Here is a 72,089-nt window from a genome sequence, read left to right as displayed (position 1 = left end):
AGATGGTTAGGAGTAAACCCGGTGCTTTTACTGACTGAAGCACGGAACGCACCAGCTAATTGCGGAAGGAATAGATCCCAGGACTTTTGATTTTTTCCCACAAAGCACCGCACTGAAGCCATCAGCGTTCGATTGCAACGCTCTACTTGACCATTGGAGGAGGGGCGGTATGGGGTGGTTCTACTTTTGTGTATTTGAAGTAGGTCACACATGTCTTTAAACAGATGGGATTCAAACAGATGGGATTCAAAGTTCCTCCCCTGATCAGTGAATACCTGAAAGGGACTCCCGAAACGGGAGAAGAACTCATTCACTGCCGTACGGGCTGTTAGTTCTGCGCCCTGGGCGGGGAGAGGAACACATTCCACCCATTTGGTAAACTGATCGATCATCATGAGGATATGTTCATTTCCTCGTTCTGTTTTTGGGAGGGGCCCCACAAAATCTAGATGAACCCTTTCCATTGGCGCCCCGGCGTGATGTTTTACCATAGGGTGACGGTTTGGGCGAGTAGCCTTTTTGTTTTGGCTACACAAAGCACAACTTGCTACATACTGTTCAATCTCTTTCTTCATCCCTCTCCAATAATACCTTGGCTTGATCCTTTGGTAGGTTCGGTCCCCCCCCTTGGTGGCCCGCTGCAGGAATTTCGTGACACAACTCCATGAGTGCCTTCCTTGATACTTGGGGAATGACCACCCTGTCTGCCTCTCCTTTCACCCCCTTCTTGTACAGTATATTATCCCCACTAAGGACAAATAATTCCCGATTTAACCAGTAGTACTTGGGGGCGGGACCGCTAAGGAAGATTTCCTCCTCAGAGGCCCTTTTGTTTTCCTCCATTGAACCACCCATTTTAAGTCTGGGTCCTTACTTTGGTTTTCTTTTAACTCTTCCTGACTGTATCCCAAGTTAATCCCTAGGTCCCCTCCTACTTCCTGCACCCAGATGTCACCCTCCCCTTCTGACCATATGGCTAATTCGTCCCCCCTCTTTGACACAGACACCCGGGATATTTGCACCACTGGTTCTCGTGTGTCTTTGGGTTGTGTACTACCATAGGGTCTCTTTGTCAAGGGTATGGTATCATCAACATTATCTGTGAACTGTCCCCAATTTTGTTGAGCTCGGGCACAGTAGGTACATCCCCCACAGGGCAAATTTGCTAGAACCTTGTCTACTTGAAACTCGGGACAAGGTCCATATTGAGGCAATCGAGACAAAGCGTCTGCATTAGGATGTTTAGCCCCTGGCCGGTGTTTGATTTCCATATCAAACTGACTGATTTCTTCCAGCCACCGGGCTAATTGTCCCTGGGGTTCCTTGAAATTCGTTAACCAAGTGAGGCTACTATGATCAGTTCGAACCGTAAACCTCCGCCCAAGCAAGTAATGTCTGAATAGCCTGGTGAACCTGACAATGGCTAACAGCTCCTTTCGGGTAGTACACTATTTCTGCTGTTCTGGGGTTAGGGTAAAGCTAGCATAGGACGTGGCCCGTTCCTGTCCCCCCTGGACCTGCAATAATTCTGCCCCAATAGCCTTGTCGGAAGCATCCGTGTCTAAGATAAAAGGATCAGTGGCATTGGGTAATGACAGAACAGGGGCTGACACCATGGCTTTCCTGAGTCTATCGAAAGACTGTTGTTGCTCGTTTCCCCAGAAATAGGGGCGTTTTCCGGTTAAGGCTTGAAGGGGTAAGGCTATATTAGTATAGTCTTTTATAAAGGCCCTGTGATAGTTTGCGAATCCCAAAAACCGTTCTACTTCCTTTGAGTTCCGGGGTTTTGGCCAGTTTTTTACATCTTTTACATATCCCGGCCCAATTTCCATCCCTTCGGGACCTACCACCCTCCCTAAAAATTCTACCTTTTTCCTAAATAAATCGCACTTCCTGGGTTTTAGTTTGAGCCCGTACGTCCTAAACCTTTCAAATACCACCCTCAGGTTTGCCAAGTGGTCCCCAAAATCCCTTCCCAAGACTAATATGTCATCCAAAAAAGCCAACACTACCCGCCATGTTAACCCCCGGAGTACAAGGCTTATGACCCGGGCGTATGTGGCTGGGGCATTGCATAGCCCGAAAGCCATGCGTGCAAACTCAAACAGCCCATATTTGGTGATAAAAGCCGTTTTTGGCCGGTCCTCCTCTTTTATTTTGACTTGCCAATACGCCGAATTGGCATCCAACCTGGAGTACCACACATTTCCTGCTAGGGTGTCTAGGCACTCTTCTACTAAGGGGAGTGCAAAGATTTGGCGGGAACAGGCCCCATTGACCCTCCTATAGTCCACGCACCACCTAACGCTACCATCCCTTTTCCGTATGAGGACTGGGACAGAAGCCCACTCCGATACGGATGGCTGAATTACCCCAGATTGTAACATTTTTTCCAAATGGGCCTCCTCTTCTTGGGCAAAACCTAAGGGTGTGCGCCGCATTCGCTGTTTAATGGGGGGGGGTGATTCCCGGTGTCAATGCCATGTTCCAAGGCCGTGAAATGGCCCAGGTCCAAGTCACTGCTAGCAAAGACATCCTGAAATTCCTGTAACGGGGAACACAAGGTCTCCTCCTCCCCCTTAGACAAATCCTCACAGGACCTAGTGAACATCTCTTGTAGGTGTTGGGGCAACAATGTTTCCTTAACATCTCCAGCAACCCCCATCTTGCACACTTTAGGGCCCGGGGGTTCCCCCATGTCGACTTCCTGAGCTTGGGCTAGTAGATCCCCTTTTGAGATCACCAGGGGACTATCGGTGAGGTTTATCAGACACAACACCGGATCTTGACCCACATCATGTAAGGTTCTGGGTATGAGCAAACAGCCCTCAGCCTTTGCCTCAATGATGTATTCCCGACCCATGGGTTTGGCCAACACTCCCATTACTCTTTGAACTGAATTGGCTGGGACTGTATGATTCTTTCCCGCCCGTACGTCAGTTGTTTGGGGCAATGAACTGGCCTGACCCCATATCATTTGGATGACCTCCCCGTGAATGGACAATTGATTCCTATGCAAGTCAAGCGATATGCCCTGCTTTCTTAAGAAGTCTATGCCCAAAAGCATCTGATCTCCAATTGGTGCTACATATATGTCCCATGTGAATTCTTGGTTCCCCAACTTAATATAAAAAGGCCCAGCAACAAACCCATTCATTTGTAGGCCTTTTCCTGCAGTGTTCATCACCACCTCCTTAAGAATAGGAGGTGGCTCCTTTAAACTTTTGTAGGTTTCCTCGGATATTAGGGTAACCTGAGCTGCTGTGTCTACAACAGCAGCGACCCTGTGACCCTGGACTACCACAGGCACCCGATACATAGTACCCCCCGTTAACTGACTTATGGTTATCATTTCTCTTTCCCCCTCTGTCACCAAGTCCCCCTCCTCATCACTGTTTGAGCTATCACACAGTGTTTGTTCCCCTTCCTCCCCCGACTCTTCGTCTTGTGACCCCGATTCAGACATGTCCGGGACAATGAGACTGATGGGTTCCCTCTTAGGCCCTTCTATTGGGTTTGCTGTTTGAGCTATGTCTTTCTCCTTGGTGGACGTGGGGTCTGGTGGGACGGGAGGTAGTGATTTAATGACCCCTAGTTCCTCGGGATGGGACGGTTCCTCTAGGCATTCCTGCACAAGTGGGGAAATTATTTCCTCTGGAATGACTAATGGATCCCCCGGTATCATTTCTATTTGACTGATAGTACCCTCCTTAGTTAAGTAATAATATAATAGTCTATAATATGTAAACATTTATTTCAGAAAGCCAACAACAAAATGAAAGGAAACTATGTATTGCTTAAAAACATTGACCAGGGCCGTAACAGCCTCATGTTTGAAATTTTAAAACAAAGTCACAGTACAAAGGCTTGTCTTCATATCAAATTGTTTTCACGGCGAATGTCTTGCAAGAAGCAAACTCCCATTACTCCGATGTCGCCCCTGCTTAATTTTGCGTGATCCATGCATTCCCTATTTCCATTCTCAATATTATGTTTCTGAATTACTTGTCTTTTGTTCATTTACTTCCCTACTAAATGTCTATAGTCGTAAGTGTTAATTTTCATTTGTAAATGTCTGGTTTCGCAATAATGCATGTCCACCAATATCCAGACATTGTGCGAAAAAAATATAGTTTAGAAGATATTATTCTATGCTGAATACAGAAAACATATAGTCGTTTCTTCATGAAGATTTGAACTCTAACATTAAAGAGAACCAAACTGGCTGTCCTTTTTGAGTATTTCCATCTGGTGTCTTACATTTAAGGGTTTAACTAGTATTAACATGATTAAGTCGTGTCAACTTACTGTCAAGACAGACGCCTTTATAGAAAATAAAGGAATATGGGGTAAACATACACGGGACCTAATCGAACACAAAGTCAGAGCTTAACAAAAATACAAATTATCAATGGTCAGCGTTTTTATTCCTGTTCATCTTTATAGTCGCTAGAGGGTCTTCAACGATGAAAGAATCTGAGAGTACTTAAGTTTCTGACAGCTAGTTCACACTGTTACGTTTGGAGTCTTCCTGTCCGTCATCCCGCAATCTGATAATTTGATTATCTGTCTCAGGACCTGCGCATATATAAAATACTTGCCACTGAACATTGAACCAAGTAAAATCAATACACATCGTTTCATATATAAAAATCAATCTACAGATGATTATGCATTTCTTAGCTGGTTAGATTCCCTTTTGTGGGAGTTGAACACTTTGCGGGACAATTTTCTTCTCATGGGAAGATATATTTTTCCCATGGGAATATTAGTTTTTTCTTTTCTTTTTTTTTTCAGAATTTGTAAAAGTGCTATGAAATATCGAAATGGACTGACAATCATGCACTAGTAACCAATGACTGGAACAATATAACAGGCATTTTAATAAATTAAAAGTATTTCTATCATACTTTTACACTCAAAAGTCTTTTTATATCGTTGAATGATTGATAGAAATTCTACCGTTCAGCGAATGATTTTACAATTTGAATCTTTCACCTTTGTTTTCGGTCAATATGATCGTGCATTTCATGTAATAGTGTTCGCTGAACTGTCACGTATCAGAAACATGCCTTTTGAATTTCAGAATTAAAATTATAATTTTGTTTTAATCTATAATTATACATGGGGAATGACGAATCGTGTTTTAGATTGTTTTCTTATTATAACCTTTTAATTTCGTGAATTTACATCATAATTATTATGAATGTAATTATTCTTTTTCGTCTACGTAACTCGATATGCGTGTTTTTCGCCACTACAAAGATGAGCACGAACTTTTTTGTTCAAATTTCCTAATCATGCTTATGCAGTGTTGTAACTCGTCTACACAAAAAACTTTTATTTCAATTCATTTTTGGTCTTTTCTAGATCTTTTATAACCTCTCAGGTAATTTTCAAAGAAAATCCAGAGTTTTCGGCATTTACAAGGACGCGTACGGATGAGGATTAAATATAATCTTTTTGTGATATATTCACTTGTACTTTACCCGTAGGCTGTCTTCGTGTACTGCAATTTATGGTTTACATGTTTAAAGGAATACGAATACTTTATTTCTCATAAAACTTCAATTACTAGTTATCAAGAACATAACTATAAGGTAAAATTAGTACATGCATGTGTAAACGATACAATTAAATTAGCTTGGAGGACTGACTTTCACATTTATAACTTTTACATAGTTTTTCTAATATTACAATATTTGATGAGTTTAACTGTTGATCAGCTTTAAAGATATAAGGGTTTGACTAACAGTAGTTCCTTAAACATTTCCTTCTTTTTCTATAGTTTATATGTTCTACAATTCATAATGTAATGGTACTCATCATCGATGTTGTTTGTGTCACAGAGACGACATATTCTGTCTTCTCTGTGTAAATCCTGACACCTTCTGGACTCAATCGGCAACTACCACATCTATATCTGCGTAATATATGAATTTAGAAATGTAAAAAGGAGTTTTCTAATTGATAATTCTTTTTGAAAATATGACAGCATTATGTTTTATGCGATTCTGCATAAAAGCAAAGAATTCTTCTTGAAACTGGTCTTTGGGTTTCTGTTTAATACATTTTGACACCCATTTATCACAAACTGTGCACAAGGACGGAAAACAAATATACGTCCTTGCTGTGCACTATAATTCGAAATAGTTGTAAATCGCATTTTTTTTTAATTTCTATTTTTTCCTCACTAGATAGGTGAAAGTATGTATAACATTTATTGTAAATTGCGAAAATGCATTACGAGCATAAATTTATAATTTTAAGTTAGAATTTAGAGTCTCAACTTTTTTCAAAATCTCTGTAATATTACTCATGTATTATTTATGTTTATGTCAAAGGCGTTTGATTGGATAATAGGTAAAGGTAGGCGTTGTTTTTGGTAACTTTCCTCCAATCAACTGCCCCATTCGAGAAACCTGTGTGCGCTGATGCGTGTAAACTGGGTATTGTAACGGTACGTGTCTTACATCAGAACCTATCGTGCGTGACCAATGTTTATTGTATAATTTCTTGTCACGTGGTCAAATTATCTGAAATACAAGTTCTAAAGGTGCACTACAGCAGAATTACAGTTTCAGTTGTTATAATTCAGACACAAATTAATATGGTTATTTTGAAATCTGCTGTATGGTTTATTCCATTGGCAATCATATTCACGAAAAGTTGTAAATCTTGAATATTCTGTAATATCTTTATGAAGCGTGATTGAGAAGTAGATTCACACAGATACTGCAATCATTGTCATCTTTAAAATTTACTTTGCATGCACTAAATTTCTAATCCATTTGTTTAGAACAATAAAATGTGTTTAAACTACTAAATATCTAAATGAGATTACATAGGAATAAATTGTGGTGTTTTCATGTATACTAGTATGTAATAATAATAAAAAGAAACCAACAGCACTATTTGACGAAGACGAAGACGAAATAAAGGATTGAATTTTAACGTTCAGTGACATATATTACAATGATGTCGAAACAGAACTTGAACTTGACAATAGGTTTTCATAGAACCGTCGCTTTTCCAAAGTACGCTTAGTTGCGATTTCACAACTTCGGGTTCGCATTATAGTTATACATGTACAAAATAACTTACAATAAACAAATTCTGATGATTTCTTCAACTGTTTGAGGACTTTCTAGTTGTAATATAAATCTGTGATTTTTACTATATTCGATCTAGATCTGGACATGTATCATCATTAAACATTTACAATATTCAATAGTTGTACATTTTTTTTGGTACATGTAGAACATGTAGAAAAATCCGTCTTTTCGAATAAAATCTTAATTTACGTACCATTGTAAAATTGAGAATGGAAAATGAGGAATGTGTCAAAGAGACAACAACCCGACCAAAGAAAAAAACCAACACTGAGCAGAAGGTCACCAACAGGTCTTCAATGTAGCGAGAAATTCCCGCACCCGGAGGCGTCCTTCAGTTGGCCCCTTAACAAATATATACTATATATATATATATATAAAGATCACTATAATAAATGTTCTTGTGTATAGAAATATATATAGATTACTAAAAATTTATATTATATATATATATATATATATAGTCCAGTGATAATGAACGCCATACTAATTTCCAAATTGTACACAAGAAACCAAAATTAAAATAATACAAGACTAACAAAGGCCAGAGACTCCTGACTTGGAACAGGCGCAAACATGTTTATGATCTCAACCTCCCCCTATACCTCTAGCCAATGTAGAAAAGTAAACGCATAACAATACGCACATTAAGATTCAGTTCAAGAGAAGTCTGAGTCTGAATTCAGAAGATGCATATACGGACCCTGGATTTAAATCAGATATGATCTGGCGGTTTTTGTCTTTTTTTTCAAAATACATATTTTTAATTGTGACTATCTTTAGTTTCGAATCTTTCTTTCATTCTAATTAATTTAGTTTAAATGAAAATAAGGAAATTGGAATTAAAACACTGTTGAAGAGAAACTACATATTCGGGTTAAATTCACCTTACTACATATTCGGGTTAAATTCACCTTAGTTTGTTAATTCAAGTTTGACATCTAACATCTTAATCCGTAATCCACATTTACCCGACAACCTTAAATTGTTTATTGAATTTTATCATTCAAATATCCTCACACAGGAAACTAGACAAAATAAGTTATTTGTAATGGTATTTATCAAAACTAAAATGATTGAAAATATCTTTGTAGAATATGAATTTGCCTAATAAGCGAATTATTATACATATATTTCAACATCTTCAATAGAGAGATTAATGATAAGATGCCCAAAATATATGTACATGTATAAATATTGCGATTAGTGCTATATAGTATGTCAATGATATCGAATGCCCGCTGAGTGTTAAACATGTTTGACACTGCTGGTTTTAATTTTCTGACTCAAGTATAAATTTAAGAAAAGTTAATAGTTTCTGAATATTTTTAGATTCAATATTTTATCATTATTATTATTTTTTAAAGTCTCACCACATACAAACATAAAATGAGAATCACAGAACTAAACAAAACATTTAAACATTTGCATTGTGTGCATCAATCTTTAAAAAGATAAATGAGACGCGTATAAGACAGCAATATATAAATATAAACAATTTTTTACTCATTTACATTCAAAATTTACAGTGTCCGTATATAACAAATGAAATGAAACATCTTTTTATTTAAGAACAAGTGAAATAAAATGCCGTTTCTTTTCAATAAAATATTGTTGATGTTTTTGGCATCTATTGCAGCAACATTGTCGTTATTGAATAAATATATAAATTTTTCGCTATTTGATATTTATAAATTGAAACGTTAAGCCTAATGTATTATTATATGTCTATAATGGGCATTTTAAAAGGACAGGAATATAAAAAAGAAGATGTGGTATGATTTCCAATTAGACAACAGTCCACAAGAGACCAAAATGACAGAGACATTTGTTAAATATAGATCACCGTACGGCCTTCAACAATGAGTAATGCCCATACCGCATGGTCAGCTATAAAAGGCCCTGATATGACAATGTAAAACAATTCAAACAAGAAAACGAACCGCCTTATTTATATAACAAAAACAAAATGAATGAAAAATAAATATGTAAAACATAAACAAACGACAACTACTGAATTGCAGGCTCCTGACTTGGGACAGGCGGATACACAAATAATGTGGCGAGGTTAAAATTGTTAGCGGGCTCCTATCCTCACCCTAGTCTCGATCAGTGGTATAACAGTACATGTACAACATAATAAAAAAAAGAGGGTTTGGATGGGGTTCAATGATTAGAGAATAATGCCCTTGAAAAATGAAGATTTGAGAATAATGGGCATAAAAAATAAAGATTAGAGAAATGCGTGGTCTAAAAATATAATGAACATTGAATGATCAATAAAAGAAAACGCTAAAAGATACCTGAATTTTATTGAATGATTAATAAAAGAAAATGCTAAACATTATCTGGTAACAGAATTTTCTCTTCTTAAAATTTAAAGAAAATTATCAAAGTTATCATTGTAAAAATATGATAAAAGTGAAAACAAACTTGGTAAACCTTTTTTGGTTTCGTGGTAACAGACTATAGGATTCAGTCAATATGAACTGGTTTCCGATACTTCTACTCGGGCTTTAAATTCAGTGGCGGATCCAGAGGGGGCGTAGAGGGCGTACACCTTTTGCTTGGACTTTTTTTTTAAATGATTAATCAGACTAGACTTCGTGAATTAATAGGGAGATGCAGCATCTAAAATGTCCAACCCTTACACCTTACCAGCAACTACAAAATATGCATGCCCCACGCCAGGAACCGTTTAAAAAGTGTATATTTCACTTATTTTATGTTTTAAGTCCTAAAAAGGGGGGGGGAAATTTCGCCTCGCTCCCCTCGTTACAAAACTACAGCCCCTCTTTCAAAAAGCCTGAATCCGCCCCTGTTTATATCTGACTACGCGGGTGGCTTTAGCTCATTGTTGCATGCCGTACACTGACCTATAGTTGTTAATTTCTGTGTCATTTGGTCTCTTCGAAGAGTTGTCCCATCGGCATCTTCTTATGTGTAGTCAAAATCACTGGAAAGAACTGATGAAAACTTGTTACTTCATAGAACTAGCACTTAAATCATGCAGAACAATACACACCAACAAGTCATTGTTGAGTAACAAATGAAAGCCTTGCTGTTGTTTGGAAATCACCGTTCTCATTCATTTAAAAGAATGATTTTTACTTTTTTTTTTAAAGATTAAAGAAAACTGGGGAAAAATTAGAGAATAATGCGTAAAAAATTACTTTTAAAGAATAGACTTATTTTTTGAAGATTAGAAAAAAAGGGGTGAAAATTAAATGTTTACAGAAAAACAGCCCCCCCCCCTCCCAATTCAGACCCTCCTATAAGAATCATTTTAAATAGGATGGACAAAAAGATGGAGGGGTAGAGTGTAATATTTGTAACTGGGCGTTAAGCAATCATGAATCATTTAATCTATTCTTTATATGTTCATCTCTTTATTCTGTAATTTAAAGTGCTTATTCCACTATCATCTTTATTTCTGTAAACTTACTTTCATAGCCTCATATATGTACATGTACATGGTATTTGATACAGGAACAATATACCGTCGTATATTACAAAAATTGAGAATGAAAATGAGGAATGTATAAAAGAGACAAAAACCCGATTATAGAGCAGACAAAAGAGGAAGGCCTAAATTACGGGTCTTTAATGTAGCGAGAAACTCATGCGTATACATACATGCATTATTGTATGCACATGCTTGTTCCAGAGACATATAATACAATTATATGTAGATATAGGAAGTGGTGTGAGTGCCAATGAGACAACTCTCCATACAAATAACAATTTAAAAAGTAAACCAAGTTTTATTACTTAGAGGTATACTGTCCCCTTCTTTTAACCTACAAGAAAACTTCACGAGAGCCGATGATTAAATATCCACCTTGTTTTTCCGTATATATACTGGGCCAAAAAGGTTTAGCAACACTTTTTTTTTTATAATTTTTTTTTGTTGTTTTTGGAAAAAAATATTTAAACATCATTGATATAATCCTTAGTTTTACCTGTAACAGTCGTACTTTTTTCCTGCTGATTGATTTCGCGCCATTTCAGCTTTGCACGTGTCAATGATGTTTTACCTTCTGTACATGTAATTTTAAAACGATATTAAAATATTCTTTTTCACTAACGTTCAGAAACACACCATTGGTAAGAAAAACACAAACACCGTTGAAAAATTTGCCTGGGGCGTCAACCAAGCCACCCCGAAAATGACAGTCAGAAAGGTCTTGAAACGGTTGATGCCGGAATGAGGGTTGTTGACATCATGGCTCGATTTAATGTGCACTAGGCAACAGTTCAGAGACTAACAAACAGATATCGACAAATTACAACTGCATAGGATAGTTCGATATCTCGTAGACAAGAAAAATCTATCGTCAAGGGAGGAGCGCTTCCTTCGCTTTACGTCAACACGTGACAAGTTTTTTTCGGCTAAAAAAAGTACTGCATTGACTAAGGGAAGTTGCTGGTGTTCCTGTCAATCCTTCATTGGTGCACTTAGGGCATGGCTGAGAAATTGATTTTGAGAAACACTATACTCATTTAAGCATTTTGACCCTCCCGCGCTCCATACAAAGAAAATCCTAATTAATGTGAGTGATAAACATTCATGTTGCTTCTGACATATCATAATTCCATTTTTGTGTTATTAAAATTATATGTTTAAATTTTATGATTTTGTAATAAAACAAAATTTCACAATTTTGTTGCTAAACTTTTTTGGCTCAGTATAAATATTAAAATAACTTAAGAAGCAATTCAAAGGATATTCAATTTGTTTCAATATTGCCGAAAACTGAGGCTACTATAAATTTTATACATGTAGTCGTCTCAGCCGAAAACAATACATAATATTGATAATATAAGCAAGTGTGACAAACCAAATTGAATCACAAATTTGTTGTTTGGGATTATTCATGGTTCACTAGTATTCCTTTCACGAATTTGGCTATACTTTTGGACCTTTTGGATTATAGCTCTTCGTCTTTTATATTAAATTTGCTTTTGATTTCATATATTTTGGCCTCGAGCATCACTGAAGAGACATGTATTTTCGAAATGCGCATCTAGTACAAGAAAATTGGTACCGTTAATGGTATTCTATATTAACCAGTGACACGTGTCCTAATTTTTAAGAAAAGGGATAGAAAAAGTATGAATAAAAAATATCCGGTTTTTCAAAACTATATTTTCAAAATGCATTGCATAATTTAAACCGATTTAAAGTGTTTCATTTTATTGTATGTTTGTGCGTATACGAAAAAATGATAGAAAGTTAAACTTCAATGTTCATGACTTACAAGTATTATAATATTTCTTGTAAAATTGATAAATGAGCGGTTTTCACAAATACTGAACATTAGAATATATCGTAAACGTCAATTAATGAACAAGCAACCCAACGAGAAAAATATAATTTCAGAGGCATCTACATGTACATGTATAACTAGTTTTGAGTTAGAGAAATCATTCAACATGTTCATTGCCATATGATTCTATTCAGATTTGTGAGTTTTTGATTTACGAATAAGTCTATAAGATACAAAAAATTAATTGAAGCAAAAAAAAAAAAGAAAGAGACATGAAATAACGAATTAACATAAGTTTACAAATACATACCTAGGTGCATTTACCAAAACAACATTTGAACTTATTAATACATTTTTTCATATTATTGTAATTTTATGTTTATGTACCCGATATGGAGTTCTTCTGAAATTAAAAATCACTTGGATGGGTATTTCTGGTGTATATACATGTATCACACTTGTTATCTACATGTACAATATACGGAAATGACACGGCTGGGTATTTTAAAGTTACTGAAGGTAGATTACTGGCAGGTGTATATCCCCGGGCGAAGAATTTACTGATTTGTCAAAACGGTTAGGTGTAACTTGTCATATTGTAAAGTTTTGAATCGCGCTCATCTCTTTTTTATTATATGAATTGCGCCAATAAATGAAACTTGACACATTCCCCATTTCCATTCTCAATTTTATTAATTGTGTCATATTTATCTCGAAACTATTAACCTATTTACACGTACATGTAACATTAGAATACCTATTTCAACTGTTGAATAACTTTATAATTACTAAAATTCAAAATTATGTACTTCTCCTTTCGTATGCTATGTTTTTTGTGTCAATTTTATCTTTCCATCAGGTCCATAGTGCACTTTTTTGTCAGTCTAAGTGCACTAAGGAGGCCCTTTCAGTTTGCGATTTCTGTACCTACATGAAAATACCTAAAAGGACCTTCTCAGTGCACTAAGAAGAAACATTTGAAAAGGAGTCTATAATATTTGCGCAATTAAATGATTGTTTTATTGGCGCTAATGAATGTTGCAGTTTTTATGATAAAGTTATGCAAAAAAAGAATTCGCGTAATTAACTTGTGGTGCAAATTAATTCTTTTTTAGCCAAACTGGATATCGGCCTTCAAAACATTGTGTATACACAAACAAAGCAAGATTTATCTTTTGCGCAGTCTAGCCGGAGAATACAAGTTTTGCAATTTGTGAAGGATTTTAATTTTAGAATGTAATGAACAAGTAAGAAGATCGTTAAATCGGAAAATGAGCTATGCACGATGAAAGTTTGGTGCGTCGATAAAAATTTCATGGATCAACTTGATAATTGTAAAGTTTCAAGTCTTTAAAAATAACACCCATTTGTAGAACTGATTATTTCGATCCTTCAAATATGCATGTGTAGAATAATAATAAAAAAAATATATTATTAAGTCTCTTTCATATAGATACTGTAGATTTGTATTTGAACATCGATTGCAAACATAACGTTCAGTGAGAAATATTTCATGTATTCGTACAGAAAACAAATCAACTTCTTTCAGAATACAATTGATTTGTTATTGAAGTAAATGATTTGCGACAGAATCAGTGACACTTGGCCAGAAGCTTACCTCTAAAATAAAGAAATATGAAAAAAGGTAGAGTTATTTTTAATTCTGTATTTTACTCATAAAGGACTTAAGCACTTTTTACAGTCAATGCCGAAAATATGAAATACATCGATTTAAATTATGTACACAATAAATAATTTTTGTGTACATAGTTTTCCGTGTCTACATTTGAATACGAGTACAATATAGAAAACCATCATGTTATATATTTAACTATTTTTTTTTCAACAGATTCACAAGTTTTGCATTTTTAAACCGCGTGTGCATATATATTTTTATGTTTTTATTTTAATGCCTTATATATGAAAATGTCACGTGTATTATTCATTCGTTTCAACGTTTTAAATTGTGAAGCATGTGACTTTAATAAGACTATACGCATTTAAAGTTTGAAACAAAAAACGATAGATACATCGAGGTCGTTTTGCTTGGGTGATTTACCTGTAACAAGCTCGCGTCTCATCCATGTTTAAAACGAATTAATGCATGTTTGAAATAGTTTAACGGGGGCGTGGCCTATTAGTTTAACGCAACTAACCAGCAACTTGATTTCAATTGATTCACCGCAGAGAAATCTATTTGACGGGCGTTAAAATGAATTGATATGAATTGATATGAATTAAATATAATTTTTAATTTTTGTCAATCTTTATCAAATAACGATCAATCTCATTTAAATAGCGTTAACACGTTTTTGTCCGTTCAAGTTAAATTCGGGTTACTAGTGGTAACATCTTTTTCCATAAGTGGGGCGAGTTGGCATTACTAAATTCATCCTGGTTAATAATATATTTATCTAGATTTCACCCATTTCCATTAGGTGGGACCAGTTGGCAGGAGTAATATTAAACGGGATTTAACACAGTTCACAAGTGGGGCGATTTGGTAATCCAGGTTGGGGCAGTTTTTTTGTCGAGCCTGCGACTTTTGTCGCAGAAAGCTCGACATAGGGATAGTGATACGGCGGCGGCGATGTTAGCTCAGTTCTTAAAAGCTTTATATTTTAGAAGGTGGGAGACCTGGATGCTTCATACTTTGTATATGGTTGCCTCATGTTATGAAGATTCCGTCAGTCACATGTCCAATGTCCTTGACCTAATTTTCATGGTTCAGTTACTACTTGAAAAAAAAGTTAAATTTAAAAAAAAAAATTGTTAAATTCTCTCTTATTATAAGTAATAGGATAACTATATTTGGTATGTGTGTACCTTGCAAGGTCCTCTTACCCGTCAGACAGTTTTCACTTGACCTCGACCTCATTTCATGGATCAGCGAACAAGGTTTAGTTTTGGTGGTCAAGTCCATATCTGAGATACTATAAGCAATAGGTCTAGTATATTCGGTGTATGGAAGCACTGTAAGGTGTACATGTCCAACTGGCAGGTGTCATCTGACCTTGACCTCATTTTCATGGTTTAGTGGTTATAGTTAAGTTTTGTGTTTTGGTCTGTTTTTCTTATACTGTTTGCAATAGGTCTTCTATATTTTGTGTATGGAATGGTTGTAAGGTGTACAGGTCTACCTGGCCGGTGTCATATGACCTTGACCTCATTTTCATGGTTCAGTGGTCAAAGTTAAGTTTTTGAGTTTTGGCCTTTTTTTCTAATACTATATGCAATAGGTCAACTATATTTGGTGTATGGAAATATTTCATGATCTACATGTCAGTCGCACAGGTTTTATTTGACCTTGATCTCATTTTTTACGGTTCATTGCTCAGTGTTAAGCTTTTGTGTTTTGGTCTGTTTTTCTTAAACTATAAGCAATAAGTCAATTTTATTTGTTGTATGGAAGAATTGTAAGCTGTACATGCCTACCTGGCATGGTTTATCTGACCTTGACCTCATTTTCATGGTTCAAAGGTCAATGTTTAGTTCTCTTGGTTTATGTTAAGATTATGTGACAGTTGTAATAACGCTTTATTATTAGGACTATCAACAAAATATCAATGATTAGTAAAGAAGGCGAGACATTTCAGTGTGTGCACCCTTGTTTTTAAAGTGGGGCGAGTTAGTGAAAAAGTGGGGCGATTTGTCATGGATTCCCTTCAAATATATTCTAATGTGGATTTTGGCTTCTTCGTGCATTAACAAGCTCATAGCCATTGTTGAATTAATTGTTTTCTTTAAAATAGTCGACAAAATTGCTCTTACAAAATTTCCATTTGGGAGCCTTGAGCTCGATGGGGGAAATACTCTGCAAATACTGACAGTTGACAGGTATGGTCATCAAAAAAGTTGACATGTTACTATGTACATTTACCATTATGTTACTTGATGTCCTTGCTATACACACAGTACAGAGACTAGTCAACCTTTGTGAACTATTTGTTATGGGAGTCATAGAATATGTGTATACAATCAATAATTAAAAATAGTCTATTTATATTGAAAAGGAAAAGTTCTTATATGTCTAAAGAAAAGGGACGAAAGACACCAAAGGGACAGTCAAACTCATAAATTTAAAGCAAACTGACAAGGCCATGGCTAAAAATGCATTTCATGGGAGGCACAGAAAATATACTGTAAACAGTAGACTAGATATAGGTGAACTAGGTACAAAAGAACTCTAAATCTTAAATTCTACAAACCACCTCTGTTCTATGGAAGATAATGATATAACTGGACTAGAAATACACACAACCTGTAATTAACTGCCTTTACAGCGCTTTCGCGCTTTGATTGAAAAATCAATATCGGATCTAACACTTTACCCTCTTTTAGCTCGCATAAAACGTTTTACATGTAAAAATAAAACAAACAAAAACAGAATACAAAACTTACTCACCCATCCAATAACTCACTCATCACGAACTCACTAACAAACCCATGAACTCACTAAATCAATCATTCACGAACACATGAACTCACTCACGAACGAACGAACACTTTACCCTCTTTTCGTTTGCATAGCACAAAAAAGGAGACTATTTGACTCACTCACAAACGAACGAACAAACAAACTAACTCATGAACTCAATAATGAACAAAGGAACCATCGAACACATTCACTAACTTACGAATGAATAAACAATCAAAGGAAGGAACGAACTAACTAACACTTTACCCTATTCTCGTTCGCATAGAACAAAAAAAAAGAAAAATATTTCACTCACAAACGAACGAACTAAATCACAAACAAACTAACTCACTAACTTACGAACTAACTGACGAACAAAGGAAGGACCGAACGATCACTAAAACCCTCTGTGTTCGCATAGAACAAAAATAAGAACGCCCGGTCATATAAAACACGCACAGGACATGACTGTTTTTATATCTATTTAGACTTTCCACATTTTATCAACCGTTTGGGAACTTATTTGGATGATCACGAGTCCTGCTTCATTGCACATATTACGTAAAATAAATCAACTTACCTAATGTATTTATTGTGAACTTGTTCTCGTCTTAGGCCAACAACAATGAATCAATCAACTTATCAAAATCTTTGGCCAGGTTTAAAAATGTACAAGACCCATTGAATATAAACTGGACAACTGCTTCTTACAAAACCAGGTTTGGTATTTCAGGATATAGTAGTAGAGGATTGATTGATTGTTGGTTGCTTAACGTCCAGTGGCAAATATTTCATGCATTGTTCTACTTAAATTTATTGAGCGATTAGAAGAGGGACGAAAGATACCAAAGGGACAGTCAAACTCATAATTCTAATACGATGGTCGGGGAAATTTGAACTGCCATTTGAAAATAGGATAGGGACAGAAATTTTGCCTTGCAACAGGCAACCTCAACATCCAAGATGGCCGCCAGTGGGGGACTTTTGAATGAAATCATACAAAGCCTGAATGTTTCTTTCTTTATGAGGTTGTCTTTATATTTTTTTATATTATTTCAAAAACTCAAGTAGAATCAGGTGAGCGATACAGACTATTTAGAGCCTCTAGTTGTTATAACTACTTCACGTAACTCTGCATTTATGTATACCGTCATACTTTGAACGACAAAATTATTTTTTGTCTACCTGAATTTCAATTTTACACCAGTACTAAAAACCTTCCATCTCAACTTTGGCCACTTCAACAAAATCTTTCTCTATCTCATCACTTTACGGGTAGACTTTACACAGATAAATAAAGTCTTATAAGATGAGTATGTTAAATTTGATGTATCCTTTTTGTGCTTCTTCGTTACATTTGTTGTTTTTTATAAAGATTATGATGATAACACAATATTGTCTAATGTACCCCTATTTTTGACATTTTTACTCTTTGCGTATGTTTGTTTTGTTCATGCATCGTAATGGAATTTGATGCGACTGTCATACAAGTGAGAGGTTTAGCTAGCTATAAAACCAGGCTTAGAAAATGCCTGTACCAAGTCAGGAATATGACAGTTATCCATTCGTTTGATTATTAAACCAAGAGAGCCAAATGGTTAAGTTGAAATCATCCCTTCGTAAATTTTACGGACGTCATCAAGGATTGATTAAAGATTATTTTAGAACTATAATAAGTGTAGCAGTACTTTTATTTCAAAGCTTTCTTGCTGCTGAATTTCATTTGCTGATAAGATATATATAAACCTTAAACAAGTGACATCAATTACAGAAACGCAATGACAGTAAACCTTGACACAACGCGAGAAAAAATAGAAGATACACATTTCGTTTAATATTTATTTTCAAACATTTTCATCTAATTCTGCCATAAATCATCATCAGAACTAAACAATTCAACACCATCATCAGCTGCATCATTGTACTCATACTCAATTGTGGGATTATCACTATCATGTGGCACAGTTTTAACATTTTCAATAAAAGATTAAATTTGCAGAATTTCAAAATCCCCACAGGAACAGTTTCAGGCACAATTATCACAACAAGTGTGCTTGTTACATTCTTTTTTAGCAAGTTCTTCCAACTCAGTATCTTACAAGACATTACTCATCATAACCTGTTTTCTGCAATTATTTGTTGTGAAGACTGTCTTGACTTCCTTGTTGACACTTCTTAATTGATAGGAGTTGTGTAGTAATATTGCGAGCGTTGGAATTTTCCCGTCCCAGTCTTCCTATTTCCTGAACTAAATCTAGTATACTTCTCGATGACCCGTAAAGTATGATGATATGACATGCTACAACATCAAAACCCATTCCTAATGCAGTGGTTGCAAATACAATTCTTATATCACTAGACATTTGACACATACATGTAGCCTCTATTATTTTATTTTTATTTTTGTCAGTTGTTTCAGAATGAAACATTTCAACCAGAGACTTACACATTGGCACCTCAGTTGTAGTGTATGTATACAATTTGGAAACTTCATTGATGCTGTTGGCATATGTCAATGTATTTTGGAAAATCCTTTCCTAAACGTTCAAGAGAGTCTATAAGCCCAAAAAATTGCAGTGTCAACATAATTTTCAATTTGTTTAAGTTTTGGTTGAATGACAGGTGAAAAATAAGACTGAAAATTATACTGGATTACATTGTTTGTAGTATTATTTAGTCATGTTATTAAAACATGTTAAAATGTGCAACTAACATTAAGTTAATGAAATGTAAATCCTTTGAAAGTATTGTTAAGTTGTGTAACCGTTAATTAAAATGTGAATTGGATTGAAAATATCAGTTACACTTTTAGTCATACGATAGATGAACGTTTAACCAACTAATTTTTAATCATAATAAAAGTATAATACACATTCAACTAACACGATTTTTTTCGGCAATACATAAATACTACCCAAAATTATTAAGTTCTTTTATATTACGAACAGATAACAATTGTACGAGTTTAAGTACTGATGACCACTGATTGAATTCTCCAATAATAAGGTTTGATATACTTCATACGTATATCTTTATATCCAATACATTCCAAAGTTAGATTTTCTTTTCAATATAGATGATGTATGTATGCAAATTAGACAACTTTCCATACAATTACAAGTCACCACGTATTTAAAGTTGACAATTATATGACTATTAAAGTACAAATGTACATTTGTGGCCGTCAACAGTGAACCTCGGCTCACACCGGAAAGAAAGAATAAATAGATTAGTGACATTACATTGATTTATTAATTGAATGTTGTCTTTGTTTAGTTCCAATGATATTCCATATAATTGTAAGCACCAGCATGAACTACATTTAACTGTAGATCATTTATCAGTTAACAAATTTGAAATATCTATTATCGTTTTAGAGATAATGCAGTTTGAAGTTTTTGCGAGCGGAGGCATGTTTTTTTCTGAATCAACAAGAGCTTACCACTTAAAGTGTTTTAGAAATTGAAGAAGTTAACATAGTTATATGTTTGACCAAATACCTAAAACATTCCATGGAAAAAAAACACCAAAAATTCAATTTGAAATTTTCAAGTTTTGCTTTGCCTTTGTAAGTTTCATAACTTCTATTTATATAGTTGATATTGCATCATTATTTACACTTTGTCAAATCGGTCATCTGATATATCAAATTGAAGGTCTTAATAAACTTTACTTACAGATGAAATTTTTACCCCCATTTTCATTCCAGGAGGACGGGTTGGGTCATTTAGTGCAAACATTCAAATTTACCAGATGGTAAGGTTGTCGCATATCAAATGAAAGAACATAAAGCGTACATTTCAAATTTCACATCGACGTCTCCCAAAAATGGGTTGAATGGGGTTATTGAGTGCAAAAATACATTTTCTTTTAAGATAGGGTTGTTGTATATCAAATGAAAGGTCATGATGTGTACATTTTAAATATCAAATTCCTGACCTCTAGAAATTAGTAATATTAAAGTATGCAAAACTCCACTAAATCTAGTACCTGGACATTATCTTCTGGTAGAAATGTTCTGGTATCCAACATGTTTCCTTTTCTTTTAAGTTTGATTTGTATGCCAACCAAAGGTTCATCTGGCAAATTTCTTTTTCTTCTTTGTCGTGACTGAAAATTCAGAGTATAAGACTCTTGTTAATGACATATTTAAACATTGGGTTGTTCCAAAAATAAATGCTATATACATATTCATAATATAAAGTTTATGTTGTTATCTATTCCCTTTAGATACTTACAAGTAGCAGTCATTTTCCAAATTAGAAAAAAGAACATCAATTTGTTTGACCTTTTAATTCAGTAGTCTGAATCTAGTTATATTTTTTTCAATTTTGAAAAAAAGTAGGACGGGGCACTTCATATATTTACATCACTAATTATAACTGTATATGGTTTTTGATTCTAAATGACAACTGTCTGAAAATATCTGCTCCCATGTTGGTGCCTTCTTGTTTGCAGTGGAAGCTGCTGTGAAAATAAGGGACTGAAAGACTGTTACCCAAGAAAAAGCATACTGGCTTCTTCCATCCTTAATCTCATATGAAATTGGGGTCATTCATGAAGATTGTATAAAAAACATGAAACATTTTTGAAGATGAGCGATATCATTGGCAGTAAAGTCTTTTTTGTATTTTTCCTTTAGTTTGTATAATTTGTTTCGTAGTTGCACTCGAGTATGGTCCATATCACTCCATTTGTCCTCCGTTGTCTATTCGGTCTCGTATTCTAGCTATGGTTGTCGTATCGTCACTCATAATTACGTTTGCTACTGTAAAGCCTTTCTCTTCAATATTCTGTACTTAACTAAGCCCAACATCTGGTTCCATGACTTTAGAGGTGCCGTTTTGAGTACAGTTGTGCTTAGGTTGTTCTTTTCCCTTGCCTTCCAAATAAGAGCAAATTCTACAGTCTGTCGAATTTAAGTCCAAATCAATTAATTTCCCGGTTTAATGACCAATCATACTTCCAACTCAAGATTTTGAGTTGTATTTTCGTTCACTTCCCTTCTTCTGCCATCCCATGTCGAAAAACTGACACTGGTTCATTATCCCCACTATTTGAAACACTGAAAAATAAAAAAATCTTCAACTTTTGAAATTTTAACACTTTACCCTCTTTTAGCTCGCATAAAACGTTTTACATGTAAAAAAAAACCAGAATACAAAACTTACTCACCCATCCAATAACTCACTCATCACGAACTCACTAACAAACCCATGAACTCACTAAATCACTCATTCACGAACACATGAACTCACTCACGAACGAACGAACACTTTACCCTCTTTTCGTTTGCATAGCACAAAAAAAGGAGACTATTTTACTCACTCACAAACGAACAAACAAACAAACTAACTCATGAACTCAATAATGAACAAAGGAACCATCGAACACACTCACTAACTTACGTTATGAGCACTCACTCTCTGACAGACGTTTGAAGCTTGGACTTCAATATGCTGTCAAACTAAAAGCCCATTCAGATAATCCTGCCTACAGCTGTGTTTTTAATCCGATTTATGAAGATATTTTTGCAAAACATGAAAATAAAATTTCTCCGTTAGGTATACGTTAAAAACCACATTTAGCTTCTTTTGATTTAAAATTTGTTGCTCAAGTTAAAACTTGCAAATGTCCTCCATGGGAACTTCTCAAACCAAAAATGATATTTGATCTCCATGATCTCAATAAAAATAAAACAAATCCTCTTTTAATTCAGCAACACTATGCTGAAATTAAAGCCGATTATCTAGATTTTCAACTGTCTTTACTGCTGAAGCAGAAGCAATAATTTTGGCTTTGAAATTTATTGCTTCTTCAGATAAATCCAAATTTATTATATGTTCGGATTCACTTTCATGCTTACCCAACAATCCTGAAAATTTTATATGTAATGAGGAATTTAAAAATTCTTCTGAAAGAAATAATATTTCTATGGGTTCCGAGTCATGTTGGAATCCTTGAAAACACAGCTGTAGACCTTGAGGCAAAGAATGCCCTGGGTGACCCTCTATCTAACTGTGATATACCATATACTGATTTTAAATCTAATATTAGAGAATATGTTTTTAATATATTGAAAAATAAATGGAGTAAAAACGACGATAATAAATTGCATGAAATTAAACCTAATTTAGGCAAACCTTTTGATAATATTATGTGCAGAAAAGATCAGTGTGTTATTACTAGATGTCGTATTGGTCATACTAGAATAACACACGAGTATCTTAAAAAATGAAGATGAACCACAATGTGTTCCTTGCAACTGCAAGTATACTATTAAACATGTTTTAATTAATTGTATTGACTTTGCTGATATTCGTAAGAAGCATTTCAATGTCAATGATATGTATGATTTATTTAATAATGTTCCATTTACAAATATTGTTGCTTTTTTAAAAGAAATTGGAATTTATTATAAAATATAAAAATGTTATTATATTTAAATCGATTTTAATTTAAATCACGTTATTTTACTGTTGATTTTTATTTTTATATAATCAATTTGCTTTAGTCAAGAATTTTAGTGTATTGAAGGACTTTTTGTCTTATTTTAAAAATATGCTTTAAATTGTAAAAATGTTCGAATTAGCTCTCGCCGCGATATAGCCTTTTTGTACTAATGCGGCATAAAGCAACCAACAATCAATCAATCGAACACACTCACTAACTTACGTACGAATAAACAATCAAAGGAAGTAACGAACTAACTAACACTTTACCCTTTTCTCGTTCGCATAGAACAAAAAAAAAAGAAAAATATTTCTCTCACAAACGAACGAACTCAATCACAAACAAACTAACTCACTCACTTACGAACAAAGGAAGGACCGAACGATCACTTAACCCTCTGTGTTCGCATAGAACAAAAAAAGAACGCCCAGTCATACAAAACACGCACAGGACATGACTGTTTTATATTTATTTAGACTTTCCACATTTTATCAACCGTTTGGGAACTTATTTGGATGATCACGAGTCCTGCTTCATTGCACATATTACGTAAAATAAATCAACTTACCTATTGTATTTATTGTGAACTTGTTCTCGTCTTAGGCCAACACCAATGAATCAATCAACTTATCAAAATCTTTGGCCAGGGTTAAAAATGTACAAGACCCATTGAATATAAACTGGACAACTGCTTCTTACAAAACCAGGTTTGGTATTTCAGGATATAGTAGTAGAGGATTGATTGATTGATTTAAGGTAACATCGTATACAATTATCCCAAAAATGTCAAATTTACAGTAAAATGTTGAAAAAATTACCAAAAAAGGTCAAATCTGAATGAATATCAGAAACTAGAAAAATTTACTGAAAAAATGTTACTGAGAAAACTTTGCAATTTTTAAACAAACCTGTGGTTGTTTCAATTTTATTTCTAAAACATTCGTCAATAGATATTAGAAAATTATCTTGATTAAATGACCGATTTAAAGTAAAATCGTTTACAAGTATAAAAAAAAGGTCAAATTAACAGTAAAATGTTGAAAAATTACCAATAAATCTCAAATCTGAATGAATATCTATAAGTAGAAAAAATTACTGAAAAAATAGAACTGAGAAAATGGTGATATTTTTAAATAAAGCTGTGGTTGTTCGAATTTTACTTCTAATACATTTGTCAATACATATTAGAAACTTGTCTTGATCAAATGAACGATTTAAAGTAACATCGTATACAATTATCCAAAAAAAAATGTTAAATTAACAGTAAAATGATGAAAAATTACCAATAAAGGTCAAATTTGAATGAATATCTAAAAAGTGTAATTTAAATTAACTAAAAAAATGTTACTGATAAAATAGTACCGAGAAAATGGTGTAATTTTTAAACAAAGCTGTAGTTGTTTCAATTTTACTTCTAATACATTTGTCAATGCATATAAGAAATTCATCTTGATCAAATGACCGATTTAAGGTAACATCGTTTACAATTATTCCAAAAAATGTCGAATTTACAGTAAAATGTTACAAAATTATCAATAAAGTTCAAATCTGAATGAATATCAAAAAGTAGAAAAATTTACTGACAAAATGTTACTGAGAAAATGGTGTAATTTTAATATAAACCTGTGGTTGTTTCAATTTTACTTCTAATACATTTGTCAATACATATAAGAAATTCGTCTTGATCAAATGACCGATTTAAGGTAACATCGTTTACAATTCTCCAAAAAAATGTCAAATTTACAATAAAATATTTTAAAAATTACCAATAAAGGTCAAATCTGAATGAATATCAAAAAGTAGAAAAAAAATACTGAAAAAAGTAATACTGAGAAAACGTTGCAATTTTTAAATTAACCTGTGGTTGTTTCAATTTTACTTCTAAAACGTTTGTCAATAGATATTAGAAAATTGTCTTGATCAAATGACCGATTTAAAGTCACATCGTATACAATTATTCAAAAAAATATCGAATTTACAGTAAAATGTTAAAAAATTATCAATCAAGGTCAAATCTGAATGAATATCAAAAAGTAGAAAAATTAACTGACAAAATGTTACTGAGAAAATGGTGTAATTTTAATATAAACCTGTGGTTGTTTCATTTTTACTTCTAACACATTTGTCAATACATATAGGAAATTCATCTTGATCAAATGACCAATTTAAAGTAACATCGTTTACAATAATCCCAAAAAAATGTCAAATTTCCAGTAAAATATTGAAAATTACCAATAAAGGTCAAATCTGAATGAATATCAAAAAGTAGAAAACTTTACTGAAAAAATGTTACTGAGAAAATGTTGCAATTTTTAAATAAAACTGTGGTTGTTTCATTTTTACTTCTAATACATTTGTCAATACATATAAAAATTTGTCATCAAATGACCGATTTAAGGTAAAATCGTATACAATTATCCCCAAAAATGTCAAATTTAAAGTAAAATGTTGAAAAACTTATCACTAAAGGTCAAATCTGAATGAATATCTATCAAGTAGAAAAATTTACTGAAACAATGTTACTGAGAAAATGTTGCAATTTTTAAATAAACCTGTGGTTGTTTCAATTTTATTTCTAAAACATTTGTCAATAGATATTAGAAAATTATCTTGATTAAATGACCGATTTAAAGTAACATCGTTTACAAGTATTCAAAAAAAGGTCAAATTAATAGTAAAATGTTGAAAAATTACCAATAGATCTCAAATCTGAATGAATATCTATAAGTAGAAAAAATTACTGAAAAAAAAAGAACTGAGAAAATGGTGTAATTTTTAAATAAAGCTGTGGTTGTTTCAATTTTACTTCTAATACATTTGTCAATACATATTAGAAACTTGTCTTGATCAAATGACCGATATAAAGCAACATCGTATACAATTATCCAAAAAAATGTCAAATTGACAGTAAAATGATGAAAAATTACTAATAAAGGTCAAATCTGAATGGATATCCAAAAGTAGTAAAATTTACTGAAATAGGTTACTGAGAAAACGTTGCAATTTTTAATAAACCTGTCGTTGTTTCAATTTTATTTCTAAAACATTTGTCAATAGATATAAGAAAATTGTCTTGATCAAATGACCGATTTAAAGTCACATCGTATACAATTATCCCAAAAAATGTCAAATTTACAGTAAAATGTTGAAAAAATACCAATAAAGGTCAAATCTGAATGAATATCAAAAAGTAGAAAAATTTACTGAAAAAATAATACTGAGAAAATGGTGTAATTTTTAAATAAACCTGTGGTTGTTTCAATTTTATTTCTAAAACATTTGTCAATAGATATTAGAAAATTATCTTGATTAAATAACCGATTTAAAGTAACATCGTTTACAAGTTTTCAAAAAAAGGTCAAATTAACAGTAAAATGTTGAAAAATTACCAATTAAGGTCAAATCTGAATGAATATCTATCAGTAGAAAAAATTACTGAAAAAATAGAACTGAGAAAATGGTGTAATTTTTAAATAAAGCTGTGGTTGTTTCAATTTTACTTCTAATACATTTGTCAATACATATAAGAAATTCATCTTGATCAAATGACTGATTTAAGGTAACATCGTTTACAATTCTCCAAAAAATGTCAAATATACAATAAAATATTTTAAAAATTACCAATAAAGGTCAAATCTGAATGAATATCAAAAAGTAGAAAAATTTACTGAAAAAATAATACTGAGAAAACGTTGCAATTTTTAAATTAACCTGTGGTTGTTTCAATTTTACTTCTAAAACGTTTGTCAATAGATAATAGAAAATTGTCTTGATCAAATGACCGATTTAACGTCAGATCGTATACAATTATTCAAAAAAATGTCGAATTTACAGTAAAATGTTAAAAAATTATTAATCAAGGTCAAATCTGAATGAATATCAAAAAGTAGAAAAATTTACTGACAAAATGTTACGGAGAAAATGGTGTAATTTTAATATAAACCTGTGGTTGTTTCATTTTTACTTCTAACACATTTGTCAATACATATAGGAAATTTATCTTGATCAAATGACCAATTTAATGTAACATCGTTTACAATAATCCCAAAAAATGTCAAATTACCAGTAAAATATTGAAAATTACCAATAAAGGTCAAATCTGAATGAATATCAAAAAGTACAAAAATTTACTAAAAAAATAATACTGAGAAAATAGTGTAATTTTTAAATAAACCTGTGGTTGTTTCAATTTTATTTCTAAAACATTTGTCCATAGATATTAGAAAATTATCTTGATTAAATAACCGATTTAAAGTAACATCGTTTACAAGTTTTCAAAAAAAGGTCAAATTAACAGTAAAATGTTGAATAATTACCAATTAAGGTCAAATCTCAATGAATATCTATAAGTAGAAAAAATTACTGAAAAAATTACTGAAAAAATGGAACTGAGAAAATGGTGTAATTTTCAAATAAAGCTGTGGTTGTTTCAATTTTACTTCTAATACATTTGTCAATACATATTAGAAACGTGTCTTGATCAAATGACCGATTTAAAGTACCATCGTATACAAGTATCCAAAAAAAAGATCAAATTAACAGTAAAATGTTGAAAATTACCAATAAAGGTCAAATCTGAATGAATATCAAAAAGTAGAAAAATTTACTGAAAAAATGTTACTGAGAAAATGTTGCAATTTTTAAATAAAACTGTGGTTGTTTCATTTTTACTTCTAATACATTTTTCAATACATATTAGAAACTTGTCTAGATCAAATGACCGATTTAAAGTAACATCGTTTACAAGTATCAAAAAAAAGGTCAAATTAATAGTAAAATGTTGAAAAATTACCAATAAATCTCAAATCTGAATGAATATCTATAAGTAGAAAAAATTACTGAAAAAAAAGAACTGAGAAAATGGTGTAATTTTTAAATAAAGCTGTGGTTGTTTCAATTTTACTTCTAATACATTTGTGAAAACATATTAAAACTTGACTTGATCAAATGACCGATTTAAAGTAACATCGTATACAATTATCCAAAAAAATGTCAAATTTTCAATAAAATGTTGAAAATTATCAATAAAGGTCAAATCTGAATGAATGTCAAAAAGTAGAAAAATTTACTGAAAAAATGTTACTAAGAAAACCTTCAATTTTTAAATAAATGTATGAATATCAAAAAGTAGAAAAAAAAACTGAAAAAATAGTACTGAGAAAATGGTGTAATTTTTTAATAAAGCTGTGGTTGTTTCAATTTTTCTTCTAATACATTTGTCAATACATATTAGAAAATTGTCTTGATCAAATGACCGATATAAAGTCACATCGTATACAAATATCCCAAAAAATGTCAAATTTTCAATAAAATGTTGAAAATTATCAATAAAGGTCAAATCTGAATGAATGTCAAAAAGTAGAAAAATTTACTGAAAAAATGTTACTAAGAAAATGTTGCAATTTTTAAATAATTGGTTATCAAAGGTACCAGGATTATAATTTAGTACGCCATACGCGCGTTTCGTCTACATAAGACTCATCAGTGACGCTCAAATCAAAAATATTTATAAACCCAAACAAGTACAAAGTTGAAGAGCATTGAGGATCCAAAATTCCAAAAAGTTGTGCCAAATACGGCTACTGTTGCCTTTAATTATTTAATAATTTACATATCAATAAATCCAAAAGTGTTGGTTGTTAGAACTTAGAAACTTTGAGCTTGGCACGTTTCAATGTATCGATGGAACCTTTCACATGTACAGAAAATGTAGCAAACAAACTAAATTCTTCTAATCTGTTTTCCAAAACCATCATATCAAAATTGGTTATATTGTTTTGGAATAGGGGAAAGGGATATGTGATTTTTTTTCATTAATATTCAACAGCTTAGTGAATTACTCAAAGACAACACAAAATAGTTCATGAGACCACATTCATTCTGTGTCAGAAACCTATGCTGTGTCAACTATTTAATCAGAATCCAAATTTAGAGCTGAATCCAGTTTGAATGTTGTGTCCATACTTGCCCCAACCGTTCAGGGTTCAACTTCTGCGGAGCATCTGGTTATCTCTCTATGCTTTCTTCTCTTCTTGTTTCTTCGCTCTAAATTATACTACCTATTAAGCATCACATTCCTCAGATGACATTGATGATTCAGGAGAAATAATTGCGAATGCAAGGTCTTATATATGAGTTTCATTTGCGGTATTTTTATCCCAACCTCTTCTTGTAGTGTCATCAGTTTCTGTACGCGGTTTTCACGAGGCTGTATTTTTAAAAATAATGTTGTACTTAGTTTCGGAAATGTTTAAATTTCTCTTCTACTTTTTGTGGTATGAAATGGTTTTTGTTCCTTTCATTTACATTGGGAAATAAAGAAATGATCAGTGTGTATTGTTCGTTTTAAAAATCTGTTTATTAATGTGTCTTTTGCATTATAAGCAGTCAATCTGATTACAAACTATCATTATTCGAATTCCGTGTGGAAAGAGGTCCGTAAATTTCGAGTACTATTTGCGATCTAAAAATATTTTAAAATCATTTCACTCGTTGATATAACATATTACAATCAAAAGTCGACTGACCGTGAATTATATTGCAAAATATACAATCTAAAGTATTTCTGTACGTGAAGCCGTATGCCGTTATAGTTATTTCGGTCTCAGTTATGTAAAATATGAAATTATCGTTCCTGAAGAGGGTTCCAACAATTGAAGACAAAAAGAGTCAAAAAGTGATAAGAAGCGACATTAAAATTAAAATAGCGATAAGAAGCGACAATATAATTAATTTAGCGAGAAGAAGCGTCAAGAAGACTATATAGCGACTATACATTAATAAAAAAAATGTCATTGCAACAACTTATTCGCAATATCTGCTATACAGATATCGCTTTTAAGCTCCGCCCACTGCCGGACTGAGTATTGTTTGAACCTGTGTGACCTCAGAATGTGTATTCCACTTGCATTCCAATGACGATGACAATTGTCGATTTCAAAACTTGAATGTGTATGATTGTGTTACAAAATCAGCCATGTCAATTTCAGCATGCATGTTTAGTGAAAGACAAGTCTGAAGCGTAGGACAACTCGCACACTTCTGTTTCAAATTGGACAATGTTTTGTTTTTAATTTTTACTGTTGAAATTAGTTGTTATGTTAAAATAGATATTTATTCACCTTGAGCGATGTATTATTATTGACCATTCGAGATTCTTTTTTTGCGAATCCATCTTCAGCGTAATGTGTGATTTTGATATTACTACGCGGGCCTCAAGGGATTACAAATCGAAAACAAATGCTAAATATGTAAGTTTTTGTGTTTTTCAAAACACAAACAATTTACAGAATTAATTGCAGGATAAAGACAATAACTGTTTAGTGTCTTTAAATATCAGCTGTATTTGTAGTCGGCTCGAAACAGGTGTAGTAGCTCGCTAAAAGCTCGCATACACCTTGTTTCCTAGCCTCGTACAAATACAGCTGATATTTAAAGACACTAAACAGTTATTGCCTATGTATTATATGTCTCTGTTGGTGTGTACCTGAGTGTCATTTAAGAGGAGGACTTGCATTTCTAAATGACTTAATAAGAAGGAAAAGTTGGATCAACGCCATGGCTCAAACGTAGATTGTCACGTGCGATGCAATCGTAGAACCCATATCAATCAGCTGTTGTTTGCAAGGCACATTTTACTGAAAACGACTTCGTTCAGGAAACTATTCATGGTAAAACTTTATTTTCTTTAAGAAATATATACTGTTATTTATATGATCTCAATGCAAGTAAACCAAAGTCTGTTTGCAACCGCAATTATCGTTTCAGAATAAAAAGGGGGGTGAATTTAAGACGTCATAACTTTTGGGATTACGATTCAATATCATCTGTTTGACATTTTTTGGTTAATACTACAATTGTATAGTTTTTCTACAAAAGATATATTATACTGATAATTATTTTAGCAGTTATTATGTTGACTTAGGTTGTAATGACAAGAATTCATGAGCTATGCCTCGGGCTTTCTTGAAAAATATCAATGACAATGTAAACAGGAACAAAACATCGACATGAATGATGCTCTCCACCTATGGAATTATAGTTATCCCGTACCATTGTAAACTCGTACCAACGTCAACTCCACCTATGTTATAGTTATTTAGGTATGTTTGTTGCACAAGTCTTTCACAAGTTTCAAAAAAGCTAATGTTATAAAACTTTTTTCAGGGCACAAACCCACTTTAAAGAGACTTGTCTACTGCCATTCTCATCCTATTTTCATGCACCATTTGTAAGCAAGAGACTGAATGGTTTACAAAATAAAAAATCAGGGCGGTGTCCCGTCAAACCAAAAGAACTAAACTGGATGAATATTGTAGGAGAAATCTAGAGGAAAGTTTTGATTTGTGAAATTGGTTTTCCTGGACAGACATTCATCCTGCAGGAAAGATTTATAACTTTCCACCACCAACTGACGAGCTAATGTTGAGCTTCACAGATGGAATTGCTCAAACACCATCAATGCCTATGTTTTCAGCACAGATTTCACAAGTCATGACACAGCTGTGCATTTTTTTATACCTGTTAAAGAGTCGAAAACTAAATTTTATTTTTATATAAATAAACATATATTGTGTCATTTTAGAACTTGTATTTTGCCAAAGGATGCATGAATGAAAGTAGTGAAATTCATTTTGCTTTGATATATAGATTTGAATTACAATTGTTCATGTTATTGTAATGCATATAAAAATAAGGAGATGTGGCACACTGTAAATATATGATATTCTGTAAGTTTATCAAACTAAAGGGGATAAGAAATGGGTATAAGCAGTTACAGGACTGTACTACTGTACAATCTCCAACAATGAGAAAAACTCATACTGTAAAGAGAAATTCATATTTACAAGTAAGTTTTGTTTCCGCATTGAATGATTTTCTTCTATTGTCTTAAAAGCAAATATGGGAAGTGGTTAAAATGCTAATGAGACAGCTTTAATTTTATGGCCACCAGATTTCATTGTTTCCTTGATTAAAAACTCCTTTTTAGCTCACCTGACCTGACTCATCACTTGGTTTTGTCGTCCATAAACTTTTACAAAAAATCTTCTCTGAAACTACTGTGCCAAATTTAACCAAACTTAGCCAAAATAATCATTGCGGTATCTAATTTAAAAAATGTGTGGTTTGACCCGGTCAACCAACCGAGATGGCCACTATGGGCAAAAATAGAACATACAAGTATAAGGTAGATTTTGGCTTATAACTCTGAAACCAAAGCATTTAGAGCAAATCTGACATAGGGTGAATTGTCTCTTCAGTGAAGATCTTTCTGCCCAGGAATTTTCAGACAAATCTGACAACCCGTTGATGGATTGCTGCCCCCAAATTAGTAATTTGAAGGAAATTTTGCAGAGTTTGGTTATTATCTTAAATATTATCATAGATAGAGATAAACTGTAAACAGCAATAATGTTCTGCAAAGTAAGATCCACAAATAAGACAATATGACCAAAATTTTAAGTTAACCCCTTAAAGAGTTATTGCCCTTTATAGTTAATTTTTAACAATTTTCATAAATTTTTGTATTTTTTGTTAATTTTTAAAAAAATATTTTCAACTGTAAATACTGGGCCATGTTTATTATAGATAGAGATAATTGTAGCACCAAGAATGTTCAGTAAAGAAAGATCTATAAACACATCCCCATCACCAAAAACACAATTTTGTCATTTCATATGTGTCCGTTGTTTAATATGCACATATACCGTCCAAGGTGAGCGACACAGGCTCTTGAGAGTCTCTTGTCATTAATACAGGTAGATAACTTTATCATGTTTATACTGAAAAATAATTTTGCTTGGAGGGAGAATTTTAAAAAAGTTTTGTCTTCAAAAGAGTTGACATGTTACTATGTACATTTACCATTATGTTACTTGAAGTTATAGCAATTCACAGTACGGAGACTAGTCAATCTTTGTGAATTATTTTTCATAGGATAGGAGTAATTGAATATGTGTATATAATCAATAATTAAAAATAGTTTTATTTACATTAAACAGAAAAAGTTCTTATGTCTTAAAAATGCATTTCATGGCGAGGTACAGAAAATATACTGTCAACAGTAGACTATAGATATAGGTGAACTAGGTACAAGATAACTCTAAATCTTAAATACTACAAATCACACCTGTGTTCTATGGAAGATAATGATACAACTGGACTAGAAATACACACAACCTGTAATTAACTGCCTTTACAACGCTTTTGCGCTTTGATTATATCTACTTAATGCAAAACAACGTTCAGAAATGCCCAAATAACAAATTTTATATTAATATTTGGGAGCTAAAAATATTAGTTGAAATTACTAAGGTATACATAATGATTATAAAGACGCAAGAAAAAACATTTTTATTTTTATTTTTCAACGTTTCCCTTTATCAAGGTTCTGAAACAAAATTCTTGAAAAGGGGGGGTTGGGGTTAATTTTATTAAAACATGATGGTTCTCTTAAGGAAAATGTGGGAGTTTTAGCGATTGAGATAAAAAAAAAAAAAAAATTCACAATGCATGATTGATCATGTGGTGTGACATATTATCTCCCTTCTTTCAAGGATAGATTATCGTTTCATAAAACGCTAATAAGAATTTCCTTTTTGTCTTTTTGAAAAAAAACTGTATTCTATACTGTATCTTAAAGCTATAAACTACGTTTAAACACCATTGAAACCATTCGTCGTTAAACGAAGCTATAAGTTCTTCTTTTTTTTCATTTAGATTTTATATTTCGAAAATTAATCAAATCTGGGCGCCATATTTAAACTGGTGTTATTGAGCTCCGACTCGAGAATAAAATTTTCTTAATGTGATTGATTACCTATTTCTTTAGCACAAGCAAGTATTTTTTTAAATAGTTTTCGTGCTCAAGTTATTTAAAATGATATTTGGACCGTAAACTATTTGACATAGAAAGAAGATTGAAGCAATTTTGTTCCGACCTGAAATCATGTCGGAAAGTGCTAAAGGAATTTAACGTATCTCGATATGACTTCGCATTAAAAAAAAAGAAAATAAAACTATAAAAACTTTAAAAATTGAATAAGATTGCGAAGTCATATGTTATAGAACTATAGTTTGAGAACAATTTTCTCTTTCAGATAAATCGTTCCCTCTTAGCTGAAATGTACTATGCATCTGTTGCTCATCTGGTATAGGGATTGTGAAGGTTAACAATTTATTTTGATTGTTTAACATGTCGTAATGACCCAGATGAAGAATAACTGGACTGGAGAAGCAAACTACAGAGACCAAGGAAAGGAGTATCGCAGTATGACATTACACAATATCAAAATGACAATACGAATATATCAATTATGCATATTATAAGACATTTATTACATTAATAACGTTCAAATTACCTCTTTGGGCCATCAACACGTCAAAATTTGTGTTCATAACATCATGCTTCGTTCATGGAAATCTGATATATCGGGGAAAGAAACGACAATATACTACTTAGTCTCTAATCGTAATATGTATCTTGCTCCTAATCAATGTACAACGGTAACAACATTTCTTCAATACTGAACCATGAAATCATTACTTTTGAGTGTAGTTCCTTTTGAAAGTAGTTTAGTCCGACATATAGACAACGTTCTGTTCATCAGACTAGACTACTCTAAAGGGTGGGTGGATTCGTTTGAATTGTTTTACATTTATCATTTCGGGCCTTAAATAGCTGACTATGCGGTATGGTCTTTGTTCATTGTTGAAGGCCGTACGGTGACCTATATTTGTTAATAACTGTGTCATTGGGTCTCTTGTTGTCTTATTGGCAATCTCACCACATATTTTTTGTATGTACAAAATCATTCCTTTCCCTGAAATCTAGTAGAACAATTGCTTAAAGTATCTCTGAAACAAACTCAGTGACATGACAAAAATTCGACCTTGACCAATGAACCATGAAAATCAGGTCAAGGTCAGATGACATTTTTTAAACGGCAATTTTCATCTTTTTAGCATCATATAAACCAAATTATTGATAAAGTACACCCCTTATAATGAACTATAGAAATGGGGTCCAAGTCAGATGATACCTGTTATTTGAATACACCAAATATAGTGCACCTAATGCTTAAAATATAGGCGATATGGATTTGACCACGAAAACTTAACACTGACGTGCATGCAGATTTTACAAGATACTTAATTGTGTATATTTTGTATGCATGCACCTGTCCTGGATTATTTATGAGCCTGTTGTTCATGTGGTTGTTGTAGTTCATATGTGTTTTCTGTTTCTCGTTTTGTATATATTGTATTGTGTCGCGGATCATACATATTCTGAAGTGTTGATATTGTTTAAATCGCGCCTTTTTCATAAAGTTAAAATTTTATAGCGTCTTTTTATTTTATAATGTTTAACTTCTGTCTAAGGTTAGGTTGAAGGTTGGCGAGCCTGTTAAACTGTTTAAACCAGGTGCATATTCAATACTACTGTCAGTAACCTGTTGTTCAGTGGTTGGTGTGGTTAATAAGTGTTTCTCGTTTTCTATATTTTGATTTACTTGTTTAAAGTTTGTATTCAATGGCAATTTTTGGGACTTTATATGTAGCTTGCTGTTTAGTGTTAGCAACGACTCTGTGTTCAAGTCGATGCTCATTGAACTGTTAACTTAAAATGCATTGCGACTTGGATGGAGAGTTGTCTCATTGGCACTCAAACCACATCTTAATCATAGCGTTGGTTTCCTGTTTAAACAGTTTTACATTGGTCATTTTTTACCCTTTTATATCTTGTTCGGTGATTGTTCATGAGTTCGTATTGAAAGGCCGTACTCTCACCTATAATTGCTAAGTTAAACTACACTGTGGCTTGTATAGAGTTGTCTCATTCGCACTCATACAACATTTTCTGTTTAAAATCAAAATCCTAACCTCCTATAACAATGTAAAAGATATATTTTATATAGGCCTATTTCGTTTATTTCGTTTCTTCATTTTCCATTTCGTTTCTTCATTTTTTCATTTCGTTTCGTTTCGTTGTATTTCGTTGCGTTTCGTTGTATTTCGTTTCGTTTCGTTATATTTCGTTTCGTTTCGTTTCGATTCCGTTTCTCACTTTATAAGTACCCAATGATGCCCCATAGGCATCATTAAATAATTTGATTTTTAATGACAGTTTAATGAACTTTTACTTCATTAAAATATTTGTACAACAGATTTAAGACACATTAGTTAATGATGCGCTAATGACACTTTAATAAGCCGTTAACTTTAATGAAACGTTCGTACAACCGGCTGCAGGTGAATGTCTCTGATTCTAATATAAGTTTAATTGTATTGTTTTCAGTCGGACATGACCAACAAATTTAACATTGAGATGTTCATAGTATACGGAAACGCAAAAATAATGAATTTAACAGACTTTGGAAACAAGGGAGTTTTCATGTTAGTCAAATTATCTATCATTAGAAGAAAAAGATCTTATGGACCAAATGGTAAATGGACAGAGAGTCACAGTACATAAAGTCACAAATGCCAAACCACTTTGACATTTTGATTTTTTAACAAAGATTTGATCATCTTTGATAAATTTTGTGTACAAAGTTGGATCTTATTCAATAATTCATATTTATACAATTAAATATTTTTGAAGAAATAAGCGGTTTATATTGTGCCTTTTAGTCCTGCGTTACTCCTAAACAGGAGGGGAAAATTAATAGTACATCAAGCAACAAATTTATTTTCGATACACCTGTGTGACGTAGCTTCCTGTGTATCCAAAATAATTTTGTTGTTATTGTTAAACAATTGCTACGTATATCCATGTAGTAATTTCAAATCAGAGTAATGAACGAAGTATGGTACATGTCTCGTAACTTAAAACCCAAATATTTGAATAAACAGAAAATATAATTATAATGTCATTACAACCAAAATTGGACTTAACAGTTAGGATAAGAAATATACAGACAACTTAAACAACAATATTACAGATACAATGTCGAATATATTCTTAGGGAGCTAAGAAAGATAAAATTGACTTTTATTGTTTTGCTTTTTGTTTTTAGATGAATACACTGAGGAAGGAATTTTGGAATTTGACATGAGTAAAGGTAAGGAAGATTAGACAATAACCAACAACAGACATGCTGAACCAAAAAAATGGAAATAAAAATAATATCCTATTAATTATAAAGTAGTACTTGTATAATGACACATAATTATAACTTATAGTACAAAATAGTAAATGTCCTATCCATTAATTTGATTAAGTTTTCTTGATGCACACTAGTGTCATAAAAAAGAGATATACATCATACTTTTAATCATCAAAAGTCTTTGAAAGTGTAGAAGATACTACAAATCATATTCAAAATTGAATTACATAATAGTGTGTTTGTGGTAGTGTGGTACAATGTAGTAGGATAGTAGGAGGACCAGACATTTGTATACTGTGAATTATTTTATTTTGGTAAAAAAAAATAGTAATTTTTTCTAGCCATTTAGGGTTAGCATAGTCAAACATATATATATATAATTATTTTAATTACCTTTCAGAAGATGATATCAAAGTTGGGCACTATGTGGCTGTGGCCTATGAGAGCGAATGGTTCGCTGGCCTTGTAACAGAAAAGTTGAATGACCCCTTCAAGATAAACTTTGTAAAAAAAAAATTCAACAGGAAATGACTATAAATGGCAATCAAAGGAGGACACATCTTGTGTGAGAAGAGAATTTATATTTGATACAAACTCAGAATTAACTATCAAAGACTCATATTGTCGGATTTAGCACATCAAACAATATAAAAAAATTTAGGAAAAATTTCTTTCTTTTTGCTAATTTTTTTTTATTGATTGATGTCCCTAAAGGTTAATGACTAAGAGATTTGAAGGCTTATGGAAGTACTTATGCATAAAGATTTACTTATTACGTTAAAGATTACCCCTTTCTCAATATGTTATCAAGCATATACTTGAAAAATATGAAATATTAACTTTATATTTTAAAAAAGCATAACATAATTTTGATCTCAAACAATGATTTAATATAATTAACTTTTAGAAATAATTGTAATATTTTTTCTGTCTATTCAAAATAACATAAATAATGTGTATCACACTTTCAAATAACCCGCTACGCAGGTTATTCAGTGTGCACCGCATTTTTTTTTATAACGAATAGATAGAGAAAAAAAATTACGCAAGTTATTTGAAAAAAAAACTATTACAGTCATTCCTTGAATATCAAATTAGTTGTTTAATGCGAGTAAAATTGCCCTATATACATTGTAACAACTCCTCTAATCAATAGTGTATTAAAGAATGAACAATAGTTGATAGTGATCTTACATCCATAAGCCTTAAAATTTCAACACAAGTCAAATATAACAACTTTTATTCAGAAATGTACTTTAATGTATATGCTCATGCTATTGTTGTTCAAGTGTTGCAAGGTTCAATGTCAGCACAAGTCAAATGTTACAACCTTTATTCTGACATGTACTTTAATGTATATGATATGATACAATTTGGTAGTTAAATATGTATTTTTATGAAGTATTTTATTTTTATTTCAAATTTGTTTGTGAAGCCATTTTGAGTAAATTAATTAAAATTTAATCAGAAAGCCTCATTAGTTAATGATCAGTTACAGATCTTGAATTCAAAATTGACATCATTTTGTTCAATCGTGGAGATTGAAAAACTGTCATAACCATTTTCAAAGTATATATGTCATGAAAACTATTCGAAATACACCACCACTACCGGTTTGGGTCGTAAAAGTTAATAGTGGTATAGATATACGATCAAAATGTCCGTTTGAAATATCGGTTAATATGTTAGACATGCTGGAGGATTGATCAGTGTAATAATCTACGATATTTTACGATATATTTCGTTTTAACAGCTACATTAACACAAGGTTATACTGGTCAGGCCAGCTTTGTAACACTTACATCTACCAGTATATGTTTTCTTGCAGCCACATTTGTGAAACTCCTGGCAAGATGCAGCAATTGCTGCTAATTGTGTCCAATGAGGAATCCACATTCCATCTGCGTTTTCATTAACCCATCCCTTATCACCAGGACTAGGTAGATGTTGATCATGTGTGACTGCCTGTCGTACAGTTATATATATAACCACAACCCTAGCACCTAAGGTCCACTGCGGAAAGCAACACATGTTCCAAGAATAGTATACTCAAGCAGAGCGTATCCATCAAGCGAAAAAGAAAGCGTACCACTTGCTTGACCCATGAGCCATCGCCTTCTTCAGTTATCCGAAATATAAATAGTTTAATTCGAAATGCATGTCCTTTCTTTTGTATAAAATGACTGATGGTTATTTAGGGGACGACCATTTGATATTCTGTGGGGGGGGGGGGGGGGGGGCAGGAGGATTTTGAAAATAAATAACTCAGCCTTGATAATCACAAAAATAATGGTTTATTCTTTGGTAGTTTGAAAATAAATAACTTGACTTGCAATGTATTGAAAATAAATAACTCAGCAGGTCTATAGCTTCTTGGGCCTTCAGCGGTTCCAAAACCCTTCAAAAAAATTTGGCCTCGCACCGCTGGGCGAAATATGTTTTACAATCCTTTTGAAAGAGTCAAGGTTAAACCAAACTTTAATACAACATCTATGTATGTAGGCAATACATGTATATTAGTTGGGAATATAAAAGATTCATTTTGTGAAGAAAAGTATAAAATCTAATTATGATCTTAAAATTTCTGCAGGGGATAATGATTAATTTTAATTAAATGGTACACAATAACTTGACTATACATGTATTATTCATAATTAAAAAGTATTTTAAAAATTGTATGTTTTCGAATATCATATATATAGTTGTGAAAATTATTAATCAGTCCCTTGCTTTAATGAAAATGAAAAATCTTGCTTCAATTGTGCAGAAAATGAATAATCTGTCCTCTCAGTTTACAAAAATAAATAACCGATCAAAAACAAATCCTCCTATTATAAATATGTTGTATTTTTTTCTTTATGACTGTGCTGACGAACTAAGTTTCGATGTTGGCGACCTTGAAGCACGTTTTTTTTTATTTATTTGAATACAAATTCTTTATTACCTTGAACTTTACACTTCATCGGTGTAAATACAAATGTTCATAGTAAACAAGTAAACAGACAGAGAATGTTCATGTAATATTGTCTCTGATTTTAAATGCATTAAAATGTATTTTCCTAAATTGGTTAATTGTTTGATATTCTTTAAACTTAAAAGTTCAATAAATTTAAACACACTTGGTCTAGACCAGTAGTATTTCTTAATACATTTTACTCTAAGTTCCTTATATTTCGGACACACTAAGATGAAATGGAATTCGTCTTCAATACACTGACGGCAAATTGAACAAATGCGACGTGACAGCTCAATGTTTTGGTAGCGTCCAGTTTCCACTGCTAAAGAATGAGAAGAAAGTCTTTTTTTGAAAGAGCTCTTCGGTATACAATAGGAATACAAATGCCCCTTCCGCATGGACTTTAACCTCCGATTTTGAACACTTCATTTGACCATTGTTCTTTATACACATGTTGAAAAGGTCTGCGCACAAGCGAAATTACTGCCCTTTACTATATTTATACAAACGCCGTCTTATCGATCTCTTACGTTTTTTTTTATAGATTTAGTGGTTCCATGTTTTTTTCCCTTGATTTTAAGTACATATATACCCACAGATTAGCTGCATTACCTGAGTTCACATCTTTTGATGCGAATTCTTTAACGATCTATGTGGTGTAGAATTGTACGACTTCACCAAATCTTGTAAGGAGTATACATGTCTCCCTGACCTATGTTTTGCTAGATATCGGAAAATGATTGAACGTAATGTCTTATTCAAACGTTCCACATAGTTTGCTTTCCGTTTCATTTAAAGTGGTATGATGATACAAATTTTTGTCTATCAACAATTTAGCTACCCATTTGTTCCAATCTAATTAAAATATAGATCTCCGATTTCGTTATACTACGTTACTACATATGAGATCTAACAACTACAGCTTTTACTTTCACACCTGACTATTTAAACCAATCAAAATTCATCTTAACGAATCTTTGAAGTTCATTCGATACATACATTTAAATAATGGCTCATGAATATGTCCAGAGAACATCGAAAGAAACCGCGCGCAAATCTTGACATTTTTCCACTCGCTTCAGAAACAATGTCGATTGGTAAGAATTGCAACAATGAATAATTTTAATATGTATCTCATAATCACAAGTTTGCATGTGAACGACCATTTACGTCATAATTTGGAACATTTTGTTCATAGTAAGTCTATAAAATGGCACAATTAATTTTGTTTATAGTTGGTCTATAAAATTTCACAATCAATCAACAGTTAAAGTTTACAGTTTTGCAGAAGATATATGTGAACTACGTGGCTTCTTTTGTACAAACAATAGTTAATCCTGATGGCTTTAAAATTGTTAACAAAAAGTAAACTCAAAAACTGAAATTGACTGATAAAAAACAGAAAATGTGGGGAAAGACTTCATTCCGTCGTCTTCTAAAAATGAAATTTGCCTGAAATGTAACAGAACTATTGAAAAGGTTATAAAACTTGAAGAACTATTACATATAAGAGGTGACTCAGAATGTTGTGAAAACACAAATAAATATTCCATCGCAACGAAGGGCTACATTTATAAAGAGAATGTTGCGATCACCACTTATTCCCCCTGAAACACAAAGAACCGAACTCTCAACCTTGTTACCCATTCGTTTGGTACAACTGCAACCCTTTAACCAATTAACAAAGCAACAAATTATACAGCCGGGTCATCAAAAGCAGCCAGAAATAGACACAACTAAACCATCTGAAACTATGCAACAACCAAAACAAAAACCAAGAAATAACTGCAATTCACGAAAGAAGGACCCGATTTAAAAGATACAGATTTAACTGAAGAAATTAAGGTGCTTTTTTGGATTCAAACTTTACAAGTTTCTTACATTGTTTAAATTTGTTACAGACTTTAGATTTAGGCAGCAACTTTTTGAATTTCTAGGGAAGGAGGAGGGGGCATGGATTTTTGTTTGAGAAAAAAGTTTGTTTCCAGTTTTTGTGAGAAAATAATTTGTTTATGACCCTGAGAAGAAAAAAATAAAGAAAGAAATGTGTTTCAACATGTTGCCAAAAGGAATAGTTTGTTATTCACTGAAGGCGAACAGAAAAGTTTGTCTGGGAAAATAATCAATAGCACCCAACCCCCTCGAAAATCAAATGGTTGCTGCCTGACACAAACATACATGGTTTTTCATGATTGATCGAAATAATGCCTTAATAATAATACAGTTGCAATCAATCCATTCTCACTTGATTTGCTTAACATTGGTAAACAGAATGATTTACAAGTAATATAAAAAAATTAAGTTGTAGGGTTGTAATTCTGTTGTTTTCCTCCCTAAATGTTGGATATCAGTATACAAGTTTTAATATCTTCAGTAGTTGTCATGAGAAACCATGTATTGGCAAAGCAAATAGTTACTTGATGGTGTGATTAATACAGTATATGTTTATTTCAAAAGTAACAAGGACTGAATTTAAATTGAGACACAATATCAGAGTTAAATATCATAAATATATATGTTTTTGCATCCTTTACTAAAGTAAATTAACAATGATGGTATTCAATAGTTTAATAAAAGCCAAATATTGATTTGTAAAAAAATATTAAATGGTAATGTTTTAGTTAAACTACTTATATTCTTAACTTTCTGATTCCACATCAAGATGAACATAATAACACCATCAACAGACAAAGTTGGGTTTTTTTTATTTCCATAAGCAGTAGACATTTTTATGTAAGCATGGATAGTTGTCTCGTTGGCAATCATACCACATCTTCTTTTTTATATAGTAGATCCAGATTGTCATATTTTATTTTGTAATTCATTTCCCAGACGCGGGTTCCGGGGGTTGGAACCCCCTTTTTTTTTTACGATCAATGCTTTTGAATGAGGATATGTAATTGGAACCCGTCCTTCTTGTCCTGGGTTAGGAACCCCCCATTTTAAAATGGCTGGGTTCGCCCCTGTTTCCAGGGGCGTATCCAGAAATTTTTATAAGAAGAGTCCCGTTCCAGTTAGGCTTCATTGGTTCCCTTTAAAAACATTAAAATGTTTCCCACAAAAGAGAGGGTTCCTGAAATACTTCTTTGAACTGAAAGATTATTAGAGGGGGATCCAGCCATTTAAAAAAAATGAGGGGATGGTCCTAATCCAGAGTAAAAAGGGTGGATAGGTTCTAACTTAGGCTCTCATTCAAATTTATATTTGTCAACCTCTCACAAGACTTTGCAATACCTGTTATTGTTTGATTGTTGGTTGCTTAACGTCCAGTGGCAAATAGATCATGCATATTTAGAACGAGAACAAGTTCACAATAAATACAATAGGTAGGTTGATACAATAGAGGCCATCAGGGATGATGGTCGGTGAAATTTGGACATACGAGAAAATTATGATCAAATGACCGATTGAAGGTAACATCATAAAAAAGTAGTCAAAATTGTCAGTAAATTGTGGGATATTATTATAATAGGTTACATCTGAATGAATATCCAACAAAAAGGTCAAATTTACTGATTTTTTTAAATTTTTAAATATAGCAGTGGTTGGTTTACGTTTACTTCTAATACAATTGTCAATACATATGAGAACATTTTCATGGTCAAATGACCGATTGAAGGGTAAATCATATAAAATTATCCGAAAAGTAGTCAACATTGTCAGTAAATTGTGGAAAATTATGAATATAGGTAACACCTGAATGAATATCCAAAAAGAGGTCAAATTGACTGAAAATGTTTCAACTTTTAAATACTGCTGTGATTGTTTATGTTTACTTCTAATACAATTGTCAATACATATCAGAATATTAGCATGGTCAAATGACCGATTTTATGTAAAATCATATAAGATTATCCAAAAAGTACTCAAAATTGTCACAAAATCGTGGAAAATTATTAATATAGGTAATATGTGAATGAATATCCTATAAGAGGTCAAATTTTCTGAAAATGTTTCAATTTTTAAATATAACAGTGATTGTTTATTTTTACTTCTAATACAATTGTCAATACATATTAAAACATTATCATGATCAAATGTCCGATTTTAGGTAAAATCATATAAAATTATCCGAAAAGTAGTCAAAATTGTCAGTAAATCGTGGAAAATTATTAATATTTAACATCTGAATGAATATCCAAAAAGAAGTCAAATAAACTGAAAATGTTTCAATTTTTAAATATAACAGTGATTGTTTATGTTTACTTCTAATACAATTGTCAAAACATATTAAAACTTTATCATGATCAAATGTCCGATTTAAGGTAAAATCATATAAAATTATCCGAAAAGTAGTCAAAATTGTCAGTAAATCGTGGAAAATTATTAATATAGGTAACATCTGAATGAATATCCAAAAAGAGGTCAAATAAACTGAAAATATTTCAATTTTTAAATATAGCAGTGATTGTTTATGTTTACTTCTAATACAATTGTCAATACATTTTAGAACATTATCATAGTCAAATGACCGATTTCAGGTAAACTTATATAAAATTATCCAAAAAGTAGTCAAAATTCAAGCTAAATTCGGGTTACTAGTGCTGACATGGATCGAAACCCGATTTATCCAATCCAATGAAATACCCTAACCTAATTACTACTTGACATACGATATACAAGCTCTTTAAGACTTTGAATTTTCTGTTAATACAAGAAACTGTGAGGATTTCAACAATGAGTCTTTCGTCTTTATATTGTAAGCAAGGCACTCCAAGTTTCCTACACAATCCAGTAGCTGTAAGCCCAATAGAATGGTAAATATACGCGCTGGTCTTAAACCCAAACGGAATTGTATTATAAACTAAAAACCAGCCCCCAAGTTCAACTCCAAAATATGTTCTAGACTCTTCTTTTAGTAAAACATGGTCGTACCCAGACTTATCATCTATAGAATTTAAGAAGGCATTGCTATGCACTAACCGTGGAACGTCCTTTAAAGTGTCCAAGACGAAAGGTTTGTCCATTATCCAAAGATAAAGGAACCGTTCGTCGTGGCACAGTCTTGGCTCTGTTATCTCTATAGTATGTGGCATAACTAGATAAGGGTTCACATTCCCCTACTTTACCCCATACTGACATTGACCCACTTTTTAGCCTATTTAAAAGAGTGGATTTAATAAAATCGGTATGATCTTTGCACATAGCTGAATTAATTAAATATTGTTTAGGCGGACTGTCTGAATCATAAGATTTCCCTTTGAAATTTCCCCTAAAATGTTTGAAATATTCTGTCACATCAACGCCATATTCCAACCAATCTAAAACTTCCTCACTTGGCTCTACATTTTTCCATTCATTAAATTGCTTATGCAAATTTCCCGCTTGAAAATACTCTCACTCTGGATCTCTAAAGGGTAGGGCTTCGAAATCAAACTGGTCACTAGCGACAACCTCTTCAGCTAATGTAACGTGAAACGGAGGTCGAAGAACCTTTTCTCTGTAATTGACCCAATGTTCTTGTATTTTAAAATGACTAACTTCCATAGGATTAAAACCAGATCCCGTTTCCCAGTCAGGAATGTCAGGATAAAATCTTAACTTCTTAACAGAACCACTCTAAAAGAGAAAAATAAATAACAGAATTACAGAGAAAAAATTCCGACCTCCATTCCACGTGACAAATACCACTAGAGAATTAGATCCTCCGGAATAGAAATAAAAAATACTAAAAGTAATGAATGGACAAAAGATAACTAAAGTTAAAATGTTAAAAAATGTGGTAATAATCAACATGACTCGTACAGTAATACAACAAAATAAATCTATTCTTTCTTCATTTTTGGACAATTGTTAAAAGAGGGACGAAAGATACCAAAAGGGACAGTCAAACTCATAAATCTAAAACAAACTGACAACGCCATGGCTAAAAATGAAAAAAGACAAACAAAAACAATAGTACACATGACAAAACATAGAAAACTAAAGAATAAACAACACGAACCCCACCAAAACTAGGGGTGGTCTCAGGTGCTCCGGAAGGGTAAGCAGATCCTGCTCTACATGCGGCACCCGTCGTGTTGCTTATGTGATTACAAATCCGGTAAATAAACTAATTCGGTAGGTCAAATTCATGAAAGGGAAGGGGATTGTAGTTACGACGTAAGGGAACATATCCGATATCATTTGTGAAACGGTTATTCCATAACGGTCAACCAACTCGTGATGGCGTCCGTAAAATTTACGAAGGGATGATTTCAACTTCACCATTTGGAACTCTTGGTTTAATAGCTTCCTTGTGAGCAGTAACTCTCTATCATAGTGACCAATTTCTTTACAGAAGAAACGGGCACCTCTTACACGCTGAAATCTGTGCCTTGGACCTGGCCCTCGCGGTCTCATCAACGGTGGCAACACTTGACCTCGATAATTATGACCCATTGACATCGGAGCCGGATATTGAGGGTAAAAATAAGGTATTTGTTGCTGATCTTGCAATAAATTAACACTCTGGCCCACGCTCGGCTCCTTTTCCTTTTCGGCCTTTGAGTCATACTTTTTTTATTTTTTGACCACTTGGCTATAGCGGATGAAATCTTCCTGTCTTCACTTGATCCTAACAACCTCAGGCACAAATTACAGATATCAGGATTATCCTCATAATGTCTACAGGCCAGTAGCATCTTACTATAGTATTCAGTCTCATTGTGACCTGCCTTTAAAGCACAATCGACCAGGACTTCCAGAGACGCTAGAAGTACACATGCTGCAGTAAGCTTAGGCCTACTTGCCAATACTCTTACATGTTTGAGAGCTTCGTCCACCTTATCTGTGTGCTGTTGATTTCGCATACCAGCGAGATGCTTCTCCATTTCTTTGAGTCTTGCCTCCAGATCTGCACCTCCTGTTGGCGCTCTGGAACTTCCGACATTACCACTTGCAGTTTCTGTGCCACTTCCTAATGCTTGCAGTCCAGAATGGCCTGCTACAAAATAGAAACCAATATCACAAAAAGTTCTGCAATACAATTAAAATTAATATCAATAAGTATAGATGAAATAATTTCCAAAGCCAAATTAAGATCAAGATGAAGTACAGCAATATATTAGGACGTTTTATTTCTATGTAGCCGGTCATTACACACAGAGAATATTCTTTTCATCAAAATACTTGATCCAACTTTTTTCTCAGGTAAAATATTCTGGTCCGTATTTCAATAACAATGAAAAAAGTTGAATTCCACAATCTATACATAAATTATTTGCAATATTGAACTTTCTTAAAATGCAATGATAGCCAGAGAAGAATTGTTCGAAATAAATATATCTAAAAAGAGAACCAATAAATTTTCTAATTTATATAACCCTAATAAAATCTATAAACATGCCAATTTAGACTTAAAACTACCTTGAGGAACAAAAGTTGAAGAACCGGCCTGAGGCCTAGGGTCGGTTAAGCTTGAACCATTAGGTGCTCCAATCAGATTTGCAAAGAGAATGGTTTGGTGCAGTAACAGCCTTGAATTATCCAAATCAAGGTCTTTACCCGCCAGCAGCATCACATTTTTCAACTCGTCTCCCGTTATCTTTACAAACTCTGCCGCCAGCTCATCTACACTATACTTTGTCAGAGGATAAGTGCTTTTCAGCCTGGCTAAATTCTCCGGATCACTGTCATTATAACTTTGTCATACATTTCTCCATCTTTTGTGTTGGATAAAAGCAAAAGGCATAATTACCTCAGCTTCTTTTTTACTTATGCTTCTAGCAAGCATTTGATGGTTTGAGACATCACGTGCGGGTTTACTATTATAAACTAACTACCTGCTGGTGCTGTCAAAAAAGTTGCACACGCTGAGGGTACTTAAGGTTCATGTGGACCCTATGGCTAAAATGGCCGTATTTTCACCTCAAAATTTACTCTGAGTGCAGACAAACCTGCGCATCTGTAAAAAAATTCAGGCATAGCATGCCCTAGATAAATGAATTTTAAGTATGTTTTATGTTTTAGAAAAATGAAAACTTACCAGGATTTTGCCGTGCACTTTTTTTCATTCCTTCAGAAGGTGCCAAAATAAACTAAGTTGGGAAACAGGTTTGAGAACTTCCCCACAGGTAAAAATTAAAGTGAGCATTTTTAATTGACATGGACATAGATGGACAATAGATACCTGATATTAATTGGTTATTTAAACTGTGTACCTGAGTGGACCATATCAAGGTAAACTCAACTGTTTGTTAATTTTATCATCTTCTGCAGAGACGAAAAAAAAGTGAACAGCAAAATCCAGTTAAGTTATGAATTTTCTAAATCATACAATGTATTTGAATTCTATTTATCTAGGGCATGCTATGCCTTAAAACTTTTCTAGATGCACAGGTTTGCCTGTACTAAGAGAAAATTTTGATGTGAAAATACGGCCATTTTAGCCATAGGGTCCACATGAACCTCGAGAAGTCGTTTATGAATAAATCAACCAAGGATTTCAATTTTGTATATTGTATTAACAGTAATAACATATTTAAGCTGTAATACCCAACCAGTCTTATTATGTAATTTTGGACAGATTTCTCCTGCCTGCGGGTGCAGGTGAAAATGAAAACTATCAAGAAAAACAAATTACAGTACATGACCTTTAGTTGTATCTACTACGTCTGTTGAGATGGGATAGGACTGTGATCAGGACTCTGTGAACGGGTGTTTTTAAGCTCGGGATTTCATATTTGACTCTTTTGAGAAACGGGAATTCTTGTTTCGAATTTCGGGATGTCAGGATTTAAATTCATTTAAATTCGGGACCTCTGGATTTCGTGTTTTTAAAACCCGGGATCGGTAAGGACCAGGACCCCTTCTACCCCCTTTTGTTGTTGACCGTGAAATTGAAACAGGATTCCTGAATTAAAGTGGTAGTTTATAACCATAAATCCAATAAATTGAGAAAAGTCAAAATAATGAAAGATAAAACAATAGTAACCTTTGGGCTTGCCATTTCATAAAAAATCAAACTTTGCCAGTGACGGATCCATAAATTTTCATAAGGGGGCACAACGACTGTTAAAGATGGGGGTATCTAGTTTTGCTTCAGGGATACCCTAAATAAGCAATCAAATGTTGCCCACAAAAAGAAGAGGGACAGCTAGAGTGCTCTAAATCCACCTATATGTGCAACACAAACCTCCAAAATATATTGGTGAACTCAGGTTCTGTGAATGATAAACAGTTATAGGAACTTCCTGCTCAACATTTGACAACCTAGGTTTTATAACATTTCACGGAAAATTTAGTAAGTAAAACTTTGATATGATTGGCCATATTGACAAACATGTGAAGGTGACGATCTGGTGAGCTTTTCGTTGAATATCAAGAAGATATAGGCCGGTAAAAAATATTTGCATAGTTCATTTAATTCACGCTGAATGGAACAAATGTGAATGAGTTGTTAATAACAGATAAATGATTGAATTCTGTTTTTTAAGTTTTTCTTTATTCTCAATTTCACAGACAAAGTCACATATAGTATGTATATGCTTTGAGAATATGTCTTTCCACGATTCTTTTATAATTTTAAAAGTATACTCAATTATTCTTTATGATCCTTTATACTTTATTTTTGCTTTTTATCTTATCTATTTTTGGCGTTCTTATTTAAATCCTAATTCTTATTCAAGACTAACTCTGAGATATTATACGCGCTTGGCATGTTTTAAAAATACGGAAACTCGGAAATCTTTTTCCGTTGTCGCTTTTTATACTATGACGCACAATCCATGAACGCTCGTCTGCTGCTGGATTTGATGACGAATGATGTTTTCACTGTTAAAGAATGTACAAAGATAGTCAGATAGTTGATACAAAGAAGTTATTAGAAATAGATTTATTGAAATGATTTAAATTATCGATTAATTGGAAGAAACAGAAGAACAAAACATATTTTAAAAGTCAACGCAACAACAATGTTTCGTTTTGATGGATTACGTACCCACTTTTTTGTACTTGGAAAGCGCAATTTCCAATGAAAGGTAAATATAATCGTATACGTTTGTGCTAGTATTATACTTTACACGACATGTCATGCATGTAATTGTAAACCCACAAATCAGCCACAAATCAACTTTTACCATGCATATGACTTGAAAGGAAGTACTTTATTGATTTTAGCCCACTAAAGAAGGTTAAAATGTGGAATCCATATAGAAGATGGTGTACAGGTCACACATATCACATGGTGCCTATTTTAAAAGTGGCTAAAACATCTGATCAAGATACAACAATTACGGTATCCTGTATCAATGAAGAAAATACAGAAATTCCTGAATAAGTTGTACTCATTGTTTTCAAAACAAGTACATATTTAGGAGTTTTATAATACTGTTACATTTAAGATGGATTTTAAGAAAAAAGTATACTGTTCAGATTATCTTAAGCAGATTTTGCAATAAAATAAAACTAAAAAAAATGCTTTCGGTTTCTTATGGTTTCCTGTCGTGTTTAAAAAAAAAGACTTTAATTTAACATTGAAAATAGATTTTAAATATTAACATGGGGCAAGTAACACAAGTAATGGTGTTCATTTATGTCTTTTGAGATATATTGTGCAAAATAAAGAAAATAAATATTGGTTTCCTGTCACACAAACGGTGAATCAAAATGTATTATTTTTTTCTCGAAAAACTCAATTATTAATACTATTTTAACACCAACACAATCCACAGAATAAAAGTTAAAGTTTAAGAACTTATAAAAAAGGATACAAAAAGAAACCAAAGGCCGAATACCAAATTATGGTCCATATAGCTAGTAGTTTGTAATGCCAAACCCACCTCCTTGATAGTCCGTCGGAAAGGGACGATTAATGGCTGACCCGTGTTAAGAGAGAGCCACATCTCTTGCACGTTAAAGACACCCTTGTAGATTTCGAAAAAGAGTAGGCTAATGCCGCTACAAGGCAGCACTCGCACCCGCAAAGTGGAAAGGGATTAATATAAGTTGCAAAACTTGTTTCCCAATCCACTATAAATAAATATGTTTAAAGTAACCTCCTTACCTTGTGTATTGATGTGAAAAGGGCTGAACTCATCAGATCTATATAAGGAAAAAAGACAACTAACAAAAACACATATAAGACATGCTTTTTGAAAGAAAATTTATCCATCCATTGGCAAGGCACATTGAAAGGTTGTTCTTTTGTTGAATGTCTAAAGTCTTTTGTTGAATGTCTAAAGTACGAATTATACCACAAATGACAACATGTTTATACATTGTATGTTCATGAGTTTAATCTTTCGTATCTCAAAATGGTGTATTTTAACATTTTTTGCCTATTAACTTGAAAAAGCATATAACAAGATCTAATAAACATCTGACAGTAATTTGAAAGCCTAAAAATATTTTTTACTGTATACAGCAGAATAAATTAATTAAAAACAGAAAGTTCATACTGTACACATATTTTTTGGCTAAGCTGTTGATTTTCTTTCTGTATTTTGCTTGTACACATGTTGTTTCCATGCATTTACTCAAAAGTATATATAAGAGTAAAGGTAAAAATTAGTGAGCATCAGTTCATCAAGTTTATTGTTCATTCTACATTTATTTTTTATCTGGACTTCTTGATTAAATGATTTTTTTTACAATTTTAGCTTGTTACCAAATGCAAAAAATGGAAAGTACAGTATTAAAACCACTGTTGAACATGTACATGATGTAGGTGTGAATGTCCTAGCCAGTGTCAAAGTAAGTTCATCTGTATAAATGCAGTTAAATTTGTTAATAAGATGTAATCTATTTAAAACTTTAATCGTAAAAGCACACTATGACAGATTTTAAATGCATGTTTAAACATTGTTTTCTGTCAGTTTTATTAGAATGGAGATAATAATATTGTATTTTAAGCTCTGGTGGCATCAATTGGGGATTTGATGGTCGCAAATACCTGTTGACTGTCTCCCATATACAGTTATCTCATCATTGACAAGTTGTTCTTGTTTAGAATACATAATATTTGTCACTGGACATATTTATTTATTTAAGAAAGAGGGCTTTTCCAGTTTTCAAACTATAACTAAAAAATGCTTACAGCAATTTTCATAAAACTATTGTGAATTGTTTACTATTGTTGTAAGCTTCCTTTCAACTTTGATAAATTTAGATTTTATGTTTCTGAGAACATTAGATGTGATTTTTATGCCCCACACCTATGATGGAAAGGGGCATTATGTTTTCTGGTCTGTGCGTTCGTCCGTCTGTTCGTTCGTCCTTTGTCCCGCTTCAGGTTAAAGTTTTTGGTCAAGGTAGTTTTTGATGAAGTTGAAGTCCAATCAACTTGAAACTTAGTACACAGGTTTCTTATGATATGATCTTTTTAATTTTAAAGCCAAATTAAACTTTTGACCCCAATTTCACGGTCCACTGAACATAGAAAATGAAAATTTCAGGTTAAAGTTTTTGGTCAAGGTAGTTATTGTTGAAGTTGAAGTTCAATCAACCTGAAACTTAGTACACATGTTCCCTATGATATTATCTTTCTAATTTTAATGCCTTATTATATTTTTTATCCAATTTCATGGTCCATTGAACATGGAAAATGATAGTGGGAGTGGGGCATCCGTGTACTTTGGACACATTCTTGTTTTTCCATAAAAAAGGGGTGAATTTCCAATTTTAGACAATGCTTTGAACAGTTATCATGAAACTTTGGTGACTAGTTTAGATCTATTCAGATAACCTCCCTTTATTTTTTCATGAATGTCTGATTTGACATTGAAAAGGTGTACATTGTCATTGTATTTAAAATGGCTTTGATTGCTGACAATGACAAGAGTATTTTGAAAATTGCTCCATAGTGTTGATCAGATTAACGTATTAAATAAATAAAGTTTATTGTCACAGATTGAACTTTTTAGTATTCTAAAAATAAGGTGTTATGAAAGGAGATGTGCTAGGATTGTCAATGAGAATTTTTTTTTCCTGATGTCAGTTACCACAAGCTGTACAACGTCATTGTGGAGAAAAAGAATCTAAGATGCCTGATGACCTGTTGTCAAAGGTATATGAATACGCTTAGTAAATGATAAAGTGTCAATAACTGATGATGAAATCAAATTGACCACACATTGTACATCTCTGAGATTTTCTGTTATATTCCTGTCAAACAGAAAGTAAGCTAGTGACATTTCTTGCTACTCCTTTCTTTGCTTAATACTATTCATGAGTTCTTATATCCACTCTCTTTCTTAAAATAAAAGCTGTTGCATACAAGTTACACTGGCAATGGTCATCTTCTGACATTCTCATTTAGACAAGTATGCTTCACTTTTCAACTGTAAGGTTGTTCTTCCGATCTACATATTTTTTTAACTGTTTAGTTAGAAACTTGCTGATGAGTTTTTTTTTACCTGGCATAGTAGAAACAGCAGCATGAAAAAGCAGCATGTGTGCTCTATATTAGCATATGTCAAGCGCAATTGTTTTGGTCAAGTTTTACCTGCACAATGTAAACTGCTCCAGGGTAAAAAAAAAAGGCTCCTTACTAGTTGACACACATTGCTAGATGACAGAATTCGCATTGCTTTCACTTTCGTGTTTATTAGGGTAAAGTAAATTATTGGGATCGCAATTCAATGGGCTTCATTCATCTATATAGCGGAAAGTAGAGTTAAAGGATATTGCCAACTTCTTATCTTTCTTCCTTAGAAGTTCCTGCATGAATTCAGCCTCATAATAATAAAGAAACAAGTCAGCAAGTAGAGGGGCACAGTTTGTTGCCATTGGGATACCGACAGTCTGTTGAAAAACATGTCCTCCGAACGTAACAAATATGTTGTCAATCAAGAAATCAAGCATCTTGATAATATCGGTTTCAGAGAATTTTTTGTCTGAATCAGAGTGATTCTTTACAAAGTAGGATGTATCTCTCCCCAAGACAAGATACTTGTATCTACGTTGGTCATTGTTTTTTATGAAGCAAAGCAATACCAACTCTTTCAATTTGTCTTTTAGTTTGGAATGTGGAATACTTGTGTAAAGAGTAGAAGGGTCAAATGTTTTAATACTGCTACAAGATAAAAGAGAGTTAGATTGTATGTACTCTAAAAGATCTTTGGAATTTTTAAGTATCCACATCTGATTGACGCCACCTCTAGAGTAGGCAGTTTCACAATAACTTTGAAGCCCTTCTTTGATTGCTGATAAAATGGATGTTAATAATTTAGAAAGAGGTTTCGTGGAGCACTTGGAAGAGCCAGCAATATACCGTTGTTTGTAAGGACACTTATGTAGTTTAGGTATCCAATACAGTGATGGAAGATCAAGTTCTTCATCTTTGGTTGAAAAACCAAAGGAACAAAGAACAGACATATGATTATCTAGGATTTCCTCTTTGGTAAGTGTCGTGAGGGTATATGTTGGGTTTCCAAGTGAATTGTCTATACCTAATTCGTTTATCAAGCAATTAAGGTTACGACTTTTACAGATAAAAACAATGTTATTTGGGGCTTTGTCTGCGGGGACAACAACATATTCATCATGGAGGTCAGATAGGTGTTTAGCAACATTTGGATCTTTGAAGGTTGACGTAGCATGGGCATTGATGGACTGATTTGTATTAACGACCTCACTGCCTTAATACATTCGGATAGAGTGTCTACGTCTTCCTTCTCGCGCATAGCCCATTGCCTGGCATAATTCTCGACTGAATCCATCAAAATTTTAAAGATGTGTTTCCAATTGATGGATTTAGGCTCACGATATTTCGGACCTTTCGAAAACACGTTTCGTAAACACCGGTAATAACGTGGCCAGCAGGATTATATGTGAATTGGGAACTAGCACAAGTGCAATCAGGAGGTTTAGACTTGAAGTCGTCAATATCGAGATCCTGCAAAACGCGTTTGTAATTGAAAATTTTAGTTGCAATAGGTTTGGTATAGGCATAAGAAATTATTGGTACAGACTGGTCTTTGAAATAAGGAGGTATTTTCGATTGAACTAATTTATGATGAAGGATATTGCCTAGGTTGACGCCATCGAGACCTTTGTTGGCAAAGGAAAGATTTAGAAAAGATCTTTTCTCTTTTTCATCTTTTCCAATGCGAACTGGCTTGAAAAGTCTGTGACTAGCAATATCCGAAATTATAGCTTGAAGTTTGTATAGGTTTTAATGAGGGTTTGTAACAGTGGATTCCAAACATAAATTGAACAGAGAATGAAGTTTTCAAAAGAGTAATGAATAAAGTTACGTGCGAATGTGATGAATACCTAACGACTTTTGTATGAATGGCAACAAGTCATTAATAGAGACATCATGCAGAGAAGGTGATGTATAATGACGATGACCATGACTGCGTCTACGTCGAGGAGTCGAGTTGAAAATATTCATCACATTCACCGAGTTACACGAAGGACTAGATAAAATACCTATACCATCAATTTTGTCATTGCAGCCATACGGTGTTGCAGTTCCCAATTGTCTAATCCAGAGTCTTCTTTTTGTCTACGAAGAGTCGTTGAAAGATTAGGATTATTAGAGCTATGGTATATCTTTTCGATAATGCGAACTGTCACAGAAACGATGGAATGATCGGGCTGATTGAAATGCTGGTATAGAATGTCGTTAGCATTTAGGGTAATGTCTGATCTATGACCGCACATACGTTTGTTTAGCCTTCCTTTCGTTTCACCGACGTATACCAATCCTCAAAGGTTGCACTCTAATCCGTAGACGACATTTATCGATTTACAATTCAGATCATCGTAACTTCTGGTAAAATATGACTTCTTGGTCAAATTGCTAGTGAATTCAGCATCTGTAATTAAAATAGCACAAATTTTGCAGCCCTTGGTCTCATATTTTTGAAATGCGACCGTGTTGTACTGTGTCATCAAAAACCAAAATGTCTTTAAGGAGAACTGAACATGGCTGTGTATGTGTTATATTGCCAGTGTCACTAGGACGATGATCTGAATGAGTCGTGTTGAAGATATTTGTCGTGTCTGGTGATGAGGGGACACCTGCCATATCAGACGACACCGTGTCCATTGTGACGTCTGTTTCGGACCTTTTTATACTTGGCGACGTCCGAGCCAGTTTCCTGTTAGTTCTTCGTAGTTTCATGCAATAGTTTTGCTTCTGGGCGAATGATGTCCTCGGGGACAAAATGTCCACCAGCAGAGACATGGGCCCAGTGGTAATAAAAGAGTGACGAAAGATACCAAAGGGATAGTCAAACTCATGAATCTAAAACAAACAGACAACGCCAAGGTTAAAAATGAAAAAGAAAAACAGAAAAACAATGGTACACACGACACAACATAGAAAACTAAAGAATAAACAACACGAACCCCACCAAAAACTAGGGGTGATCTCAGGTGCTCCGGAAGAGTAAGCAGATCCTGCTCCACATGTGGCACCCGTCGTGTTGCTTATGTGATTACAAATCCGGTAAATAGTCCAATTCGGTAAGTGTTATTCATGAAAGAGAAGGGGATTGTAGTTACGACTTAAGGAACATCCGAGCTTATGAGATGTTAATTCATTTAACTTCAGACAGTATTCACCTTCACCTTACCTCGTACCATATAGTTCGTAGTTCATAGCATCGTTGTCTGTAAGAGCTTCGTCTTTCAATGTTTTATTGATGCATCCAATAACTGAAGTTGTAAGCTTTGACGTTGGTATGTCCATGGCGAAAATTGCATTTTCTTCTTGTCGACATTTCGTCTGAAAAAAAAAGATATTGATTGGTATTTATACGTATCTAGAACTGTTTATATTGATATATTCCGGCCACCAAGATAATATTTCTAGGAAAAATTTCTTTCCTTGTTGTCGGCACTCTGCTGTTTTCTGGTCTCAAGTCGGATTGTTGTATCTTTGACAAATTCCTCAGTTTAATTCTCAATTATAAACATGTAGCTAACAAATATTGGATTTGTATTATAATTCACTGTTACATTGCACTGCTATCCACTAATTCTTGAAAACTAAATATCATTATTTTCCCCCAGAAATAGTCTACATCCTTTGACAGCTAGAAGAGCGGGAGCTTAAAAGTAAATTAAACAAAGTAACTTCACATTACATACAGTTATGGCCCTGAATGTATTGGACATATATCATCTTACCAGGAGTTTGACTTAAATCCCGACAGAGTGTATAAGATATACATAAGAAATACGGAATTTAAATTTAACCAAAAACAAAGGTAAAGACCAATGGAAGCAACTGATACTGCGGGCGGCTCAAGGTTTACAAACGTTAATGTGGTATGATTTGACTTTTTTAATGTTGCTATATAAACTGATAGATACCAGGACTACATTTTGTATATACGCCAGACGCGCGTTTCGTCTACAAAAGACTCATCAGTGAAGCTCGAATCCATAAAAGTTAAAAGTTAAAAAAAAAAAAAAAAAAAAAAAGCCAAATAAAGTACGAAATTGAAGAGCAATGAGGACCAAAATTCCTAATTTATTAAAATGAAACATTATATGTCTTTCTGAAAATTTAATTTATGATATCGATAGATATCTGTTTGGGAATTTTATAATTTAAGGCTGCTACACAAAAAAAACACTGATGAGACTTTGTTTAGAGACATGTTCATTAATGTTCTTTTTTCTCCACTTTAAAGTGAAAGAACATAAAACCGGGGATATATGACCTGCAAATATTGGAATTGATTGTCAGCTATATGTTTTTATTGTTAAGTACATAAACCTATGTAAGTTGGTACCTAATTACATGGAAGACGAGGATGAGAGTATATTCATCACATGGCCCAGACACAACGAGGTTTCCGGGTCGGTTGGAAAAGCTAAGGTGGATGCAGCATTAATGGGAATAGGAGATTCCGAAAAAACTGACAGCAACACAATTAAGAAAGTCGGTATCACGTCTATATGAGAGTCTCACCCTGAGTTGCGAGAAAAACTTGCCGATCATATGAACCATCTAGCAACAACTGCTGACAAATATTATGTAATGAAATCTACCAGAGACAAAGCATTAGAGATGTCGAATGTAATACACCAACAAATGACAGGACAGGTAGAAAAAACTATGGTTAAAGAAACGTACAGATATCAAATAAATGTACAGATGTATGGATGGAGAATGGTAAGGAGTCATTATATTTATATATGAAAATAATAATCTTGCACTCCTGATGGAACTGGAAGTCCTTTCTGCCAGTTTTTGCCATGTTATAAAAATACTCTCATCTTCTTTTTTCCGTCAACCTTAAAACGTCTGACAATTATGTTTAAAAACCTGATTTCCTGGTAAGCAGTATAAAATCAGATACAAATCATGAACATTATGTCCAAAACTTCTCTCCTCAAATTTTAAATTCATTGTACCTAAATTTGGTAATGGAACTGTCGTGTTTGATACCTTACTGCAATATTTGGTAACTAACTGCGGTAATTTAAAGCCTATTTGTGCTAGCATGACCGAACTGAGTATTGGTGATTAACACGTGATGTTCTGTAAATTAACTGAAAACGTTGTAAAAAAGTACAGAGCAGACAATTATGTTTAATCCAGGGCTCAAATAGAATTTTACGAGTTAAAAGGTCGTTCATCTATTTTGACTCGGGTGAATCATACCATTCGAATATGTTGAAAGGCCATCAAAATACCGAGGATATATTTGTATTAGGCTACATATCTGCTCTGTGCCCATTTTGCTGTGACAACCATTGAAAATTAAAAACTAAACCAAAAACATCAGTCTCAGTCATTTTCTAATAGTTATGGGTTGTATTTATTCAAAAAATATTATCCATGGATAAGATAATCTCTCATCATTAATTTCTGCATAATTCAATAGGTCTTGCGCATTATTTAATGTAAGATGGACAGACAAGTTCTTATTCAAGGTTCCAAAGAGTTTTGTTAATTTAAACACAGTGAATTTTGCTACCTTAAAGGTGTAGAATCGCATTAAATTTAATTGAAAAAATTCATCAAGCATTAAAGTTATCTTAAAAATACTTTCAGACTTGCAGGAGTATTGTTTCTTTCCTAATATTGACAGATCTACATATGTAGCATAATATATATGAGCAAAAAGGCAACTGATATGAACAGAAAAAATAACTGAAGGCAGTAAAAGAGGGACGAAAGACACCAAAGGGACAGTCAAACTCGTAAATCTAAAACAAACTGACAACGCCATGGCTAAAAATGAAAAAGACAAACAGAAAAACAATAGTACACATGACACAACATAGAAAACTAAAGAATAAACAACACGAACCCCACCAAAAACTAGGGGTGATCTCAGGTGCTCCGGAAGGGTAAGCAGATCCTGCTCCACATGCGGCACCCGTCGTGTTGCTTATGTAATTACAAATCCGGTAAATAGTCTAATTCGGTAGGTCAAATTCATGAAAGGGAAGGGGATTGTAGTTACGACGTAAGGAACATATCCGATATCATTTGTGAAACGGTTATTCCATAACGGTCAACCAACTCGTGATGGCGTCCGTAAAATTTACGAAGGGATGATTTCAACTTCACCATTTGGAACTCTTGGTTTAATAGCTTCCTTGTGAGCAGTAACCCTCTATCAAGAAAATCATGATAGGAAATGCAAGCACGGGAATATCGTATCAATTGGGAGATATATACCCCGTATGCAGGTGCTGCTGGAATGTTGCTACTTAGAAATGGAAAGTTCACAATTGGAAAGCTGAAATCATCTCTTTTGTCGTAAAGTTTTGTCTTCAACCATATAAAATATCAATGGTTCATCAGCCAGTCTCATGTAACATGGAAAGACATCAATTAAAACTTGTCAACCATTTAAATTTTAGGGCATATAATGTCTAATCTTTATATGATTGTCGTTCAATAACGAAAACAAACAAAAAAAACACCTTTGCCTTGCAATCCCATATTTAATAGAACAATGTACAATGTCTGGAACATTGACACCTTTAGATACAAATGGATTCTGTCTCAGTTTTTTAGCCTTTAATCATGACAATTCACTAATGTTTTATATTTTTAAACAAGATTACACATTTTAGTTTTAATCAATTTATTGATATTCTAATTAACAATGATTAATCAAAATGAGTCATTGCATCGCAGTTCACCATGTTCACAGGTCAACAATCTTCTTTGGCCCTTTCTTGAAATCATTGCCTGCAAAGAAATTTTTAAAAAATGTTTTGAAAAAGACCTTTTATATATAAATACAGTAAAATATGAAATAGAGAAATAGCAGCCTGTTTTATTAATTTATGTTATTAGCAATAAAGTTAAACCAGAGTTTAAGAATCATTTACCAGATTATATTTTAAAACTACAAAGTACATCTGTGATTTTATTTTGTCAATGCTGGCCAACATTTAAAGAACACAAGCATAACCTCACTTGAATAAAGATCCATTGAAAAGGCACGTTTACCTTATGGAAGCAATATGCACATTTTGCACTTTGTATGTTTATAATCATCACATAATCAGTGTAATAAGTCTTGATTAGAGGTAGCTGCAAGATTTCCTCATTATCTGGACTTGCTCGGTTTAGCTGCAAGATTTCTTCATTATCTGGACTTGCTCGGTTTAGCTGCAAGATTTCTTCATTATCTGGACTTGCTCGGTTTAGCGGCAAGGTTTGTTCATTATCTTGACTTGGTCAGTTTGCTGGGGTTCGTGTTGCTTATTCTTTAGTTTTCTATATTGTATCATATGTACTATTGTTTGTCTTTTTCTTTTTAAGCCATGGCGTTGTCAGTTTATTTTCGATTTATGACTTTGACTGTCCCTCTTTTACAGTTATTTGTATACTACTCACAAAGTCAATAATTTTATAATTTAATTTGTTTAATCCCATATAAAATATACTTACATGCATGCTTTGTTTTGTTTAATTTATTAATAGAAAAAAATGTTTTTAAAACACTTGTCATGTTCGAAATTTTGTGTGAATACCTACCATTAAATATATAATAAAGGTGACGACCTTCCATTCTTATGTCTAGTGGGTCCAACGTATCAACAACATCTGAAATTGCAATGGTATACGTTGGCCCACCATCCATGAGGGGGAATAGGAGGGGTCCTGATCCCGAAATCCCGGGCTTAAAAACATCCGATTCCGGAGTCCCGATAAAGGTCCTATCCCCCCTCATCCATCCATTTCCCATCTTTCAGATACTTATAATACATAATCCATGACCATTCAGAAACCTTTAAGAAAAATGATATATATCAATAAAAAAGTATTAGAACGACAACCAACTTTGGACTTTGTTTTATTTCGTTCATGGTGTTTAATAAAGAGCCGTTCTATAAATTGAAATATAATGAAATTTGTGTACATTCAACCTAATTCACAATATATCTGAACTTTAGAACTTTTGATAACTACATTAATTTGTAAATTTCCAAAAAGTACTCACATGACTCACAATCTTGACCCAGTATGGACTATTTCAATAAAGAATAACCATCAAATTGCAAATTGAAAGTTTATGCAGCAAACTAAATTGCATATTAAATTGCAAAAAATGAAGTACATGAGAGATGATTATTTTTTGACAAAACTAACATATTGTAAACAACAATCTGCACAAAATAATTATTTGTCTAGATAAGAAGAGTTAAGATGTTTAAGAGTTATGACGTCCATTATCACTGTACTATTATGCATATTTTAGGGGCCAGCTGAAGGACACCTACGGGTGCGGGAATTCTCGCTACATTGAAGACCCATTGGTTGCCTTCGGCTGTTGTTTGCTCTATGGTCGGGTGGTTGTCGCTTTGACATATTCACCATTTCCTTTCTCAATTTTATTGGTCTGAAAAACGAAATCGTGGTAACAAACTAAAACCGAGGGAAACGCATTTAATATAAGGGGAGAACAACGACATAACACGTAAATGTAACACACACAGAAACGGACCGATCATCAGACAAAACCCCACGAGAATAACCTCAAAACCAAATACACAAATTTGGGATAGAGAAGTACCGTGACACGTCTTTTCGCAATGTTAAAAGTGTTCATTTTTTATATTTTAGGACGAGAGGTAGAAGATTTCAAGGATGGTAAATTTGAATACATTTTTGGCCACCCTGAACAAATCTTAAAAAAAAAAGTTTGCATCATTTTTAAGCAGAAGAGTTGGGAAAATGTTTCATACATAGTAGTAGACGAAGCTCATTGTTTGGTTCAATGGGGACATGATTTTCGTCCGGATTTCAGACACATTTTCAAATTACGTGCAATATTACCACAAGCAAAAGTCCTTGCACTAACGGCAACAGAAACACCAACAAAGAGGAAAGAAATCTAAAAACAGGTTTGCTTAAAAGATGTGTTTTCACTTTCACTTCACATATATGATCACTCCTTTCTTATTTTTACTTAGGTCAACCCTTAAACATCACTACGAAAAAATAATCCCCCTTTTTTCTATGAGTATATGTGTACTTTTGGTACAGTAAAATAGATCAAGTCATTTATATAAATAGTGTATATGTATCCCCCCAAAACTAAATCTAAAACAACAGCAAAAAATAAAAATGAAGGCCTTCAACAAAGGCAGCCTTGTTTAAGCACTGTAGATGCAGAGAAAAATATATGTTGAAAAAGAATGTACAAAGTCTTGAAAAGAAATTAAAAATTGCTAGGCATGCAGGAATGGATGCAAATTTAAAATTGGATGAATTAAAAAAGAGCAATGCGAACCGTAATAAAAACTATGCTTTATGCTGTATTAAACTTTCAAACTTTTCTACAAGAAATGTAAACAAAGAGTTGAAGCGCCGGCAAAACAGTCAGAAAATAGCAAACACATTACAGAAAAAATAAATTTAAAAAGAAGTCAGAATTTAGTAGACAAATCATAAACAAACTTCATCAATTTTGAAATATTACCACAACAATAATATACAGAAATTTGAAGAAGCTAAAGTTACACAAAATTTTACACACAAAACATGCAACAAGACACATATTGAGGTTTCGTCAATTAAAGAGAAAGTATCCTATTTAGAAACGAAAATTATTTTCAAAGATGAGTTGGAAGAATTTTCACACTCGAATATAGTAACAACATGTCATGCGAGTAAATACACAGATGATGTACGGGAGGTGTATGCTACATTATTATTTATGACTGTAGGCGTGAAAAATAGAAAATATAATCAAAACAGTTTTAGAAAAACTTCCAAAAAAACCCTTTGTTGAATACGTGATGGTTGAAGCAAAGGCTTTAGCCCTAATTCAAGCTGCAGAAGCTATGTTAGACAGCAATTTCAACACTTCACATACTTCCCGCGATTCACATATTCCAAGCCGGAAAATGTGACATATTGTGACTGGCACGTCCAATCATTTTGTATATATTCACATATAGGAGGTGGACCCTGAGTTGTGAGTAGCAGGCTATTCGATGGAACTATGACTTTGAATCGATCAATAAAGAGTTGTAAATTAATCGATCTATTTCAGAATTCATTATGCTTTTATTATTTGTAGGACAGTGAGCACGCCTTCGAAAAAAGTAACAGTGCAGGATATACACGACATGCAGTATCGTGCACTGCAAGGTAAAATAGAGATCCAAGACAAGCAGAAAATTCAAATAGACCTAGAAAAGAACAAGCTTGAACTTCAAATAGAGCTGTTACAGAAATTAGTGGGTGGCAGTTCATAGCCGGTTACACTCTCACAGGCACTTGCCTTTATGTATAAGGGCAAGCTGACCAAGGTTCGGACAGTATCACTTTTCATTACGGCCTTGCTGTTGAACTTGCATGTGGATCTCTTTGGCTATACCGTTGTTTGAATGTTTTCAACTGGTTCCCTTTAAGAATCTAATACATTTTTCTGTAACATTCGATATTCGACACCTGAAACCAGTATAAAGTAGATATTGTAGATCAAACGTCGTTCGGACAACTACAACTAAGGTTCGGACACCGCAAACTATCCTAAACTATGGTTCGGACACTGCAAACTATCCTAAACTATGGTTCGGACACTTGCATAGTAATATGTTAAATACAAGTCTATCATGTATGTTTGTCTTAGTATTTACTCTCAACACTCCGTATTTTAAAACTCCTGGTTTCCAACAATGACTCCTGATTACCGCAATTTCACCTCAATGATCCCGTACCCTACACAGACTACCCCTCCATCTAGACTCCATTACATTTTAAAATTATATAACAGTTTGTAATTTTACCTGTCGTCGCTGATTTATCTTTACTTGACATTTCTTTGAAATAAAAGTTGTAGCATATCTTTAGTAATCACGAGTTGGTTGACCGTTATGGAATAACCATTTCACAAATGATATCGGATATGTTCCTTACGTCGTAACTACAACCCCCTTCCCTTTCATGAATTTGACCTACCGAATTAGACTATTTACCGGATTTGTAATCACATAAGCAACACGACGGGTGCCTCATGTGGAGCAGGATCTGCTTACCCTTCCGGAGCACCTGAGATCACCCCTATTTTTTGGTGGGGTTCGTGTTGTTTGTTCTTTAGTTTTCTATGTTGTGTCATGTGTACTATTGTTTTTCTGTTTGTCTTTTTCATTTTTAGCCATGGCGTTGTCAGTTTGTTTTAGATTTATGAGTTTGACTGTCCCTTTGGTATCTTTCGTCCCTCCTTTAGATAAAGCTACTCTTCGTTTTTGCGAGGGTACTAATACAACGTTTACTTTGGGAAACAGCAAACACCTCTAACTTTACTTAATATAATATAAGGTTGGCTGAAAATAACAATGTTCATAATATATGTTTTATATGGTTGCAATTCAGATTGCACTTTAATACACATTTAATATATGTAATCAATCACCCTTTGAGACACCCTTTAAATCCGTTTGCTAGTTTAATGTTTTACTTACTCAGTTAAGGAACTTATAATATTAGAAGTTAGTATACAGGCATGCACATTTTTATTTTACATGTATATGGTTGTAAAACGAACTCAATAAAAGAAAACGAGATGTGGTATGCATGACATGTATAAAAGTAAAGGTAAAAGTGAACATACATTTGAAATTATTGTTTGTAAAGTTGTTAAAGATAGACACAACTTGATCACGTCATTCCCTAATGATCTTTAACATGAGAACATTGTTATATAGACCCGATAGTGTAAACGATTGATGAGTGCACGTTGACTGGTACAATACAAAAACATGCAATGTCAGCACCAAATGATGCTATCTGGAACACGCTTTATTCGACTTTATGAGCTTGTCTTTTAACGACACGTGTCGAAATGGATTGTTGCTGTGGCATTTGTCTTGTCCAATACTATTGTTATTTCCTACCCTCCTTTTATATATGATTACTTATTAACTTTAAAATATAATCACCAGTTGCTTGTAATGTTTCCATGTTTCATACACCTTTTCTTTCAGATTTTTCCCATGTCTGAATGCTTGTTCGTACTGTTCCCTCTTTTGTAAGGAAAACGAACACTCAAGGGCAGACAGTGCTAATTCTGGCGGACAAGCTGATGGTGTCAAATTTGTAGGTATAGACGTTCCAGCAGGTACTCCCAACGTCGAAGTTGACGATATAACACCAGAGTCGTCAACTGTGATGCCCAGATCCATCACTTCAAATAAAGATTCTTCATTCGAAACCTCTTCCAGCAATGCATCTAAAACGAAATGATAGAAAGTCTATATATTATAATATATATGTAGTAACATTGAAATCATGAATAGTAACCCTAATCTTTAAATAAAATTTAGTGTATAGTCATTGGATGCGTTTTTGGTGTTCTTGCCATGCACATCTCTAATCGTCGAATTTTTGCTTTGACAATTCCTGAATTAAGAATATAAGTAAGTGACGTACTGCTTAAACAAAGGCTTAGTCAGAAGATATTTTGTTACATCTATACATTTTTGTGGTCTTATATTCTGAAACATTACATGTGATTTGTATCTTAATCTTCTTTTCAATTTTACTGGTGACTCTGGCAATCTGGGCAAACATTTTTTTGAATAAAGTAGAAAAAACTACTACTGTGGATGTGTGCAAAATGTATGAGAAAATTTTCATAGATGAATGTGACAAATTATTTTCAGACAAACAATCTTATCCTGTAACATTAATGTTCATACCAATGTTATGTATGAGTCATGCAGCTAGCTACTTGAGACATCTTTTCGGCGAGGAAGATATCAAAACATCCTGCTATTCAGTTGTTTTTTCAAGACAGGATGCAGAAGTTATTGCCACTACTTTAATAGATTTAAAGAATGAAAATCCTAGAATTCGTCTGGTATTAACAACCTCTGTGTCTGGAATGGGATTTGATCCTGAAAAAATTCATAAAAAAAAATATCAAAATATGAGTTTAAATTATTCTGTTTTTTCACATTTTTTGCAAAATGAAAAATAAGCAATAATTTCTGATTTTACAGTATTTATATATGATATTGGCCAAAAAAATCAACATTCCATCAAAAATATTTATGAAATATCAAAAAACTATTTATGAATAAAGTAGAAAAAACTACTACTGTGGATGTGTGCAAAATGTATGAGAAAATTTTCATAGATGAATGTGACAAATTATTTTCAGACAAACAATCTTATCCTGTAACATTAATGTTCATACCAATGTTATATATGAGTCATGCAGCTAGCTACTTGAGACATCTTTTCGGCGAGGAAGATATCAAAACATCCTGCTATTCAGTTGTTTTTTCAAGACAGGATGCAGAAGTTATTGCCACTACTTTAATAGATTTAAAGAATGAAAATCCTAGAATTCGTCTGGTATTAACAACCTCTGTGTCTGGAATGGGATTTGATCCTGAGAATGTTTCGCATGTTATCCACACAGTTCCACCAAGAAACTTTTGTCAATATTTGCAGGAAATAGGAAGAGCAGGAAGACGTGGGCAAAATGCACAGGCTACTCTTTACCACTGTGCCCGTGATCTTGCAAAAAACTTGCCTGTTATACAGAACGATATAATTGAATACTGCAAAAATAAAACTGAATGTCTACGAACATTAACGTTGAGTCTTATGTAGACGAAACGCGCGTCTGGCGTACTCAATTATAATCCTGGTACCTTTGATAACTATTTACACCACTGGGTCGATGCCACTGCTGGTGGACGTTTCGTCCCCGAGGGTATCACCAGTAGTCAACACTTCGGTGTTGACATGAATATCAATAATGTGGTCATTTTGATAAATTTCCTGTTACAAAACTTTGAATTTTCGAAAAACTAAGGATTATCTTATCCCAGGCATAGATTACCTTAGCCGTATTTGGCACAACTATTTTGAATTTTGGATCGTCAATGCTCTTCAACTTTGTACTTGTTTGGCTTTATGAATATTTTGATATGAGCGTCACTGATGATGCTTATGTAGACGAAACGCGCGTCTGACGTACTAAATTATAATCCTGGTACCTTTGATAACTATTAAGTAAATTTGGATTTGAAAAATCTGAAACAGCATATTTGTGTGGTAAAAAGTGCTGTTGTTTTCGTTCTAGTTCATGCAGCTGTGTGTTTTTTACATTTATTTAAAATTCAAACTCCATAGCTACAAGCTTCACTCCTAGTTATGCATATGATAGCTATGGCAAACATGCACAGCTTGCAATCCTTCGGTACAACAAATATAGTTTAAGAAAAACAAACTAAAACATAAAAAAATAACACAGAGCACTAAACTGTGAAAATTAGGTCATGTTTAAATGACAGCTGACATCAGGACATGTACATCATAAAATATTTCCATACACCCAATATATGTGACCTATTGCATATATAGTATTACCAAAAAATACCAAAACTTAAAAACTTCAACTTTGATCATTGAACAATGAAAATCAGGTTAAGGTCATATGACACCTGCCAGCTAGACATGTACACCTTACATGTACAATCATACCATACACCAAATATAGAATTATTAAATACAGTATAAAAAAAACTGAACAAAACACAAAAACTTATAAACTTAAATCACTAAATAGTTATCAAAGTTACCAGGATTATAATTAAGTACGCCAGACGCGCGTTTCGTCTACATAAGACTCAACTGAGGAAAACAAGTTATAATATATGACCATGCAATCTAGGTAACCTATGTTCCATTTATTAATAATTAGATAGTTGGTGAAGGTGGAACCGGTACTGTTAATTCAAAAATTATTGCATGCATTTTATTATGGCTATTTTGTCATTTAAGAGGAAAATGCAATCTTATTCTTTGCTATACATGTACATGTTGAAAAAAATCTTGTTAAATTCATAAAAAAAAATATCAAAATATGAGTTTAAATTATTCTGTTTTTTCACATTTTTTGCAAAATGAAAAATAAGCAATACTTTCTGATTTTACAGTATATATATATGATATTGGCCAAAAAAATCAACATTCCATCAAAAATATTTATGAAATATCAAAAAACTATTTATGAAGTTATGACACTACATTCACATTGATAAGTCTGTTATCTCCTCAACTTGATTAGCTTTCATAACATTTGCATAAATAATAATAGATGAAATTGTCAACACAATACAATGTATATACCCAAGATCTGAAGAATATTTAGATACAGGTGTTGTGTATATTTATTGATCCGATGGATACATCTGTTGTACAATTGTCACTGGCTCAAACGTACTTATATCTATATATATATATATATACAAATGTTTAAATATACTTTTCACTTTTTTGGTCTTTTGGAAAATGTTGTTTGTGCTGTTTTTAGACCCTTCTACAACGAAATTTGTTTGACATGCACACGTATAAATTATTGCGGTTTTTATCCAACGCAATCATAGGTTTGAACGTAGTTTTCAATTTAGACTCGTTTATATATAAATATATATACAATGTAGTACACACAACATTTTTCAAAACACCAAAGTACTAAGTGAAAAGGTATATTTTAACGAAACGCATTTGACTAGTAGGTCAAACAACAAATGTTTTGACGGCCAGATGTAACAAAATGGATCTTGATAATTAATTTAATACCAAACAGAAAACAATGAGATTGTGGTATTTGGCCCAAACATGAGGTGCAAAAACTGGTACACCATATTCCGAGTTGGACAATAAATGTCTCTTCACTGTACCAAGTCAGGAATATGAAAGTTGTTATCCATTCCTTTGATGTGTTTGGACTTTTGACTTTGCCTTTTGATTTTGAACTTTCCTTTTTTAAATTTTCCTCATAGTTCAGTATTTTTGTGTTTTTACTTTTTTCAGGGATGGAATGAATCGAAAGATATTTGAAAGGCCAAATAATTTACCTTAATTTAGAATTGACTCTTGAAATTTAAGAGTTAAAATAGGAAGATAAGATGATGCAACATATGAGGGGGGGACAGGGGTAAGGAGACAGGGAGAAAGGAGATAGGGGTAGGAGAAAGAAAGGAAGGCTGGGAGAAAGGAGAAAAAGTTGGAGAAAAAAATAAAATATGAAAAAATAAAATATCTCTCTTTTTTCTGGTAAATTAAAAATAAATAAGGAAAAGAGGGGTAGGAGAAAGGAGAAGAGGGGTGAGAGAAGGAAGAAGGGTACCCCCTGTCCTCCCCCTTACATATCAGGGTCATTATAAAAATTATAATCCTTATTTTGCTCTGTATGTCAAGACTAGTATCAACATTGTATTACTATTTGTTAAGTATTAATTATCATTTTCTTACCTCAACAAAATCCTGTTAAAGGTGCCAAAGCTCACAAATCACAGGCTGTAGATCAACAAGTTTCTTTCTATCTGTAGGTGCCAGGGTTCTAAGATTTCTAACTTCCTGCAAATTTACTTTAGTCAGCTGATCTCCTCCAATTATGACTTTGTAATTAGACAATGCATCTGTATTACCTATTAAAATTAACAATACATTGGATAACTATGCACATTGTGATAAGCATCAGCACATCAAACTCTATACATAAACTTAGGATACTAAAAACATGAGGACAAGCTAATAATATATAGTATCATTGAGCAATATAATATTTCCCACAGAAAGTAACCAAAAGTTAGCGTGCAATAAATTCCAATATTGAACTAGTGCAATAAATCTTCAAAATTTATGACATCATCAACGACAAAATCTTAGTTAAAGGCAATTTTTACTTTCAAATATTCAAAGGGTTATTGCATGAATATTGGGGAATTTTGTCCCTCGTAGAACATATAGTGCACTCACAAGCTGTGCAATAAAAAATTCTACTCGGGAAAATATTCCCCAATATTCATGCAATAACCCTACATGTATATTATTATATGGTACAAGTAAGTATGTTTTGTTTATGTAACATTCAATTGAATTGAACACTAATTGTTAGAATATTTCTCCTGTTAATACATATCATATTATCCTGATTGGGTTGTTGTCACTGAACTTTTCCCATTATAAATCTTATTTCATTTATATCTTAATAATAATAATAATTTATAATAATGTAAATTTATAGTACGCTCTATATAAAAAATAAAAATTACTCTTAGGCGCTGTACATTCAGCATGGAAAAAAGAACTTCATATATGCTATGCTTAAATGTACCTGTTGCTTTCTCAAATAAACTGCACATTTGATCTTCATATGAGTCCATGATATCCACACAGTCTTCATGCTTTGATTCATTTTTCATCATAATAGGCAATGGAAAGACCTTGGACTGTTTTTCCATCTGTCGCATGAAAGGATGTTTGATATGAGCTGGCAAAAGGTTTTTCATCCACTTGAATGCTGGTATTTCAGACATAATTCTTCCAACGAGGACAAAGTAACTGTTCATAGCTTACTTTTGTAAGAATCATAAGGTAGAAACCTTTCAGGATGAAGATTTTGTAGAATAAGTTGAGGATTTCTGTTGTCAAGATCTGGACCAGCTAATCTACTAAAAATAACATTTGATGCAAATAAATGGAGGTCCTTGTTGTGTTTTTCGGTTGACTGATGATTTGCTCTTACATAAACATCAAGATTGTCCCAAGTTATCTTGACCAATGGATTTGTCTGGAGTTCCTTTACATGTTTTTTCAGCATTATTATGACATAACAATTTTGTTTGCATCAATTGAGAGTGCCAGCATGTCCTTTTTTATTCAAAATATTGAATCGCAAACAAAATTCAATAGTTTTCTTACCTTAGACTGACTCATATAATAAAATTATTTGTCCGCAACACTCAAAACTGAGCATATAAGCAATTTATTATGTAAATCTATATAGCCCGCATAGTAAATGAGTTATATATTGATATAAAGATTGATTGTATAATAAAAAAGGCAGCAATATTTGAATATTATGACTAAAAAATTTTACTCACATCTATTTAGAGTGTTAGCATGTCTTTTTTTTATTCAATATATTGAATCGTTAACAAATTTCAGTAGTTTTCATACCTCAGACTGACTCGTATTATAAAATTATTTGTCCGCAACACTCAAAACTGACCATAATAGCATTTTATTATGTAAATCTATATAGCTGCATAGTAAATGAGTTATATTTTCATGTAAGGATTGATTGTATAATAAAAAAGGTACTAATATTTGAATATTATGACTAAAACATTTTGTTTGCATCAATTTAGAGTGCAAGCATGTCCTTTTTGTATTCAAAATATTGAATCGTAAACAAAATTCAATAGTTTTCATATCTCAGACTGACTCATATAATAAAATTATTTGTCCGCAACAACCAAAACTGACCATATAAGCATATTATTATGTAAATCTATATGGCCGCATAGTAAATGAGTTATTTTTTCATGTAAAGATTGATTGTGTAATAAAATAGGTTGCAATATTTGAAAATTATGACTGAAAAA

Source organism: Mytilus galloprovincialis, chromosome 11 (assembly GCF_965363235.1).
Source record: "Mytilus galloprovincialis chromosome 11, xbMytGall1.hap1.1, whole genome shotgun sequence".
NCBI classification, from domain to species: Eukaryota; Metazoa; Mollusca; class Bivalvia; order Mytilida; family Mytilidae; genus Mytilus; species Mytilus galloprovincialis.
This window is presented reverse-complemented; position numbering follows the sequence as displayed.